The 72,089-nt window shown below is 38.9% G+C and overlaps 1 protein-coding gene across 1 annotated transcript; it reads left to right on the forward strand.

The window, feature by feature from the left end:
• Positions 1–1,780: 1,780 nt before the first annotated feature.
• On the forward strand, positions 1,781–44,814 carry ITGB1 (integrin subunit beta 1). The gene is made up of 16 exons (XM_053986412.1): positions 1,781–1,877; positions 21,219–21,288; positions 21,532–21,617; positions 23,083–23,305; positions 25,301–25,471; positions 25,815–26,053; positions 27,274–27,429; positions 28,434–28,529; positions 29,294–29,383; positions 30,023–30,163; positions 30,296–30,498; positions 31,489–31,727; positions 33,168–33,390; positions 34,156–34,388; positions 36,455–36,621; positions 43,565–44,814. Exons 1-16 carry the CDS (start codon positions 1,869–1,871, stop codon positions 43,628–43,630), a joined length of 2,412 nt encoding a protein of 803 aa, XP_053842387.1. The 5' UTR covers positions 1,781–1,868; the 3' UTR covers positions 43,631–44,814.
• The last annotated feature ends 27,275 nt before the right edge of the window (positions 44,815–72,089 follow it).

The raw sequence follows: 72,089 nt of genomic DNA on the forward strand, positions 1-72,089 counted from the left end.
TCAGTGATTTTTTTTTTTCAGCCATTTGTGAGACTTTTTCCTGTTGATTTCCTATTGCACAGCACAGCCAGCCACTGGCTACTTGACACAATAAGATCTGAGCAGAGCATTGGGTAGCACTTGAACCACTCTGTTGAGCAGTTTTATTTACTCCTCAGAGCCCCAGTGATCTCGGTAGCACATTTTTCACCACTTCTTTGCAGCACACTATAGTGGACGGCTGCTCACTATTTGCATATTCTGGCAAAAACACAGAATATTCTGAGTTAGAAGAAAACCGCAAGGATCATCGAGTCCATCTTTTAAGTGAATGGCCCATACAAGGATCAAAATCCACAACCTTGTCATAATTAGCACCAGATGTGCTTTTTTCCCCCTGCAATAAAGAAGCAGAGAATAATGCCTTGGATAAAACAAATTTTTATGGTTCAATACTTAAAGTGTCCCACATATTTTGCAGACCCCTATCCCTCCAGCTTTTACTTTTGCTTTTACTTTGCATGGCATTAATTTTTACCATTTTTAAAAGTTTGGCTTTCTGGTGGCTTTCTTCTTTCCTGGCAGCATTAATATTATATATTGCTTCACCTGTTGAAACATACAGTTCCTGCTGTCCTTATCTCTGGGTTTCAAAGTTATTTAGCTACCATTTCATTTATCCAGTGTTTGCTTTTGATGGAGCTGCTTGGAGCGGTAGTCTGTCATTTCAATCTCATTTTCCAACACCACTAAAAAAGTTTTGCAATTACAGCTGTACCAGCATTAAAAGCTTCTGCTAAAACAGCTGTTAAGAGACTGCACCCTAAACCACCACACTGCCCAAGTGGAACACGGAGTTGAATCACAGGCCACACTTGAGTAAACTAGAATCATTCCTTTCTTATTCCAAAATGCAGCTAGAAAACAAGCAGGGGAAAAGTAATTAAAATTATGAACAAGTTGCAGCACTGCTGGTTAAGTTAACCATACAAAACCAAGAACTGACTCAAGCTCCAGTAGCCACACATAAAGGCACAGTGCTTAGAGCTCTGAGCTGTGAGTTGATAGCTTGTGTTTCCCAACACCTTACCTTCAGAAAGGTGTCGAAAGGTACACTTTTTCATTTTTTTTAATCGGTAATTTTAAGTATATTTTAAGGGGTGCACTTTAAAATACCAAGATCATGCTCCGAACACCAGCAGGCTCCGGCCGAGGGATTTGGGGGAAGCGACTTTTTAGCTCAGAGCATGTGTTAGCACCGGACAAGCCCACTCATCACTTAGTGACTTCCACTGCTCTTGGCAACAGCTGCCAGCAAGAGGGACGGGGGATCCCCCTCGGCCCGGATGCCGCGCTGTGTCCGCGCGTGGAACCGGGCAGGGAGGGGAGCAGGGAAAGTGCTGGGGTCGAACAGCCTTTCGACACCGCCGGGAGCCAGCGGGCCGCGGGCAGCCCCAGTCCCAGCCCCGTCCCCACCCACCGGCCCAGCCCGGGGACGGCCGAGCCGCCGGCTAAACCCCGCCAAATAAGGCGCTGACGGGCGGCACGGATGGAAGCGGGAGGGAAGCGGGAGGGAAGCGGGAAGCGGGCACCCAGCCCCGCCTCAAGCACGGCTCTCCCGTCCCTGCCCGCCGCGCCGCAGACGCCTCCTCGGCCCGCTTGACGGCAGCGGGGAGGAATGTGTTTCCGGGGCGGGTAAAGCGGAGCGCGGACCTCCCCTCCCCTCCCCCGCGGGCCGGGCTCCCGCAGCAGCTCGGAGCAGGCGGCGGCGGGCAGCCAGCGAGGAGCGAGCCCGGGCGTCCCGCCGCGCCCAGCCCTGCCCAGCCCAGCCCAGGACGCCGCCGCAGCAGCGAGCCGGGCGGGCCGGAGCGCGCCCGCTGCCCGGAGCCATGGCCGAGGTAACGGGAAGACGCGCGGGGGGTCGCAGCCTGCCGGGAGCGAGATGAGCGGTGCCTGTGGCGGCCCCGGGGCTCAGCGCCTCGGGCGGGCTCCGGCGGGCGGCGCGGGACTGCGAGCGCCGCTTCCCGCGCCGGGAGCCGCCGCCGCCCCGTGTGCGGGTCCCTCGGCGCCGGTCCCGGGCGGAGGAGGGGGCGCCGCCTCCCGCCGTGCCCGCCCGGCGCTGTGGGCGGGAAGGTGTCGGGCCCAGCCTGCGGCTTCCTGTGGCGGCGGGACGGCGGCCGCGGGCCTCCCGTGCCGCCGGGGCCGGCCGGGCCTTTGTCCGCTCGGGGCCGGCCGTACCCCTATCAGCGGAGTAGCGTCTACCCCGGGCAGCGCCCCGAGCCACCCTCTCCGAGAGGGACGGAAGCCGTGCCGGTGCCGTGCCCTGTGCCGGCCGCCGCCTCCCGCCGGTGGTGCCCGGGACAGGGGCAGCACTCGGCTGGGAAAGTTTTCGGGCGGCTTCCCGGGAGGGCGGGCGAGGGCGGGCGTCCGAAGGGGGAAGGTGCCTTCCGCGGGAAGCGGGCCCGGGAGTTACAGGAATGGGAACGACAGGAGTGAGGCAGTGCAGGAACTCGAGTACGCAGGGTTTTGATCCGCACATATGTGCAGAAAGCGAGCACTGAGAGCGGGGTATGTGCAGTTTGAATGACGGGATGGTCGCAGTGCAGCGTTTGGCTGCTCGATCCGTCCAAACTGGCTCTGAGCCTCTATAGCTTGCTATAAACTTCTGTCGGGATGGAGTGGGAATATAAGGCCTCTATGCCATGTCCCACATGGGGATTTCTGAAAAATCTTACAGCAGTAGTCCAATGCTTTGTCTCCTATTATTTCCTTCAGTTACTGGTCGTTGGAAGGAAACATGGAGCAATGGGAAATTCATTCTGACTCACAGGCCCATGTCAGATGTCTTTATGTTATGGAATAAGTATCTGACTGTCTGTTAAACTCATTAGGTAGTCTTTGTGACTGTTTATGAAAAGAAGTTGATGAGCGTTCATGCTTGCTTCTTCATTTGTCCTTGATAGAATACAACAGTCCATTCATGCCAGCACATGTGCACATAGCTGTTGGGTGAAAATGTTGATTTTTCTGGTAGATTTGCCATCGCTGCTACAGTTCTATATATGCCAAGATACACAAACCTTTAGGAGTAACGATTGTCTCCATTTAGATTGGTGGAACCACTCGCAGCTAATGCTACTTGTGTGCTAATGTGTTGAAATTAAGCAGGACGTTATGTATGTGGAAACAGATTTAAATAACTTGTACTCCAGGCACACAGATCATTTGGTAGGTGATGGTGGCAGTGTGAGAAAAATTAGTTTTGAGAAATGAAGCAGCTTGGTAGCAGTGAGGGGATTTTGTTGTTCTTGATTGTTTGTATGGGCCTTTTTAAAGTAGTATTATACTACTAGAAAGATGTAAATAAGACTAAATTAAACAGGACTAAGAGTAGCAAAGACATTCATTGTCCACATCCGTCCTAGCAAGGAAACCGATGATTCATTCTCCTGTCACAAAAAAATATTACTTGCCTCTGGGTAATGATTAAGTAGCATTTTGCAAGCTTGCCTAAGGCTCTATTTATAAGGGTTGCAAAAACAGTGCGCCATTGGCAATAGATTGGCAAGACAAGACAAGTTTAAGATGTGAACACCTTCAACTTTTGTCCTTTTCAAAGATGTTTCAGCTGAAAGGTTAAAAGCTGACAGGCATGCATAATCTTACCTTAATCAAAGTTGGAGCTGCTAAGTGCTGTATCAGTTTGCCAGCCACATGATAAATGAACCATATTTATTTCAAAATGAAATGTCAGCAGTTAAAACTCTGTTGTTCTCTGTGGGTGCAGCCAGGGAGCTCATTCTGCTCTCTCTGTTCAGTTGTTTGATCTGTGCCATGCCCCCAGTAATGCCTACCCTTGTGAAGGACTGATTTGGAGGGATGCTTGTTTCTCTTAAGAATGTGCATGAATTTCTGATGGGAGTGCAGAATTTTAATGTTTTGAGTATTTTAAATGACTCAAGTGGTTAGCCTTACACCACTTCCTTTGGGAAGTGATTCCCAAAGCTGAAAAAAAACTGTCTGAGAACTTTTCCTGCTGTTCTTTCTTCCTGAGTAATGATTTCATTCCTCTCTCTAAACCATCCTCTCTATACCTCTCATTGGGTAGCTCTGCTGTAGTTCAGATATGAAAAAAGCTTGTTTGCTGTAGCAGCAGCTCAGGAAGTCGGTAACTGGGGTAGCAGAAAGGCGAACTTGGGGATAGCCATGCACACATGGGGTGGGCACGTGCTGTGGTCTCCCTTGCTCTGAATATAATTCCCTTGCTGCTGCTGGTATGAGTGCCTGTCAGTTGTTTGTAAATAGTTGTCATGCCTGCCTTTCCACCCAGTCTCGATTTAGCTGAGTGATGTGATGCACACTTAGCCAGCTTCTCATCAGTCTGCTGCAGGCTTCGTGCTTGGCTGTGGCTCTTGGTACTGGAACAAGGTACTGCAGCTGTGATTGCTCAGCAGACTCTTAAGTACCTTGTCTTGATGGGACCCTTTTAGTAAGCAAAGGCTCTAGTTCTGCATCAGGCTCCCTTCCCTTCTAGTGGACAACCATGCAGAGTCCCTGTTGCTCCTCTCTTGCATGTGGGCCGAGGCCTGGGTCTTCAGTGTGGACCTGCTCATGATGCAGGTGCAGCCTTTGCTTGTGTCCCTGTCACTGCTGCACAGGAGGTGGATGTGTGACTGTGCTGCTTTCTCTGGTAGTTCTTCTCACGTGGTGTGGGGAGTGGGTTTTGTGGAGGAAGGCTGGATGGAGCTTACTGGCCATTGCTATACCTGACCTTCCTCTTCCTCCTCATTCCTTTCCAAGTGTGTTTTGTACCCCTTTCATGTAAGACAGACTTGTCATCAGTGAGGCATTGCTCAAATGAAGTTAAATCAGTATTAATCACCGGCTTTAAGATTGCTCATGCCACTTCACATGGCACTTGGAAAAGACATTGATTAGATAGATCCAGAAAAGACAGAATCTATACTTAAACAATAGCAGAGCCTATTCTGCCTCTTTTGCTTTTCTAGAATATCAAGTGATTTATTTTTTCCAACTTTTTTTTAGGATGGCCAATCCCTTTGGCATCCTTTAATTCTTAGGAGCTGCCATCAGCCCTCTGAGAGGGAATCCTTGTTGGGAGTGCCTTTTTTTCTTGATTTTTTTTCTTTGCCTTTTAAGCTACTTCTATTGGTAGAGCTCCTAAAGCAATTAAATAAATTTAATCAATCTTAAAAATGTAATTAAGGCAATATGTAGTTAGATTTATTTTGGAAGTGTCATTAAAAAGTACTTGTCAGTATGTGTACTATTCCCCTATGACTAGATTTTTAAGTCAGCTGCTATATTCTGTGCCTGGTAGAAAATTTCCTGTCTCCCAGCAGCAGAAAACTCAGAGTTCAGTCTGTGTTTTCCTGCCTCTCTTCTCCCATCTGTCTTCATATTGCTGATTCTACAAATCGTTTAACTCACCCCACTTGCCTTGCTTTGAAGTCACCTTCTATTAGCAGTTCTCATTGCCACTTCTAACTTCGCTGGTTCCATACTCAAGGTTTTTCAGGCTTCTGCTCTGGTGTAGGTGTGCAGGGACATTTTTTAGACAAACACATCTCAGAGCTGTACATGACAATAAGTTTTTGTTGTAGGGGAGAGTTAGCTGGTTTTTTTTCTGAAGAGGATGTTTGTTTGCTTTCCAAAAGGGAGGGAGTATCACAGATTTGAGAACAAATGAATAGGTGAACAAATTCTGTGGCTCTGTCTCTTGGACAGATACTGGCAATATCTATGTGTGATTTAATGATCCTTTTGTGTCAGAAAATTAAAATCTGTTGGATAGTTCTAATGCTGCTGAATATTGTCATTTATGGTGGCACATTATGGTGTTCTCCTTTTTACTGTGTAGTTCCTCCTTGCTCTGCTCTGTGGTGTATTGTGTTGACAACTTTCTAGAAAGAATGATGTTTCTTGTCATGTGGTAACCAGAGGGGACCACAATATTAACCAGTATCTGTCAGTTGTTGTGGTTATGGCGTTTCTGGGGTAGCCTACAAAGCCATTTTTGTGTTTACGCACAAATGGGAAGACATATTCTATTTCTTCTTTTTTTTTCCCTAATTTGTTCCTAATTTGAATAGGTGTGGTCCAGTAACCTAAACTCCTAAAACTGTAAGTTAGAATAAATTTATGAGAAGACTTTTTCTCTCAACTTTTTTCTCTCCCACCATGTGGATTATTAGTGTAAGAACCAGTAAAAAGTATATACGGCTTCATTGTAAGAAATTGTCGTGTGCTTTAGCTGTGTGAGTGTCTAGCCCAATTTAAGACACATCTAAGCTTGCTGAACAGCTTCTGTTGGGAATGTTACACAGAAAATGAAAATTCTAACTTCTGTGAACGAAAAATGAGACACTAGGCACCTCTCTATAGATCGCTAAATAATATTATTGCCTTTTTCAGTACTAAAGGTGCCCTCTTTAGCAGAATGTATCATGTATTTTTGTAATAACCACCTTCTAATACTTTTCTATTCATAAACTAATCAGAGTGGTTAGTGGACTTCCTAGGCTATTGTATTTTCTCATTGATGGATTGGATATGTTCAGAAAGATGGTAAAGTCTCTAATCTATAACAAAATTTGCTCATAACCAAGCACATGGTAGGGGAATTAGCCTGATGAGACTATAATATTAATGGGGTTTTTGCAAAAGGTGATAGAATGCCTACTTGTAATCATCTTTAGGGTGTCACTGAGCAGAGGCTCTTTAATATTTTAGTAAATTTTTTTTGTATCTCTTTCTCATTTCTCTTTACAGTCAGCTGCAAAATGGCTTATGAAACATGCTTTCTGTCTTAAAAGCAGTTTCATGTGTTTCATTTTTTTTTCTTTTTCAACAGCAGCAACAAAATACCATTAGTATTCTTGTGGTTTTATTAGAGGGGAATGTTTTGAGTAACAAAGCTGACGCTGGAATCTTAACTTTGTTATTGCTTGTAAGAGCTGAGAAGATCCTGGTCTTTTCTCACCATCCTTTTCATTTCTTTATATCGCAGAAAACTGTTTTGCAAATCTTTGTTAAATTAATGCAGTTCTCATATTTTGTCAGCAAATCATTAGACTATAAAAGTCACTTGCTCAAAAATTCTTATATGTAAGACCATGTTTAAGTGCAGATTTCTTTTTATAATGCTCATAAACTGCAACATATACAGTACCTAATGCCAGTATTTCCTCCCCCAAACGATTGGCATCATATTTGTAGTTCTCCTATTCATGCTTTGTGTTTTGTATGAGATCACTTACTTAGTCCTAGTTTTGACTCGCTTAGTTTTAACTTCTGCTCTTGGTACATTCTAGTGTAAAAGCAGGAAGAAGGGCTGTTGTTGTTTTAAACTACAAATTTCTCTGTAGTATTTATACTACAAAGTACCTATATTTAATTTTCTGTTATAGCTATTAACATTTTTTTTAATTTTGTAGATGTACAAGTAAAAGCATTTTTGATATGGAAGCTGAACAGAAAAAGAGAAAAGTTTTTTCTTTTCTCATCCTTTGTGGTAGAATGAAAAACAGTAATTATATATTGGGCTGAACTGAAACACTGAACTTACCCTCATTCAAAGATGACTGATCTGTGGTTATTTAAAGGAGAAGAAAAATAATTGTATCAGATTAATTTAGAAGGAGTCAGTATTTCACTTAGGAAATGGTGATGAGTCAAAGGTGGTATCTTGGATATCAGTGCATACTTGGTCTCTGGAGAACAAACCTGAGACTGGGATGTGTAGTTTAGCATACTCTTGCCCTTGAAGTAAATATTGAAATAAGGATGTGCCCATTTGGAAAGGGGGATAAGCTGTCATTCTGGTGTTTCTTAATTTTCTTTGGTGGAATTTTAGTTTAATGTATGTTAACATGTGCTTACCTTGGGCAGTGGCACCAAGAGTCACATCTTCCCCTTGTGCAGGAGGCTGCATCTGATCTGTCCTCATGTGCTCTGGGTCCTTGTAGGCTGGAAAGACCTGCTGGGAATGATCTTCCACAAAGCAGAGGATGCTCTTCCAGTGAGCAGTGGAGTAACCAGAGCATCCAGGAGCATCCTGGGGACCATAGGAGGTCATTTGAAGGACCTGGCATTCTAGTAGCTTGGCCAGCATCCTCCACAAATTCATCTGCTTAAGTATTAAATTTGCAACACCCAGCTCTGGCTAGACCCTCAGCTGTCTGGTATCCCAGATGCTGGGTAAAGAGGTTTTGTAGTAAAGATGGGTACAACTAAAACGAAGGCCTGTTTCTGAACTGGAAATAAATACGAAAGAACGTAATCTTTTCGATGTTAAATCAAAGCACTCTCCCAGGTGTCAAAAGAGGACACATTTTAGTAGTTAGTTATTGATAAATTTGGAATAGATTTTGTATCAGGATGACTTCTGATATTGCTAACACATCTTTGAGAATGGAGTGGCTGCAGGCTTTGTGCTTGTCCAGTCAGCAAGTGAAATGCTCCCTCTTCTGTTAATGAAAAGGAGAAATGAGGAAATCTTTGCTATCATCATCCACAAGGTTAGCTAGGGTAAGCATGGTTGATGTGCTGCCAGTGAATTCTGGCTGGGCTTTTTTCTTACTACACTGATGTTTTATTTTCTTGTGTATTAGGAAATTAGTTTTAGTGGACTTAGGATAAAGTCAATAATTACTTTCTCAGAGCTTCCTTCTTTGCTTTTACAAGGTTGTATTTAGGGTGTGTTATTGTGCTGACTTTGTGATGCCAGATGGAGATTGTCCCAAAGCTGCAAGGCATGCTGTAGCCCATCTGCATAAAACACAAGGCTTGACAGTTTTTGAATTCTCAATTTGCTGATTTTGTGGCAGAATAGATTAAAAATCTGTCTTTCAGTTACATATGAATATAACTTACGTGCATTTCCAAAACATCTGAAAGTGTAACATTTTAGAAAGTAACACTTGTTCTTTGCTTTTACTATGCGGTTCAAAATTGAGGAGTGATTTTTTTGTTGTTTTTGTCACATCTATGCAAATAAAAATCAGTGTGAGAAATTAATGTACAAGAACTTCAGTGTAATTTTTCCTGGGTGTGGACTTCAGCATAAAAAAGGAAATGGCAAATTTCCTTTTTTGGAAGAACGTGCTGTACATACCAGCTATAGGTTGTTAAAAACGCATCATAAAATCAATAAACAGCAACAAACATTTTTTTCTGTGTATGTGTTATCTCCCTCCACTACACATGTTGTTTACATAACTTTTCAAAAGCTAGACTAAAATGTTACACAGCCATGTTACAGATACCCCCTTTCAGTAAAAAACTCAACTTCAGCTTTAAGGAGTAACTATACTGTGGAAGATTGCGGCCAGCATTTTTACCATTGCCAGCTGTCCGGTTTGGATAGTAAAAAAAAGAGTTTGCACAGGTACTGCCTCTTTTTGGTGCATAATTCACAATGCAGTTTCACTTTCTAAATGAAGAATATCTGTATTAAATATGATTAACATTTTCTTGTAGCTGGAAGCAGTTTTAATGCTGTGTTTTTGCAGAGTTTAAAAAATAATATCACTCTTTGGTGATAACTCAAAACTGTGCAGCAGAAAATTGGTTTTCAAATTTACCTGAATTTCATATTTTGTTAAATGTTCCAGTGGCTTTTGAGCCATGAATTCAACTAAAATTGTGTTTAATTTTCATAGGAATGTGGTTCTGCAGCAATTTATACCAGTGCTAGGTCTCAACTGTCCCTCCTGCCTGTAGCTGTGCAGTTTTGCCATCCTGCTTGCATCAGCTGTGGAAGTTATAGGGCTGTACATTGAGTTATTGAAAAAACTGTTCTGGCTGAAAACTAGCTTGGTCAAAAATGAATTTTCAGCTAGGTCAGTTGTTGCAGCTGGGAGACCACATGCATTGCAAGGGACGTGCTTCAGAGCCAGGGGAGGAAGGGGAAAACGTGCAACTCATAGCGAGAGCGTGTGGCACTGTGGCAGTCCGGAGATAAGTTGGCATAAACTGCTGTGGAGCCTCAAAGCATCTGCTTGTGCCTCCTTCAGTGCTCTTCTGACTTGAGTAATCCATCCTAACTTGCTAGATCACGTGAGAAATCACTCAGCAAGGTGTTATTGCTCAGCTAAGAGGCAAAAGTGTTGTCCATAGTTGGCACCAGAGAGATAAAGGGTGCAAATAGGGAATTTGAGGGTCTGGAGAAGTTGAGCTGGCTCCTGGTTTCTCCAGTAGCAAACTGGTAGCTGTGCTTGGCTACTACGAGAAACTTCATCTTCTATTATCTTTTGCAGTGCTCTTAGAAGCAGCTTGTGGACTCCAGGCTTAAAATCCTGCACTGGAAAGCAGCAGAAGTGTATGAATAGGCAGATTGTTCAAGCCAGGACTGCTTCTTATGAAGTACTCTGTGATGAATCTGGGTAGTTTTGGTTTTGACTTTTTTATTAGAAAGTCTTTTAAGGTTGAAGTTATTTTTTTCCTGAGATTGATGAGCTTTTTGCAAGTGCTCAGATTTGCATCAAAATCTGGATAAAGTCCACTGTTTGTGTCAGTTTGTGCTTCTGCCTAGCTTTTTATCACTGCTGTCGAATTAATAATCATCATTAGTTATGTACACAAAAATATATAACATATGTATGAAAAATTAAATATATATAGAATTAAATTATATTCAAAATCTCTTAGATACAAATTTATAAGGCTGTATGTAGTTCTGTGGGATGACCAGTTTTTTATTGTTTTTACATGATCATTTTTATGGACACTGGCATTAAAAGAATGTTGAGGACGAGAATGTTGTTTCAGTACAAGTCTCATTCTAAATTGTGTTTGAATAGTGAATCTTTTTAAAAATTTGATGTTAAATATTTGAATATTATCTGTAAATATTATTTTATGTGCTTGCTATTCAAATCCTGAACTAAAATATGAGCAGAGAACAACAAACCTAAAATCCTTCAGTATTTTGTTCTTTGCATCTGTTAATTTTTTCGGCCAACTAATTTATTCTGATAACCTTTAAAAATAAAATTAGAATAGTTCCCCAAACTGGCTGGCTGTGTTGCAGAGCATTCTTAAATAATTCATCCAAGATCAGCTTAGGATGGTTGGCCTGTGACAACCTGAATTTAGGCTGGTTTAGCAGCAGAGAGCCCAGTGTAATTTTGAAGGGTAGTCTGTCTGACAGCCACCTGCCCCTTCTTAGAAGTTGTTTCCTCAGCACTCTTCTGTCCATGTGCTGGTCTGGTTTTCACTGAGGCTTACAGAAAGTGGCTTTTGACACAGAGGGGAAAGGGATAGCCCAAGGTCCAGGTGGAGCTGGCTTGGGATAGAGGTGGGGGAGGTCCCTGAGTGGTAGCTCAGGGTCAGAGGTTGCTCTCGTGGCAGTGCTGCAGCACTGCTGATTCTTTCAGCTGCAGCTTGCTCTCATCTGGGTTCTGGCTGCTGAAACTGTACCCTGAGTGTTAATGATAACTCCTGGTGAGTGAATTCTGCCATGTAACGACAGACGAGTTTCCGCTGAGTTTTCTCTTTGTGGTGTGCCAGCTGCTGGCTTCCTGCAGTACCTGCAGCAATTGCCAGCAGCACATTTGCAATTGTTTTTTCTTAAAGAAATAGATGAGTGAGACATTGCATTTATTGACATTATCTAGCTTTCTATTTAAGAACATACTTGCCTCTGTTCTGCTTTTCCTTTAACAGAAAAGCTTGGATTAAAGTAAGTTTAGCCAGATGTTGTGACAGTCATGGAGGCAGTACAGCCTCAGAAGCATCAGTTACAGTCAGCTGTGTAAGAGCTATATTTATATGCTTAACTAAACTTTTCATTTCCCTGTGTGGATAAATGTGAGGTTTAAGTTGCACAAAATTAAATAGTGTCTTTATGGGAGTAGTAAGTGGTGCAGAGTATGCAGGAATTTAATACTACCACATGGAACAGACCCCCATGTTTTCTACTAGAATGGCTTAAATCATTATGTGGCATTCTTGATTATAATCTGTCTGTGATGGAAATGCTAAACATAGACAAGAAGTCCTGTAGGCTGGGAAAAAAAACTATGTAAACAAGTTAAGTATCCAGTTCACACTTTCTCCCACCAAAAAAATGGTGTTATATTTAGACTAGAGAAAAAATTAAGTTATTATGGCAAAAACAAGTCATGGTTCTAAAAGCATTTGAAAAGTACTGAAACAACAGATTTTTAAAATTCAGTTTTAATCACAATTGTGTGAAAAGAAGCTTGTAATAATGAAAATCCTGAAATATTTGTTACAGAAAAATGCCTACTGATAACAGCAAGATTGACTACGGTGATAATTCTTACCAATTTCTGGGGACAAAGTGCTTTGAGTCAGTAAAGTTGTGATGAACTATTGGAAGCTTATGTTTGAAAGAGTATGGAAAAGGGATATTTTTGACAGTGACAGTTTTAAGGGGGAAAAAAAGACATATATTTGTTATTGGCACATGTCCTTTCAACCACTTTCAACCACAGTATTGGTAGCAATGGGCTTGGTGTGTTTTAGCGGTTTAGGCTTGGAGAGGTGCTGCCTTTGCATGGTGCTTGCACACCTGCATAAGCAGCACAGGACATTGTTTTGTCCTCTCCTAAAATTAAAAGAGCTTCATTGTATCCTTGTATGAATCCTCTGCTTCTGTGGGCAGGATGCAGTGACATGGGATTTCACAGGCACAACAGTTTGAGAAGTGTAGAGCAAGATGTAGTTGCAAACTGGATTGTCAGAGATGTAAATGTTTATAGTTTAAACTAGGTGTAAGCCATAATAATCAACACGTAAAGCGCATTGCTGATGTTTTAATGACATGTAGCTGCAAGTCTGAGTGCTCTGATGGAGAGCATGCAGAACTGTATTTCTCTCCTAATTTAGTGTTGAACTTTAAGCACAATACACCTGCTTGTCAGTCTAGTTTTCCAAAATACAGCTATCAGAGTTTATGCTGTAAATTGCAGTTTGTGGATAACTGCCTAGTAAAAACATTTAAATAAAAAGGAACATTTTCGTGAGAAAGGGTAACTGACTTGGCTCTTGAACAGTTTCATATATGTGGTCATCGTGCACAGGTTGCTTGTTCCTGTGAGCTGTGCCTAAGTACTACCTGTCTTTCAAGCATTGAGATTCTTTCCAGAGTTAGTTCTGGAATCTTGGCTTCAAATTATGCTTCAACAGGTCAAGAAAGTGTTGTACAAATAATCTCTTAGTGTTCATAAAAGCCAAGCCAGGGACAAGGATGGTTCATACAGCAAAGTAGTGTAATGATTTGTGGTATGGTAGTACTGTGGAGATCTAGTCATGAACAAGCTGTCTGTGCATGGCAGTGTGTACACACACTGTTTGAAAAAAGGTCCTTCAAAAGTGGTGCTGACTAACCAGTGTTAATCCTACCTGCACCACAGTGCTCTCCAAAAAGCCTGAGAACAAAGGGAAGAGATCAAGGTTGCACTTGGGGTTTGCTGACTAGAAAGATGAAGGCTCTTTGTCAGTAGCTGCATGTTCAAGTTGCCTCTGTACATCTTTTTCCTGTTCTTTTCCTTCTGTCACCATGAAATTCCAACATGTGTGGGTTCTGAAATAGAGATATTTCATGAAAACACAAATCATGGTGTGATTCTTGGGACTGTCCTGTGCAGGGCCAGGAGTTGGACCTCAGTGATCCTTGTGTGTCCCTTCCATCTCAGAATATTCTGTGAATAAATTGAGTGGGCTATAGTAGTAGTAGTAGTCTTCTTTACAATTTGCTATGGCACTTGTTTTTCTTGTGATGAGTATTACTTTAGTAATAATCAGTGCAGCCGATTGCAGGAGTTTGTCATTAAGAGAAATTGTCAATAGATTTTGCTAGTGAAAACACAGAAATACAGTGAAACACATATAGAAATACAATGAAATCAGGCATGGTATGTAATTTACCCTGCCTTTATAGGTTTGCTATGTTCCATAGAAGTCTACATTCTGTAGGTTTTTATGGCTTTCCAGAAGTTCCCTGGCTGCCTTTGGTTCCTTGTATTTAGCTCCTTGCATTCACTTTTTACGTATGTCCCTAGAGAAGTCCATATTGTTTGGATTGGTCAGGTCTGCAAGTAGGGAGGGATTTCAGCTCAGCATGCACTGGTCAGAGTTGTCATCCACGACACAGGAGGTTTGCAGTCGAGGCCCTCTTAAGTCTTGAGTGTGAGCATACATCTGTTTCCCTTCAGTTTACTTCAGGGTAGAGCATTTGATCAGAAAGAAATAAAGTTCATACTCCAGATTATGAACCCAAGGCTCTGTTTTTTCTTTCATGGACAATATGCTGTAAATCTGTAAATATTACAGAGAACAGTAACTGGAACTCCACTTACACCTTTTTATCTAGCTGCTGCTGTATGAGCCCTTCAGTAGGTAAACTAGAGACAAAACTATCAGTTCATTTTCTGTCTCTGTGCTTTTTGTTCTGTGTAGGAGCTTTGGTTTAATTAAAGCTCTTATTAGTATATCCTGTAGGATGATAGAGCATTCCCAGGAAACGGGAATGCAAACCCCTTGGGGCTGAGGAGGGACTGGAGCCCATTTACCTTACTTCCTGTGTATGCCACAATACTGCAGAATATCTGGGATCGATTACCACCTTCTGTCATGTTTCAACTGGATCTATTGCATTTTATCTTTCTCATTGTGGAGAGATGTCAAATACAAGAAAACTTTATCATCTGCTGTTGTTCTGAAACCGCTACCTGTATTTTTTCTGATTATAGATGAAATTTATATCTTCCATCAAGGAAATTCTTCCCCACCACAATTCCCTGCATCCAGGCACCGAACCTGGGCAGATTTGTTTCCATTACACAATTCAAATCAAAACCAAAAGATACTTTGCATAAAAATACCCAGTTGCTTTTCATTCCATTATTTAGAACTGTTAGAAACTGTTATTTAGAAACTGTTAGAAGTTTCTGTGAAACCCAGAAACAAACACCAGCAAATTCTGTGTAAAAGCAATAATATGGTCAAACCATGTGAGTGCTTGTGAAGTTAGTGGTTCAGTCTTGAAGCAGCTGTGTCCTATATAAACTAACAAATGTACTCTGGGGACACAAGATGATGCCATGAACAGCCTTCCAGCTCTCTTCTCATGAGCCATGGCCTCAGCCTGCTCGTACTTGTACATGAACATTTTCATTTATTCTGCTGAAGGGGCTGTGTGTTGTGGGTGCCCATGCTGGGATTTCAGCAAAAGACACAAAGTTATTTTAGAACCAAACACCTACTGGTTTTTCCCACTGCATTCAGTCCTTTTTGGTGTATTTTAAGCTATTTGATTTTATGGGAATTTTTTTTAGAGCTGTATGAATAAACTGTGGGTAGTAATGTAACTCAGAGTCTTAGCAGTTGTGTTACCTTCATGTTTGTCTACATTACTGGGCACAGGAGCAGGGCACAAGAGTTTCGATGTCAAACCTGTAGAATTTTGATATCTTTTGTCATGGTTTGGGCATGCAGAAATGTGTATTCTCATCTCTTTTTGGACTCCCAACCCTGCAGGGGAATCTTCTGAACTAACAGTGCCATACACTAGTTGTGGCAGGTGACCTTGTAGAACCATACTGGAACGGAGGAGCTGGTCTCCCTAACCTAAGCAGAAAATCAGTTTTCTGTAGATTTTAACTCTCTTGTAATTGAAAGTTAAATCTTTACTAGTTTATTATATATTATTTAAATATATAATGCCCTACTAAAACAGTGTTTATGGAAGTGATTCTCATGAGTATTTGGAGACTTGTTTTATTCCATTAACTTAGAAATAACTGACAGAAGTTAAGTCCAAGGTGAAATACTGTTGATTCTTTTATGCTGTAGCATTACAGTAGCTGGAGCGGTTATGCCTTAAAGTTTTCTCAGGAAACATTTTGAGTAAGCAGTCTTGATGTGCTGAACTTTTTGCGTAAAAGTTATTTCACTGCTAAAGAATTTTTTATTTTGCTCTTGAGTCTGTGATAACATCCCATTCTTTCCATATTACTGCAAGAGTTCAAAACCTGCTGCATTTATGTCTGTGAAGTTACCAGGGTCAGAAGGAACACTGTGGTCTTGAGCCATGCTGTTAGGCATGATAGATAGGCTGTTGAAGGAAGGCTTACTTCTAGCATTCCCATTTGATTGGTGTGTTGCAAAGCCCTGATCTGGGGACTGCACTTCTGTTGTCCATTTTCACTTTTCCCATCAAATTCACTTTCCCTACATGGGGGATGCTCTGCTAGTTCATTCCTCATGATGCAAGGTCAGGAGCTGGGCCTCTGTGAAGGGCAACCATCACAAGGCTGGTCTACATCCAGGGAACAAATAGTTTTGCATGCTAAGTTTAGGATTCGGTTCTTTGATTAAAATTGCTGGCAATTCAAACACCAGTGTTTATCCCAAATCTCTGCTTGTTTAATGAAGAATGCATTATGTAGTTTCTTAATGGTGGTCCTGGAATTTACTGCGTGGTGTATTCTGACTATACTTCAGTATCACAGTAACACTGATTAAGTAAATAAGATATCTGTGAAGGTCATAAATGAAGAATTACCAATTTAAGATTTGTGGGAAAATCTATACTGCAGGCTTGAAAGCTTTATTCAAAAGTAACTCCTTAGTGTAAAACTTATCTTCTTTTAATATTTTTTTGTACTGGTGCCTTAGCAATATGCCTCTCTCAAAACAGAACAGCAAGATACCATTTTACTGCTTTCTTTTATAGTGAATTGCTTCTTTACAGTGAATAGTTATACAAACAGATATGTTTAGAGCTATTTCATGTGCAGGCAACTTGGAGATTGTAATTCATGCAATCTGCTGTCAAGAGTATTTGCAGGTCATTGGTAGAGGTTTGTAGTCCCTGTGTAATTGCTGTCCTGTGTCACTGAGGTTGTTTGGTTCTTCAGTCCCTTCTTTCCCCCCCACTTTTTTTTTTTCAGAAATATCAATGGGATTCATTCTGCCAGTCAGTAATATTCACACTGAAAAGCATGGCACTCAGCTAATGCTAGGAAACCTTCTGGAGGGAGGGTAGAAGGAACTGTTTTAGCAGAGTAGCCATCTGAAACAGGCATCTCCAGAGACTATTTCATTCTGCTTATTTTAGAAGTGTGTCTCTTCCTGCTCCTTTTTTAAGCAGAGCCTTCATGCCTGGGGGTGGGGGCTTGGCTGTGTGACCAGTGTAGTCCAGCACACAACCAAGGCTGTGCCTGAGCAGCAGGAGCTTTTGTTTCCCTGCTCCCTCCCAAGTTCTCTTCTCCTCCATCCTCATCTCACCACTTCTGCCACAACAGGAGAAGTGATTTTGTACCCAGGAACAAGACACTTTCTTTGTTGGATTAGTTTCAGACAGATCTTTTCTTGTTCCAGTCCTCCTGGTGGCCACAGTAATGCTGGCATTGATCAAAAAGGAAAGCAGTAAGAATAATCAGCCAGGATATTGACTAACAAGAGGGAATAATCAGCAAGGAGGATGGGGCAGCTCTCTTCAGTGACTTTCCATCCTTGTGCTACATGAAAGTGGCTGTAAATGTAGCATCAGCTCCAGGAGGAATCAATTCCATGCAGCATTTCTGAACCAAGATTTAAACCCATGAAAATACAGCTCATGCTAAGAGGTGTCAGGCTGAGGGAAGCACAAATGCAAGTCCAAAAGTGTGAGTTGTGTATTCCTTTCTGGGTTTATAAGTGTAATTAGAGTGGTGTGTGGGGATATGTCTGGATACTGCTTTAAAAAGGTGCTGTCTGCACACTGAAATGTTTCCCCCATGGTCTGGTTGCGTGTTTCAATGGAAAGCTTTGCAGTGAAACACAGTTCCGATGCAGTAGGGGCAGATGCCATGGAGTGTTTTCCTGTGCTTGCCATCAGCTTGGTGGATTCTGCATTACTGGGTGAGATGAGGAGCAGCTCAGCTGAGGGGAGTAATACTGCAGGAACCCAACACATTGTTGTTAATATTGCCTTAATATCTGTATAAACTGTGGCTGAAGAGTGATGAGAGGAGAGCAGCATAGCCATCAGTATTTAGTTTCAAAGGAATAAATGTGTGTATAACTCTTACCTTTCTTCTTTGATCCCATTTGCCCAGTTAAGTTTCTGCAGGGATGTTATTGCCATTCAGTAAATAAACTTTAAAATGCTTCAGTGCTGTGGAGTGGTTAATTTCTGAATATCTTGATGATTAGCAGAATGTGAGAGTTCTAAATATGTAATTTACAAATTCAGAATTCTGTAGAGAAATAATCCTTCCTTCTTTCTGTTGTCACTTAATGAGTCTCTCATTTCAAATTAAAAGCTCCAGAAATTTCCTTCAAAGCTGATTTTATAAATAAAAAAATATCTTCAAACATTACTGTTTGTCAAGACAGTTAGCAAAAAAAAAAAAAAAAAAAGAAAAAATAAAAACTTGGAAAGCATTGAATCTAAACATTTATGGTTATGTCCATGTTTGTTTTCCTAAAATATTTAACAAAAATAGAGTATGGTTCACAAATGTGCAGAAATTATTTTAAAATCAGTTTTTCAACAGCACACCATTTGCAGCCTTTTAGAAAGGATTCAAGTAGTAATACAGTATTAAAGAGATTTCAGTCTCTTGGCTTTGAGTTGCTTTTTTCAGGGAGAAAAAACCCACTTTTTCAAGGATTCTGGAATTTTTTTCAAGGCTTTAGAAAGGGGAGAACAAGTAGAAAATAATTAAATGTTGCATAAAAATATTAATTTATTTCTTGTAACAATCGGGGTTTTATTCAGTTGCAGTCATCTGTGGTTGAACACTGACACGAATTTAGTTGTAGCTCCACTGAGGGTTTCCAAAGGCTTCCTTTGGCCATCCGGTGTACTCGGGAGTTACTTGCTTGGGTTTATTCCCTCAGTGGAAGAATCTGCAGGAGGGCAGTTCCCGCTGCTGCCTGGGGACTTGCAGGGGAGCGCATTGGGCGCTGCAGCGGCCGGCAGGAGGGTGGCAGGACGAGATGTGCATGGCTTTGCTTGCATGGGACAGCAGTCAGAGCTGAATCCAAGCAGCAGATCTCTGCTCCCCAGCGCTCAGCAGCTGGAAAAGCTGTTAAGCTGTGGAGGTAAAGGAAGCGAGGAGCTGTGTGCATCGCTCCGGGAGAGGCACTGGCGCAGCCATATATGGACAAGGACATTTTCCTTGTTAACTTTACCGGGACTCTGTGCCCAGAGCTGCATTCATCATGCAGATGCATTTCCACTGGAACATTTCTCTTCCAAACGGTCTTAATCATAGCTTTAGCACTGTGTCACATCTTTGCTGACTTATTTATGTAGTCTGTGTGGACTTGCTGTGCATCCACTCTTAGTCTGCCCTAAAAAGGTGAACCGTTTAATAATTTTCTTGTCTAGGCTGACAGAAAAGATGGTACTCACCTGGTGCCAGCAGCTTGGATTTTTTGCTTACTGAAAAGCCCACCCCATTCCAGGCTGTACTAAAAGCAAAAATGCTTGAATAACAGAGTATCCTTTCACTTGAGGGAAGCAAGGTTTGCTGACCACAACATACCTACCATAAAACCAGGAAAGAAGAACCTGAAAGTTGAGCAACCTGGTAAGGACTTGCTGTCCAGACTGCTGGTCTGGTAGGTGGGCTCCTAACCTTGTCTTTCCAAGCTTTGGTTCAGTCCCTTCATCTGTCTTCCACCTACTCACATTCCTTGGGTCACCATTCCCCTCTGATCAAGGTTTGTGGTTGCACAGGTTGAATTTAGGCTATTGTTTCTAAAGGGGCGTAATAAAAGTGTTCTGAAAGAGAGTTTCTGTGTATGAAGGACTGGTCACTTGCAGCAGTGTGCAGAGAGAAATTCGAGTTGCATATATGCAGTAAGTAGTGTTCAAAGGTTAAGTAAGATATAATTCACAGTTCAGTTTTTTCCTCTTTTTTTAACCAGTGATTTATTTTGTGCTTATGCATAACATCAATCAAAGTAGTTCAACAGAATATTCTCTAAACTCCACTGCCTGTCTTCTCAACATAGCATCCACTGAAAAGTGAGCCAAAATGATTTATCAGAAAAATATGAGCCATCTAATACTGTTGTTGGATACAATTTGTTAGCAAAGGGTTGGCTTCTGTTTGAAACTTTCCCCATCAGATTTTGGAGCAGCCATCCCTTCTCTGATGGGCCTGGCTAGATGCGCAAAGTAACAACTGTATTTCAGTGTGCAAAAACCAAACTCAACTCCTGTAATAATTTGAGCATTGCTTACTTTGTTGCTAATTTATATGAAAAATAGTACATCTTCTAGAAAAATGGCATCTTCAGTTTAGGAGATTCTGCCCAATTCACGTTTCCTTGGCTATACTGCGAGATATTTTTTAGAACAAAAAGTTAAGAATACTTTTGTTTCCAGGATGACTGGAGAGGCTTTAATTAGCAACATTTTAGGGTGTTCAAGAAAACTGCACATTATCATCTAAGTTCTCAGAACTCTTATAATAAATAAAAGAGAAATAGAATTTAAAATAGTATCAAAATTTAAAAGGCAACTGACCCTGGCTGACTACCTTCTATTAAGGTAGGAAACAATTTAGAAAAATTTAGCCTTTCATTAATACTTATAGCACTAAACAATTTTTTTTTCCTTTGGATGGATGGTATCCAATTACTTTCTATTGTCTAAAGATGAAAAAACATGGGTAGAGTTTATGTCAGGGATGCTTTATGGTGCGTATTTTGAGATGAAATTTCTAGTTTGTTGTACAAACTGCAAAGTTAATCTGCAAAATGCCCTTTGAAGATTACGAAGAAAATGTTTTGTCAAGGGCCTTAGTGTTTATCTTGAAATGGAGACGTGAGTATAGAAGCTCTGTTTCCGTCCTGTATTGCTGTGGTAGCTTTATTTAGAAGTGTCTCTCTGATAACATTCAGAGCATAAATATTTTCATAAGGTGTTAAAAAACTGGTCTGGGTTCTTCCTCCCAAGTAAACAATGTTTCCAAATTTCTCATAGCTTGCTGGTTTACCTAGCAGAAGAGCATTTCAAAATAATTAAAGCTACCCTGTTTGATGTCTTCTAAATACAGTGTAGCCCACAAACATGGTTTCTATTGGGGCAAAACTGTGCAGCTGGTACAACTAAGAGAATTAAATTTGCATTTGTTCCATGTTCCTTGTCTCCTCTGAAACAGTTATATGTCCACAGCTTCATGAATTTTTTTTGCACTTACTCATTAGAGTGAATCATCCAGTTTGGTTTCTCTTTTGTCTTCCAGACTAATTTCAAATGGCTCACTTGTGCTGGCGTCCTCTGTTGCTTAATATGGAATGGATTTGCTCAGCAAGGTAAGGCACTTGATTGCACTGCAGTAGTTAATTGCTGCTTTAAAACTGTATCTGTTCAGCATTTCTTTATGTGGATAAATACATCCTCACTAGACAAATGCTAATGGCAGTAGGTCAGTCACATCTCATGCTAATAACCTGTAGTTGGAACTTAGCTTACAAAACCAGAGTGAACCAAAGAGAAATGCTGTTTTGTAAAACACCTTTTTATAACTGAAGTGACAGATTTGTGTTCCTCGCTAGGTGGAAGCGACTGCATAAAAGCTAATGCAAAGTCATGTGGGGAATGTATACAAGCAGGACCAAACTGTGGCTGGTGTAAAAAAACAGTAAGTGTTGCAAAAATCTTTTTATGGTTTGGTTTTTCCCCTTGGTTTCAAGCTTTAGTAAATACTTCACCTGTATAGAAATGTCTGTTTTCATTAATAGTAGTTTCCTCTAGTTCTTCAATTTGATACTTATTTGTACTTAAAAAATCAAATACTGTGATTTTTCTGATTTGAGTATAAATGTTTTTCACAATGTGTTTACTTCCCCTTTTCTAAATCCTAAGTGTATACAGGCCCTATAAGCTGTCTTATAGTTATTTAAAATTACTCCAGTGTGGAATCTGTCTGAGTATGCTTAATTATAGTCTTCCCGTGACATTAGAGTTAGAGCTAATTTTAGACAGATGTAGGTGGAGTAGGGAAAGAGATGGAAGGGGATTTTTCTTCTAAAAGAAAGATTTTCAAATTTTAGTTTTCTGTTGGTAGACCTGAGGGGAGTAGGACATAGGTTTGTGTGGGTGGGTAGTTTGTTTCTTTATGAAACAAAAAGGATATGCTCTTAGGTTAAGAAAGATTAAGCTCGGGAAACTGCAAAATATAAGATATAACCAAATAACCGTATGCTGACGTATCTTCTTCAGGTTAGAAACAGAAGAAAATATTTTCTATAGCTCTTCTTTGGTTTGTTTTTGAAACTGAGAAATTTTCCTTTTTCTTGCTAGGAGATGATAATCTACCTTTATTGCTACATATTGCCTACTTACTATTACCCAAACCAGCTTATAAACTCGCAATATTTAATTAAACTCACTGATTTTATAATTTTGCCTTGAACTATCAGATTTCCTGTAGGTCTGTGTCACCAAAAACTGACAAGCTTTAGTATACATTTATTTATATGCATATTTTAGGGACGGGGTAGAATCAGAATTGCCAAGTTTCTCAGTTAGAAGCCTTATTTATTTGCATTTGAGGTTAGAGCTTTTTTAAGGTTTGGTGTAATGAGAATTTGTTGTTCAGAACAAAGTTAAGGATTAGTTTTGCTTATGGGTGTTACTTTCAGATTTAATTTCCCAAAAATAAGAGTTGTCTTTGCCCTGCTCTGTCAACATATAGCTATTGCTTTGTTGTAGAGTGCCAATGTAACTTGTATAATCTTAACTAAAAAGGAGAGTATGTTAAAAACAGGCTGTATGAGTAGGTTCACATGGGAACTATGTGATAATGAAATATTTTTCTACTTGCAGTCACTTTTAGAGTAGCCTATTTAAACAGATGTGCCACTTCTAATAGAGGTGGTATTGGGCTTTATTTTTTTTTCCCTCTTGCATCTTATACACAGATAAGTATAAATAGTAGTCATTGAATAGATGTAGTATCATTTAATATGTTTCAAGACTGTGTGTTTTATTACTGAACTTCGGAAAAAAATAAATGTGTTCATTGTGGAAAGAGCAGTTGTGGGTAGAATATAAGAACTTGTGCATAGCTATAAACGTGATTCTCTTTTGCCTGTGTTTTCTAGGACTTTTTGCAAGAAGGAGAGCCAACATCTGCCCGGTGTGATGACTTGGCAGCACTGAAGAGTAAAGGCTGCCCTGTGGAAGACATAGAAAATCCCAGAGGCAGCAAGCAGGTGCTCGAAAATAGAGAAGTAACAAATCGTAAGAAAGGTGCTGCAGAGAAGCTGAAACCAGAAGCCATTACACAGATCCAGCCACAGAAATTATCACTGCATCTAAGAGTCGGTAAGGACAGTTTCGTTCCAGTTTTGGGATGATTCTCTGCCACCACCACATCTGCGTTTTTTGATTTCCATTTTGTTACAGAAATGACTATTTTTCAGATAATATGAATGATACCAGAGCCATTCAGTTCAGCTCCAGGTGTTTAGGTACTCCAAATACTGTTTGATTTTTGAGAAAGATTAGATATTATCACTTGTTCTATTTTTCCCAATAGAACTTAGGAGAAAATCGATACAACATGGATTGTAAGATGTATCAGAAAGGTAAAATTGTTTTGTTTTCAGTGTTTTGTAGTTGATTTTCTAGTGTGCCTGTAGGATGAAAGTAGAGGAGTCAGCAAAAACTTCAAGTTACTAGAGCATTTCCTTTGCTTGAAGTACTGCTGTTTCCTGAAGTCTGCGTGCCTGAGTAAAGTGGTTTTGTAGTTATGCAGTGCAATTTTTGGATTGCTACGTAAAATACCTTCCAGAGGCTAAAGATGTGGGCACAGAACCACAGTAATGAAAAAACAGAACAGTTGTGTACCATTTCTACCCCCTAAAGAGAACTTTATCTCATTCAAATGAGGGGACAGGGAGGAACAGGGCTAGTGGCTCACTTGAGCACAATGGAGATTGTCCTCAAGCAGAGTTCTTAGGTACTGTAGACACATTGAAGAGCTGCCTTGTATTTTCCTGGAAGAAGAGATTGTATTTGGGGTCAGCTGCTTGGTGGTAGTTGCAGTAATAATTGGAAGGTGATGTGAAGCAGGCTCAGCATGATGTAGAGAGGAAAGTAATGAAAATTATTTTGCAATTTTGGTATGGCTCCTATTTATTTCTAATGTGAACTTTTTTGCTTCAAACCAAGTTATTGTTCCTCTGTTGACACAGAAGTTTCTTCATAACATAGCAGGGACCTGGGCAACCAGAATCTAATTATCCAAAAGATGTTTATAAGCGCTTCCATTGGTATTAGTTCTCTGAGGGACTGTGTACTTGCAGAGGGAGATACTTGCTTTCTGTGCAGGCTTTTTGACATACTGGCTAAGGAAAATCTGAACAGATTTTTGTGCTGTTTTTTTTTTTGTGGTATGGCTTTCCCCCGCCCCTTTGTTGTTCGGGCGTTTTTTGGTGAAAACCATGTTACATAGCTGTGTGATCCGTATGCTGTTCAACTTGCCCATTTAATGTTTTTCTCACTTTACGAATTTTGCTGATGTTTAGCAAATGTTTCCTAATTATTAAGCAAACTGAAGTGGCAGCAATACTACCGTTTAAGCACAATGACTGAGGGGAGTGGGAAATCCTATTGATTTAACCCCTTATTTTGTGTAAAATAGGCAAAAGAATACTGTTCCAGTTTCTGGGAAAGAGGGTGTGTGGTATGTGTGTGTAATCCTTCTGCACTGTCTTTCATAATCAATCAGAGTGAGACTACATTCTTTTGTAGGTTTTCTGCAGGGTCTGGGGTTACAATCACAACAAATACTAACTTGCTGTTCTCTTACTGCCATTTCTGTGCTCTGAGCTTGGTACATGCAAAGTAACTTGTAATATTCCATCCAGAACTAATTTTTCTTTTATAAACCTATTAAAACAATGTGCTTTTTTGAACTTTTCAGAATTATTGAAGCCATCTTAGATTAAAATAGATGTCGAAAATTTGTGCTATTAGGTCTTACAGGAACCTTGTTAGAATGACTGTAAGCATGAAGATTTGAAACTTCAGCAACTATAAGAAGCTTGGGTTTTGGCATGCTAATTTTTCTGTGGGGAGATAAAGTACCTCGGAAATATGAAGTTGAACATTTGAAAGAAACACTTGTTGACCTTTTTTTTTAAATCATAATTTGATGTTAAGCATTTCAGTCAACAGGAGGAAAAATAACTCACCTGTAATTCAAAACCTTCCTAAGGATTTACAAGCCTTTCCTTAGAAAGGCATTTTTCTTGCCAGTGCAGTTATGGAATTTTTATGGAGTGGTTTCTGTTTGTGGTTTAATCTCTGAAACAGGGGAGCCCCAGACATTTTCATTAAAATTCAAGAGAGCTGAAGACTACCCCATTGACCTTTATTATCTTATGGACCTCTCCTATTCTATGAAAGATGATTTAGAGAATGTGAAGAGTCTTGGAACGGCTCTGATGTTAGAGATGGAAAAAATAACTTCAGACTTTCGGATTGGTAAGAAAGATTTGCCTATTCTAAAACAACAATAATTAAGCCTCCCAAGTTTCCTTCCTGATGTGTTTCACATCATGAAAGAGTATTGAATATGAAGAGTATTTTTTGAAGAGTATATGAAGAGTATTTATTTTTTCAATTTAGCAGTACTATGGTGGATGTTCTAATACATACATTAACAGCATAAAAGTATTTGGCATTGGTGGAGAAGGTGGGATATAAACAAGTATAAGAGCTATTTCTGATGTCAGTTCAGCTATAATGCATTTGAATTCTGTTATGTGGTAATAGAAATCAGACTTCCATTCTTCAGCTTACAGGGATTTTGTTGTTCTTGTCTTAGGCTTTGGCTCTTTTGTGGAGAAAACTGTGATGCCTTATATAAGTACAACACCTGCCAAACTCAGAAATCCTTGTACAGGGGACCAGAACTGTACAAGTCCATTTAGCTATAAAAATGTGCTCAGCCTTACCAGTGAAGGAAACAAGTTCAATGAACTTGTAGGTAAACAGCACATTTCTGGGAACTTAGATTCTCCTGAAGGTGGATTTGATGCAATAATGCAGGTTGCAGTTTGTGGGGTAAGTGTGGTTTTTTTTTTGGTTTTTTTTTTTTTTTACTGTTCTATTAGATGAAATTGTTTGAATGCAGCCTTAGTGTTTTATGGTGGCTGGCATTTGAATATGTCACCTCCTGCAAGCAAGACAGGGTATATGAGGAAGAATTCAGTGAGTAAATGAAACTGGGAAATGTGAAGGTGCCAAACAGAGGTTGAGATCACAGCACAAAAAGACAAAGTTTTTGAAGTTTGCTGTAGAGGAAGAGTCAGGTTCTGCTTAAAAGTGTATGAGATTCTGAGTAAGCAGTTATTCTCAGATTATTTTAAAGGTCTGTAAGCTTGTTGTGGTTGCAGAAATTTGGTGTGTGGTGACTTCTACTAGTTTCTCAGAAAGCAGATGGAAAAGTGGTTTTTTACTTATCTTTGAAGGCCTAAGGATTCTTTGTTTCTGTCATTTTTTCAGACTATTCTATGCACCTGTACAAAATGGACTCCCAAAAAAGTTTATTGCTTTGTTTCTGTACCATTTTTGCTGTTGATCAATGGATTCAAGACTTCCTGAAATGATCTGGAGTCTTGATTTAAAAGTGCAGTGTTTGTCATAAGCCTTTTAGGGTTTTTTTGGTGATAACTGTTAGTATATGACCCTTTTACATGGTCTTCTTTCATTGAATTAGCTAGGGTTTCAGCTCCATGGATAAATTTTAAAAAATAGGAAAGGGCAGTCTACATAATTAGGCCCTGCAGTTGTGAGCCAGGATGCTCATGGGCCAGTCCTCTGGCAAGCACTGTGCTGGGTGCAAATCTGCACTAGGTTGGCAAAGCCTTGATGATTCTTCAGAGTCTAATGCTGGGCAGTTCAGTACTGCAGCAGTGTTGCACACCAGCATCCTGGGGCTGGCTGCTCATGGCATGGGAGTGGAACTGGCACTGAAGAGCCTGATTTCTAAACCCTGTCACTCTTCAGATACTCCAATGAGAACTGAACAGAGTCTATCTCAAAAAGAATCTTTTTTGCCTTTGATGAAAAACCTGCAGCAGATATTTTGGAGCAGACATTTAATGAAGCACGAGTGTTTCCAAGGTTTACATGAATTAATATTTTCCAAAGTGACACTTTTGCAATGTGGCTTCTCCTAAATCTGTCTACTTTTCCATGCACTTCTCTGTCAAGTGTTGGTCTCCAATGCTTTAAAATAAATTGGTACAAAATACCAAAAATATGTTTGTGTTTTTCCCAAGGAACAAATTGGTTGGAGGAATGTTACAAGACTATTAGTTTTTTCCACGGATGCTGGATTCCACTTCGCAGGAGATGGTAAACTTGGTGGAATTGTTCTACCAAATGATGGGAAATGTCATCTGGAAAATAATGTGTACACAATGAGCCACTATTACGTAAGTCTTTATATCATCTTCTAGGGAAGTGAATATTTTATGATGCTTAAGCTCAAAAGAACCTATTGGATGATCTGGTATAGTTTCAGACCACTATGTCTTAGAAAATTTATCTGTTTACATCAAGTGAATTCAGTTTAACTAAAGCAAATGTGCAAGAATTAATCCAGTCTTAATTGGAAAATTTCAAGAAATGGCAACTTTCATACTATGATTATGTGTTGCTGGATTTTAACCTTTTTGATGACTAATAATCCTGTATGCCACACTGAATCACAGAATATTCTGAGTTGGAAGGGATGCACAGGGGTCATAGAATCCAACTCCTAAACTGGACTTGTATGTCCACTGGATAACCGTGGTGGTTGTTTCGTTATTTCACTAGTCTTCATTTTCAGAATAGTTTACTAGTGAAAAATACTGTAAAATACCTGCTTGAATAGCTTTTTAAGACTGAAATCTTACGATGCAAAGTTTATGGTAAGAATATGGTTAACATTGCCTTTGTGGTTTACTGGAAGGGAGATCTGACAAAAAATGCAAAGAGAAAAAATTACCAGATGGGGTAACCACAATAAGCTTTACCAAGTTTGTGTGTTCATATATTCCTAACTCTGAGTGAAAATAGTACAATAAAAACCCTAAAATTAATTTCATTTTATTTAATAATTTCTTTGTGAAACATTGCAAAAATTGTCAGTTTGAGGGACTGAAGATAATTTTCTGAGGACATTGAGATTAAGGATTTAACCTTTTGTATGGCATGGAATGTGAAAATGTCTGTGTGAACAAACACCTATCTTCATGAGGCATATATGAAACCTTACCAATACCTGTTTGTTTTCAGAGGTTGTTTTGCTTTAGAACTGTGACATGAGCTGGCTAGTTAGGAGTTCTGTGTATGTTTCTAAAGATTATTTGTATTTATGATGTCAGAGTCTTTCTGATTATTTTCTAGCAACATGTCTCAATTTTGAATTTAATTTTATGCTTGACTTTTTTAGGATTATCCCTCTATTGCTCATCTGGTACAGAAACTTAGTGAGAACAATATTCAGACAATCTTTGCTGTTACTGAAGAGTTTCAGGCAGTCTATAAGGTAAAGAAATTATTCTGAAGTCATTAAAATTGACTGATTTGAAATTAAAGTAATTGTGGAAGTAAGTGATCATGGAAGTAATATTTTGCTACCCACATACTTTATTATTAAACTTTTTTTATTTCCTCAAATCAAAACTGACTCTCTGTGTAATTTCCAGTGAGAAAATGCCCCTTCTCCTTGTTACTCTTCGTAGGTATGAGTGAGTGGAAAACACATTTGCAGTTCTAATTTTTGTGAACGTTTTTACATCAAAATAGCTGAGGGGGGTGTGGACACTGAATCAGGGGACACACTTATGAAAGAACATATTTTGTCTCTTTTGTTCTATTTATATGTCCCATGTTTAAAATTAACTAAACTGCTGGATGTGATTGTGCAATAGGAAATGACTGCGTAAAGGACATGCATATTTTTCCTTCTTTTAACCTGTTTTTTTGGTTTTGGGGTTCTTTTTTAAACTGTATTCAAGTTTTTGTTGGAAAATGATGCCTGCCTATTTTTAATGTATTCTAAGTGTGGCTGAAGAGAGATTGTGGTCAACTTGTACAAGAGAAGGACTTAGTATTCTCTTACCAAATGCAGAGTTTGTGCCAGTAAGGCTGTGTATAACCTCAAAAATTCATCATTGGCAACACAGCTTTATTTTCTGAAGTACTTGACTAGTTAATCCACTAATGCATTATCTCACTATTTGTGCTGCAAATTATACTCTGTTTGCTAGTAAGACTGTACTTTTCCTTCTTTTTTGTCAATATTGAAAGGAACTGAAAAATCTGATACCAAAATCAGCAGTGGGAACATTGTCTTCAAATTCCAGCAATGTGATTCAGCTGATCATTGATGCATACAATGTAAGTTCAGATTTTTTGTGTTAATTTTTCTTGATTCTAAGTTTTTCAGGCAGAGACTCTAAGGTGGATTAGTTGGTGTTCTACACTATAAGCACACTCCATTGCTGTAAAACCATACTAAACATTAAGCCTCTATGGCAGTAAGAGGTTAGATGAGTAAAAAGATACACTCCTGAAGTCATTTAAAATGACATTACAAGGAAAACTTACCATCCACGTTTTCCCTTTCAAAAAACAAAATTCACAACCAAGACCCACACTGTTCCTTCAGCTTCTCCACTTTTACCTTCTTTCCAAGTGTTAGCAAAAAAGGCCATTTAGCTGGCTTTGGCCCCACAATATTTTCTTCATTGCTACATTGTGTGTAAATGAGCCTCACTTCTCCTTTGGAGTACGTGGGATAAATGAGTGCCTCCAACATCTGTGGAGACCTGTCCTGACCTTGTAACAAGTTCAGACATGGGAAGGAATCACCACAGCCTGACTTCGGGCAGCCCTGGGCTGGTGTTTCTCAGCACATTGGAACTTCAGTAATTCTGTGGGGTTGGTGCTTAGACTGGGCATAGCTGTATAATGTCTGTTCTTCAACAGAACACTTCTGCAACTCAGTTTGAAGTTAGGTAATAACTGTTGTTTCAGTCCCTTTCTTCAGAGGTTATCCTGGAAAATACTAAGCTACCAAAAGGAGTGACAATCAGTTACAAGTCTTTCTGCAAGAATGGAGTGAATGACACACAAGAAGATGGAAGGAAGTGTTCTAACATTTCAATTGGAGATGAGGTAACTCACAGTATAGTGTATGTGCTGCTGCTCAAATACAAAATGCACTTAAAATGTCCAACACAGCATTTCTTTTTAATAGTACAGACAAAACTTGTAGTAACATGACACTCCATTTTTCTTTTTTTGCAGGTTAGATTTGAGATTAATATAACAGCTAATGAATGTCCAAAGAAAGAACAAAATGAAACAATTAAAATTAAACCACTGGGATTCACTGAAGAAGTTGAAATTAATCTCCAGTTCATCTGTGAGTGTCAGTGTCAGAGTGAAGGAGAACCTAATAGTCCAGCCTGCCATGCAGGAAATGGAACATTTGAATGTGGTGCGTGCAGGTAAATAAATAGAAAATTTCTTTATTTTTGCAAAAGAGAAATATGAGCAAGATCTTTGTTTCCTTAATTAGGGTTTACTTGTGTTTACTAATATTTTATTTTTTTTTTGTGTGTGTGTGAAAGAGCAAGAATTGCTGTTACAGGCCTGTTTCTTTTAGGATACTCTGAAATACTGCCATATCTCTGCAAATAATCCCTATGCTTAAATGTTGATCATTAGAACAGCATTATTATAGGAGTCAGAATTCAAATTTGGCCTTGAGTCAGTACTTTAAAGGATATAGATCAGTTTCTTTTTAAATCAAGAGAGCAGATTTTCCCATATATGTGTAGAAAAACTTCTTATACTTGATGTCACTGTCACTGGTGTCCACTTGGTTTCACGTGGGCGAGAACAGGCCTGTGGGTAAGCACAGCCTTTTGTTTTTGTAAATGCAGCAGTTTCCCAATGATCTGTTGTCTCTGGTGGACAACATGTAACAGTCTGTCAATTACTGATGGGAACAAAGAGCAACTTCCATTTGCTCATCTATATCTTACCCTTGGCTGATCCCTGAAGATCTCAGTTTGGCAGCTCTGAAGATCATCTATTCTCCTTAATTGCTGTTCATAGGAAACCTTTTCATTGAAATACAACAGCAGTTACAGGGAACAGTTGCTGTCACTTGAGAAAAAAATTATTGTTCTGTCACATGAGAGAGGGATTAATAATGTTTATGTGACAATTTAGTTAGAGGGGGTGACACACATCTCTCACCTGGTATAACAGGTAAGATAATCAGCATAAAAGCAACTTAGTCCAGTTTGCTCCAGTGCCTTCAAGAACTAGTACATAGGGGTCAGCTGGAAACCTCATTTGAAGTTTAAGTTGGAGCATCTCAATATTGAGAGAGTAGTCACTTTTACTCCTGTTCTTTGTGCTATTCTTGTGGCCTTTTTTGTGTGACTTTCAATTAAGGTTACATTTTCAGTCGTGTTTTTACCTTGCAGATGCAATGAAGGACGTATTGGAAGACTATGTGAATGTAGCACAGATGAAGTAAATAGTGAGGATATGGATGCTTACTGCAGGAGGGAGAACAGCACAGAAATCTGCAGTAACAATGGAGAATGCATTTGTGGACAATGTGTGTGCAAGAAAAGGGAGAACACCAATGAGGTGTATTCTGGCAAATACTGTGAATGTGACAACTTCAACTGTGATCGATCAAATGGTTTAATCTGTGGAGGTGAGAAATGCTTTAGCTTTCTGCAGGCAAAGCTGGTCAGCAGTTCACAAGTCTGTCTTCTCTACCCAGCAGAGTGGGGATACTTAGCTAAAAGATCAAAGCCACTTTATAACAGAGATAAGGATTCTCACAGGTTTGATTACGAGCACTTGTCTATTAATAAAACAGCCCTCTGAACTTGTAGTCTGTTAATGCACATTTCACCTTCCTTGAATCACAGCTCCAGGAAGGGTGTAATGTGAACTTGACTTCTGCTGTTTATTGCAGAATTACTCTCAGGTATTACGATAAAGAATGCTGAGACAACTGTCCTGAGATTGTAATGTTAAACTAGCTCAGTGTAACCACTGTGTCAATAGAAAGAGAGAATGCTCTCAGCTTACTTGTAATTGTGAGTGCTTGACAGGATACCAGTGAGATGCTTGACACTGTTCTGAAAGGTAAGTGAAGATGAGAATGTGCAAGATCCAGAAAAACACCTGAAGCACTTGAAGCAAGGTTTTGATGACAGTTAATTCCTGAAATCAAAAGCAATTTAAAAAACCATTCAGCAGCCAGTGTCTAAATTATTTTGTTGCTTTGCATGTGAGAGTATCTTTGCATGTGACAGTAGGAGTGTAACTACTACCTCAGTGTTTTCTGTGATGCAAAAATAAAACGGAGAAGCCACTAAGCTCTAACTGAGTGATGAGAATACCTCAGTTGTCTGATTTGGTCAGAGTCCACTATTGCTCCACAAAGATGGGTGTAATGGTGATGTTCCAGAATACACGGTGAAAGGAAAGTGTTGACTGAAACATTTCATTCATTGGAGAAGGAGGGGTGTACCCAAAGATCTTTCCTTTTCATCCAGATCAGTATAAAGGCATCGTGTTTCTTGTGCAGAGAGTGTAAGGAGCGTGAAGTTGGGTTGGGTGTGTGAGGTCAGAAGTACAGCAGCTGAACGTTGGTGTCCTGTGGAGCCAAAGCTGTTTCATTTTTCTGTGTTTTGAATACTCAGTGCACTCCTCATCTTTTTAAGTCTTGCTTTATACATTTGTATAGTGATAGATATGAAGACAGGAGCGGTCTATTTAGCTATAGCAGTCTGTATCTGTCTGTATTTTCATATAGTGGTCAGTGCATACAAGATTGTGAACTGAAGCTCTCCACCCAGGGGATATGGTCATCACATTATACTATTCTTGATCTGATATTCCTGAGTCTTGTTGTTTTGTTTATGAAAGGAAATCCAAATGGAAAAGGGACAAATGCCTGCAAGTAGTCTTCCAAGGAACTAAAATTTATTTTGTACCTCTTAATTCATTAGAGTCTTCATTATGTCTTCAGCATGGTTTCTTTTTCTTTTATCTGCCCTGAGGTGGTGAACATTTATTTCTCACTGTCACAGATTTTTTCATATTAGACTTGATTTCATTGCAATACCTCTTCACTGCACAGGAAACGGGATCTGCAAGTGCAGAGTGTGCGAGTGTTTCCCCAACTTCACTGGCAGCGCCTGCGATTGTTCTTTGGATACTACACCGTGTATGGCATCTAATGGGCAGATTTGCAATGGAAGAGGAACCTGTGAATGTGGCACCTGTAACTGTACAGATCCCAAATTCCAAGGCCCCACGTGTGAAATGTGTCAGACTTGCCTCGGTGTCTGTGCAGAGCACAAGTACGTACCCAGAAAGCCAAGTCCCAGCTTCTGTGCATTTTGAGTTTGTGATACGTGAGGATTTTTAAAACAAAGCTTTTGATAGTTAAAACTTCAGCTAAGATATTTGGTTAAAAGAAATACTCCCAAAATTACTAACTTGACAGTCAAAAACTAAATCTAGACCTCTGTGGGCCAGTGAAATTTGCATCCTTCCCTTTGAAAATCCAGGTTTTTAGAAACCTAGCATTTTCTGCATGAAAACTTTGAAATATGTTTAGGATTAGTGGCTAATAGATTCCTGTGCAACTCACTTTCTGATGAGAAAAAAGTTTGGTCTTTTTAGTATAAAAATCCTGTTCAATCTGCTTTTTTCAATGAATTATTCAGTGACACCCCACTGTAAAGCTCGTCACTGAGTTTGTTCTTTTTAACCTGTGTGTGTTCCACTGTAAGTACCCTGTTCTTACAGTGCCTTGTCTGAGAGTATTCATTTCCCAGGTAGAGGTGTTGAAAAAGTTTGGGTTTTTTTCTGTCCTTGAAACCCGTGGGTCATTCAGGAAAAGAGGAGTTTATGAAAAGGGCTTTTGTTAATCTCAAGGTATATAAATGTTCTGTCTGGTACAAAGCCATGTCTTTATTTTTTTTCCTAACCTTTATGGCAAAAGGGTTGGTTTACTTGGACTGTTTCCCCGATGTTTTCTCCATAACATTTCTTGAGTTTAAATGCTAGAAATCTTCCATGAACACATTCAAAAGCACTGCCTCTGTTTTGTTCTTGCCCAGGGACTGTGTTCAGTGCAGAGCTTTCGATAAGGGAGAGAAGAAGGAGACATGTTCCCAGGAATGTATGCACTTCAACATGACGCGCGTGGACAGCCGGGACAAGCTGCCGCAGCCCGGCCAGCCCGACCCCCTGTCCCACTGCAAAGAGAAGGATGTTGATGACTGCTGGTTCTACTTCACTTATTCTGTCAACTCAAACGGTGAAGCCAATGTCCACGTGGTGGAGACCCCAGGTAGGAACATGATGTTGCCTGTTCCTCCTTTGTTGTTAATTTGTGCAGTTGTTGGGTGCTACAAAGTACCTCTGGTTGATTTGGGCGAGTTAAATGCATTCAGAAGCAGGTGCCTGTTACCCAAGTACAGTTGTGCATGTCTGAGTGGCTTTAGAAAAAACATCCCTAAATCTAGATTTTTCAAACCCTTGGGCTGATAGAAACATATTCTATTTTTTAAAAACAAAAGGTAAATCAGATTTGTTGAAACATTTCCTGTTTGCATTTGATGTACTCTCTACTTTTTCCTGTAGCAAGTCCTATTTAGATAAATTTTGATTTTTTTTTTTTTACTAGGCTTCTGCTACAGGTAATGAACAATGGTGTCTGTGGGGTTTTGTTCCTTTTTTTCTTTTCTTAATAATTTGGGATCAGTCTACATAAAATTGTGTACTATGCTGCAAACTGCTTGAATTTTTTTATGCTGAAAACCTTTGCTTTTACTTGACTGTGGTACCTTCAGTAATAGATCCCAAAATAATTTTGTTTAGTTAATCCCTAATAGATCAATCTTCTGATAGAAAAAAAAAGTGAGAACAATTCTATAACTCAATCAGTAATTTACCATTTATTTACCAAGAGTATTGTTAGTTTGAATCACTGGATATTGCATCTAACAGTGCAGAATTTATGGTTCTGTATATTAGCAGTTTGTGGTCTCCTGATTTTTAAAAGCCTGATAGAAAATGCACACCTTAGAGACAGAATTGATCATTTTGATGATCATGACTTTACACAGTCCAGTGGCTAGTGGCTCTTAGAAATAAATACTGCTTGAATTCAGAATGCTTTGAATTCTGTACAAAAATAGTCCACAGTATAGAGGAGGGACTTGAGCTCTATCTCCTAGGACAAGCCATACATGCCCTATGCTTTTGGGGCCTGAACTTTTCATGTACAAACTTCTGCTGCTTTGGGTCAGCATTTGGGTGAATCAAGCCCATCGTGCACGAGGAGGCACCTTAATTTGTGCTGAACAAGTGCTGAAGGAACAAGCTCTGGCCAGCTCTGGACACTTGTTCCTTACTGGCTCCCAAGGAATTCCTGTCATGTCCCTTCCCACTATCCTCACTCTTGCAGAGGCAGCTATGAAGATAGGGAGTCTGCAGTGGGGGGAAGCTGTGTTCTATCCACAGTTTTCTATTGCACAGGACTTGCATTAATTTGCTTCTGACTCCTTCAGTCTGTGCACTGAGCTCTGCAAAAGCCTTTCTTCAGTTTGTGATTATTGGGAATTTTATGTTAATAGTGGAGCTGGATTTTAATTTGGAGGATTATTATTTCTGTGTCAGCCACTTTAAATTGTCTTGCATCTCATCACATTCTACAGCTTCCTCGTGAGAAGAGGAGGGGCACACACTGATCTCTGTGGTGACCAGTGACAGGACATGAGGGAATGGCCTGAAGTTGTGTCAGGGAAGGTTTAGGCTGAATATTAGAAAAGGTTCTTCACCCAGAGCGTGGCTGGGAACAGGAACAGGCTCTCCAGGGCAGTGGTCACAGCACCGAGCCTGACAGAGCTCAAGAAGTGTTTGGACAATGCTCTCAGGCACAGTCTGTGACTCCTGGGACTGCACTGTGCAGGGGCAGGAGTTGGACTCAGTGATCCTTGTGGGTCCCTTCCAGCTCAGGATATTCTGTTTCTGTGGGGGGGGCCTCTTCTGCTGGTTGGCATTTGTGCTCCAGCTGCCACAGCTTTGACTTGGAGCTCTTGCATGTTTAAATACAGTTGCCAGTTATTTTAATACTGTAAATAACTAGCTTAAGGGGTTAACAGTGTATAGAGTTTATCATCAGAACAGGTTGCTCTGTTGCTAAGATCAAACACAAATTAGAAGGATAAAAATAAGCTGGAATGTTACAGGATATACATATTCCAAAAATTCTGTTATTTGAAAGAAAAGTAGTATTGGCATATCTGATGTTCAAAATACTGGCTTCAGTACAAAATCAAACATTAATAACTTCTGGATATGCATTACCTTTACCATTTTGTAAAATCATGTTTCCCTTGCTTTGTTCCCCAGAGTGCCCCAGCGGTCCTGACATCATTCCCATTGTAGCTGGTGTGGTTGCTGGAATTGTTCTTATTGGACTTGCATTATTATTGATTTGGAAACTACTAATGATCATTCATGACAGAAGAGAATTTGCTAAATTTGAAAAGGAGAAGATGAATGCCAAGTGGGATACGGTGAGTCAAGAAGCTTTGCTATATATAAAAGCTGCACTAGCGGAGGAAAAACAGAAGATTTTTGTTCATGTGCTTTAAAGTGTTTCAGATTCTAACCAGTCCTCTAGAAGTATTCCTTGAGGCAGAAAACAGTAGTTAGTAACTCAGGTTTAAGTAACATTTCAGAGAGGAAATGTGATGGTGACAGAACAGTTCAGCTTTGCAGTTCTACCAAGCTTTATAGCATATGATTAAAACGTTTATTACAAAGATGAGTCATTTCTGTGGAAAGCAAAGAAGAAAATTTTGCACTCATTGAGGAAATCTTGTAAATACTCGCACAGGGTTAGTTGGGAGTCTTCCATAAAGTCGCAAAATCATGGCTGGTGCTGGTTTGTTGAAATCTTCCCAGTTCTTAGTCAACAGAGAAATGTGCAAGAAAAACAAGCCTGTGGTCTATCGGCTTCCATAGACTCCGGAATCGCTGCCTCTGGGCAATGTCAGGAGTCTGCTAATCAAGAGCCCCTTCACTACAGTTCTGTAGAAGTCAATGCCCCCATGTGCTTGATGAGAAAATATCTTTTTAAAAAATTGTCCTAGGAAGCCTTTTCGATTTATTCAAGAAAATTGATTAATCTTGTACTGGGGGAAAAAAAATTACTAACACTTTATATATAGCATGATTTTTTTTCAGTGATAGTTGAGAATGTTGCTTTTTTTTTTTTCCTGTTGAATTATTCGACATTGACCATTTCTTTTACTTCAGCAAGAAAATCCAATATACAAGAGCCCTATTAACAATTTCAAGAATCCAAACTATGGACGTAAAGCTGGTCTCTAAGTCTCAGTTTGTATCTCCTTTCATTTTCTTTCCTTTTTTTCCCCTTTGCATGTCACTTCAAACTCACTGTGTGTCACAGTCAGTTAATCACAGTTTGAGTCTTGCTCAGTGTATTTACTGCTGCTTTGATTGTGGGGTTTTCAAGAATGCAGCTTGAAAATTTTTAACTGGTTTTGAAAGCGAGACTGCTTACTTACTAATACTGCCAGTACTGGCTTAAACTATTCTACAAGTAATTTTTAATTTTTTTTTCTTGATGTGTGGGTACATAATAGAACAGCTGCTAGGATTGAAGAATATTTTTGGATTGTAGAGAGACACACAGGGGATGCTTTGTCTTCTGTTTCTTCAAATCAGCAGTCAGTTTGCTTAAAATCAATATTTTTGCTAAGCTAGATTAGGTACTCCTAAAATATCCCAGCCTATAAATATCACTGTTTTTATTAGAATAGCTCTGTGAACATGCAGAGTAGCATTACTTTTTTTTGTAAACTGCTTTGGCTTATTAAACTAGTCTAGACCTAGTCTGTAATTAAAGTAAGAAATGCATACTCTAGTAATTTTATAATTAAATATGCATCCTATTTTTTTCATCCTTATTTCTATTGAAACTGGCACTATCACAGTCCTTATAACCTAGCCAGCTTTAGGTTGTTCATAGATATGGAACATTAATAGGACAGAAGGAAATATCCTTGTCCCCTCTAGAAGTATTTTTCACTCAGTTTCTTACTCCCTCTAAATTAAATTCAACCTGAGCACCTCATTTGATTTGAGCTGCTGAGTTCAGTTCTCTTCACACCCAACACACCAGAAGTAACAAAGTGTCCAGGAGAGGAAGTCAGTGAAACCCAAGTGATGAGTTGATACCTTCTGCAGACTCTCAGATTGCCCTTCCATGAGTGCTCAAGGTGTTCTCCTTCCCTGGGACTCCCAGCTGCTGGGGAAGGAGGGAAAGGGAGGCTGAGATGGGGAATGGATGCCAGAAGAGCATTAAGATAAAGTAGTGCAGAGATGAGACTGGAGCGAGAGGAATGAAGAAGTTGTGAAGGATAGCACATCCATTAAACGTCCATGGAGTTTTTTTTCAGAAGCCAGTGGAAGGGAAGTGTCTGTATTTGTCTGCTGTCTCCTTTTTTGAGTGTTGCATTCAAAAGATTTTGTAAAGGAAAAATAAGGGGAGAAAGCAGAAACTGAGAGTATTTAAGCTCTTACTTGCTCTTACTGTGACAACAGTTCCAAATACTCTGTGTAGCATTCCGAGCCCTTCCCAATGAAATAAACTTTCCTTTTCTCTTCGCAAACATTTCACTTTGCAAATGAATGTCCAAAATGGATTGTAAACAACATTCCTTTTGCCTGCTACATCAACCACATTCACCTCCTTTTCATTTTTCCTCCCAGAGCCAATTATTCTGGGGAGGAAATTGAGTTTTTGGCCCTTTCTAACACTTCACATACTCCATCTGGTTAGGTCTCTGTTACCTGTTCTTCTGCCATTCACCTAATTGTGTACTTTCTGTTGCATGCAGGACAAGCGCCTAACAAACCATACGGTGTGTAACTTCCATTCTGTGTTCTTGTTCTCTATCCTGTGACTCTTCAGGATGTAATGTTTGGTGCTGCCATTTCTCCTCAAAATGTGTTTCCTGCAAAAAGCTTTCCTCTGGTGTAAATGGAGAAATTGACTTCTGCCTTTTTGGTTCGCTCAGATGTGAAGGTTAAAAATGTAAAAGGATGTGGTTTGGGTTTTTTTAAACATGACTTTATAATTTTTGTTATTCATAGAAATATTAGAAGTCTGGGGAGAGAGGGAGGTGGGTCTATTCTTATGGACCATCAAAAAGGAGGAGGTCAGAATTGTCAAAGTAGGTGAGCCATGAGATGTAAAACAAGGTCCTGCTTTTCCCAATAGCTAAGATTTTCTGGTGGTTTTAAATTATTGCCATAGCCTCTCATTTAGATGGGAAGTTGCCTTGTAATGCTAAGGTAGGAAAATCATCTGAAATCCCATTATATGAAAATCACACCGTAGTGGATTCCCTCCAGGTGTGTGCATACACAAATTAACTTTGTGCAGTTTGTGTGACACTTCCCTCTCCCAAACAGAGTTCTGTTTGCCCAGGTTCTACCCCAATCAGCCATAAAAGTTTTGGTGCAATCATGCTTGTAACAAGTCTAAGGATAAATTTCTTCTGGACTGAAAAGCTGCATCACAAATTTAAAATGCAAAGCTGCTATCTGTAGTGAATGCCATTACCACTCCTGCGTGGGGATAGCTTGTGCATTGCTAAGCATCTTCAAACAGAGTCCAAATTCAATCATCTTGAATTCCTCAAGTGATAAACACATTTATATTAGATACTAAGTCTGTAGTAATTTGGTTAGCCTTATTAGCAGCTATTGGTTAAAACAAAAAAAAAAAAAAAAAAAAAAAAACACAAATAATTGAAAGTGCTCAAAATCACAGGAACTTGTTCTTCTCCTGACTTGGATTTTGTGCTGTAATTTATCTTGCTGCTGAACGATGGACGTGCTCTGGGTGTGGGAGCCGAGATGCCTTTCATGTAAATCCCTTTCCTGTAAATTCTGCGCTCAGTGGGCGCTGGTTCGTGGCCCAAGGATGGATGGATGGGGTTGGCGGTGCCCTCTGGCGGCCGCCCGGGCTCCTGAGAAACAGCGCTGGGGCAGCAGCGGGGGCTGCAGGAGTCACAGCCAGCTCTTGAACAACGTGGGCATGAGCTTTAACTCTGTTTCTTACGGTGACTTAGGTCTTAAACCCACTGTGGAGGTAATGTCAGTGACTGTTGAAACACTGAGCCCCTGGAGCAAAAAGAATAAGAAGGTTAATTGGACACAGAACTATTCTGTGTAATAGTTTCGTCTTTATGCGACACTGGACTGAACTGTTGTCCTCTGAACAGCCAGTCTAGGTGAAGTGAATAGTTGCAAGTGAATATTGTTGAAAGTGAATAGTTGAAAGTGAATATTGTTGCAAGAACATAGCTCTTTTTTCTCGGTTGAAGGTACTTTTTAAAAGTACCTCCATCTTTATTTTGCTCAGTATTTCACTGGGTCTTGTTTGTAGTTACTGTTTGTTAATTTTAATTTTGGTTTAAGTGTGCAAGGAGTTTTCAGTTGTAGGGGCATGTGGCAAATGTGTTTTCCCTAACTCTGCAGTGTATTCTCTGCAGTCCATGAAGAAAAGGGTGCATTTAAAATCATGCTATTTGTCTAAGACAGCAAGTTTGGAATCCCATGTTTTAGTGGCCAATTAAAAAACTGAAATGTTTCTAATGTCTGAAAATGTATACCCTCTGCCAGCTGTGAGGGGCCCTGAGCAAGGGGAGCATCATGTTGGATTAGTAGATATTTATTTTAATGCAGAGCTGTCTGCAGGAGACCCTGCCAAGGCAGGGTGGTTGGGGTGGGGCTGGAACAGGCAGGGCTTTACCAGAAGAGAGCAGGGAAGGAGCCTGCAGATCCGTCAGGTGCCTGTGTTGCAATTAGAGGCAGTAGAGCCTCAGGAGCTATTTAGCTGATCAAATGTCAGGTTGGGTTAAGCTGAAGAATTGTGAATATTGACTAAATCTCCATTATTTGTAATGAGAGCTGAGACACTGACCTGACATGGGGAGACAGCTAGTCAAGTGCTTTATCCAGTGACCTAAATCCCACTGCATGCTTCTGGGAAGTGCAAGTGCAAGGGAAGGCAGGATAGAGTTTCAATATCCTTACAGGGCTTATGCTAAATCAAGAGCATGAAAACTTCAATTCTGACTTCTCTTCAAAAAGCAGTATAGTAGAAGACTTGCAATCCTGTTATTCAAATTGTGTTTTAAACCTGATTTCAGACTCAAATTAGTTGCATGAGTAGCACCTAGCAAATTTCTAAGTTTTAGTCCTTACCTTTAGACCCATTCCTGGCTATCTGGTAGAAGTTATCTCTTTTACAACTAGAAGATGTGAATGTATACTCCCTGTCTGTGCTGGGGAGAGTCTGTTCTGTAAAATGTTGGAGGCTAACAGCACAAACATTACATAATGCCTTGCCATGGAGGAGCTGTACAATAACTTCTACTCTGCATATGATGCAGCCTTTTATGCTTACAGACTTCCTCTGCATAATAAACTTTATATTTTTAAGAATTCTCCATTAAAACTTGTCGAGGAAATAAGCAATGTACATTGCCAAGAACTTTGAGGCATAAAGAGATATTCAGTACCAGATTAAATCCCTCATTCCTGCATGTTTTACCCGTTTCATTTGCATGTTACTATTGCAAACCTTTTGCTAAAAATATGGGGGAAGGTCATAATTTTGCATTGATTAATTAGTCTGTCTGAGATCTAGCCACATCACATGATTATGTGAAATAATTATCCATTATTTAAAATTTTAAAAAACCCATCCAAATGCTACTCCTCATCCCTTCCCAGACCAGTAGGTGATACACTTCTAATCCAGACAGCATTTGCCTGGGAACTGATAGAAGGGGGAAGGGACTTTTGCTGTTACACTGTATTTGTGAAGTACAGCCAGCACTGAACTCCCAGCTCCTCCTTCCCCTCTGTCCAGGTGACATTGACTCAGATCTTGAGAAGACTGAACAGAGAACTTTGACTTCCATTGTCTGGCAATCCAGGTTCTGGCTGGACAGGTCTCTTGGATCTAGGCGAGACTGGATGTGCCTCCTTGCTCTTTGCATGTTAGAGAAGCTGGCTGTGAGGGGAAAAACCCTTTTTCTGTGAAAGGAACCATGCGAGCAGCTGCAGGGTCTCCCTCAGCAGCAGCCACTGTTGTTGGGGTAGAGCAGTAACTCGTCCTGTGCTGGGCCTGGCAAACAGAAGGCAGCAAACTTCCCAGGAACCACGATGAGAAAATTTCACACCAGCTGAGGTTCTTGCTTGCCTTTAGCACATTCTGTGGTATTCCTAGCTGTTTTTCCAGGTTTGTGACCCTGAAAAATAGACACCTGATGTTTGTGCATCCTTTAATTGAGTGTAGGAAAAATTGGTTTAACCTGAAATATTGTAAATAGAGTTGAATTAATATGGTTGTATAGCCCATCTCAGATTGGAGTGGGGGGAACTCTGAAGGGACTGAGATTCCATCACTGCTGCTGAAGGCTGGATACAGCCCTGGCCAGAGCAGCACTCGAGCTGACATCTGCACTGAGCTGAATTTTCTCAGGAATCAGTTGTGCATGCACAGAAGAGCTTCATGCTGGCAGACAACATTCATTTAGGCTGAGGTTCAGGCTGTGCTAAGAGCTCAGAGCTGCAGCTCCAGGATGTTCTAGCAGTGGTCCTTTCTCCTGTGAAGATTTATCTCTTAATATTGAGTTCAAGCTGTTCATCTGAGGTGTGCAAGGATGTCATAAATGGAGTAAGATTTACTGAGATAGAAGGAAACCTGGGAAAAAAAGGGAGCTTAAAATAAGCTTAATTTATGGGTTTTTAAATCTTCAGCAAGAGAGATGTAAGTAATTGTTATGTAGGCTTGTCTCATATCAATAGAAATAATTTTTTTATTACAGCATCTGCACCAGTACAAAAGTTTCTTTGTTTTATCTGTACATTTTGCCCTTATGGGGGTTGGGGAGACCTGCAGGAATCAAATGAGAATGACGAGTACTGAATGTTCACTGTAAATATTGACTGTGTATTAGCAAAATACTAGAAGTCTTTCCACGTTGTTTCTAGAATTCAATTACAATGTAAGATAAGCTATTTAAATGTTTATTATAGCAGAATGTGGTCTGTGATCAGTCCTGGGTGTCAAACAATGTTGTTTACAATTCTGTTCTTCTCTATAAGATGCCTTGGGCTGCAGAGCCCTGGGTGATGGCTCAGCCCTGAGATGAGCCTGTGAGGTTCAGCTGCCTCCAAGGAATTCTGTGCTGCCAATGGAACAGGAGCCTGCTAACCCTTTGCTTTATTTATTAGCTGTGCATGCCTTTGTTCAAGTTGCTAGTAGGAAAACTAGTTTGACTTAAGCTGTTTGTGTGTACAAACAAAGCATTAATGGGTAATTTCTTACACTAGTTTTTATGCTTCTTGCAAACACGTATCTTTTTACATATCTTTAAATGCTAATATATTTTTTTTTTCTTTTTCCAGGGTGAAAATCCTATTTACAAGAGTGCAGTGACAACTGTGGTCAATCCTAAATATGAGGGAAAATGAACACTGCTTGTATAACTTCACAACACTGTATGCAGTATAGCAACTTTTGTAGTCACAATAAGATAGATTTAGGGCAAACTGCAGTGATTTTACTAATTCATTACATATAGGTTTGTTTTCCTATGTGAAAATGTACCATATGTAATATTTTTTTAATTTTATTTTTTTAATTTTTTTTTTTTTTTTTTTTTTTTTTTTTTTTTTGCAAATAAGAGTAATTGGTGCCAGAGGTTGGACAAAAAAAAAACTTGAGACTGTGTAACCTAGTCAGCCCAGGTCACATGGTGCCTTTTTGACCTTTCCCATTCCCATGCTGTGAATTCAGGTCTTGTGCAGGGCGTGATGCTGCATGGCATGACTGGGGGGGAAGGGGTTAAAGCAATCAGCATGAGGGCTCTGCCTAGCCATTTAGTATTAAAGTTTTTAGCTTTACAGGGAGATCAGGGCTTGAGTTTGCAGATGTAATTAAACTCATGTAGCATGGAGCTGGTGGTTAATTGGTCTTTGACTTGCTAGATGTATGATTAAGTATTTGGTAAGTTGAGTAAGCTGGAGGGGAGCAGTGTAAAAGACTGAAAAGCGTGTGCATACTTACCTTTGATTTTCAAGTTGCATATTGCCAGGTTATGGTTAAAATGAAAAGTTTTGAGAAGAATGTTAAGAAGGAAAAAATAGCTTTAAAACATGTGCCATTACTGAAGAAGTTGCTGACTGGTAACTTACTTAGTTTTTCTTTGTAAATTCAAGCCCTGGGTGGCAGTATCATGAAGTACCTTACCAAGACATCCTCAGATCACCTAAGGGCCTTACGTGATGCTGTGTCTTTATTCTGTCATGTTTCTTTGCTTTCAAGCCTGGTGCTTTGTCACCTTCTAATCTTTTTAACGTATTTGGTTGTGATTCTTTTTGTAATATTTTTGTATCAACACAAGGTGGTTTTTTTTTCTTTTTTTTTTGAGCAGTCTTAGCTGTAAATTTGCCTTTACCCCATAGCTAAGATTGCGTAGTTTCTCATGTGACAAGTCACACATCATTCTTGACATGTGCCATGTATATTTGCCTCTGACCATTCAAACTGCATCATAGTCATATTCTTGTTTTAAGTGCCTTTTTATTTTAACAGATGTTCACTTTTTACAGTGCTATTACTGAAGTTATTTATTAAATAAAAGTACCTTAAAATACTTGATCTCGTCTCTTTATCTTGTAGAAGTTGATACTATTCAAAAAACCTGAGAATTGTGTCTCTGCAAGGTAATAATTGTAATAATACCAAACTTGCCCTGAAAGGAGTTAATGTCACACAGGAAGCTGACCTTTAGGAACACTGTCCCCTATACAGTATTACCAGTGCTCCCAAATTAGGCCAATATTTAATTACATGTGCATTAACCAGGTTGTGTCCACTCATTATGTTCCATGTTCTGCAGTTTCCTTAACAAGTCTGGTTTCAAAATGCTTTTGTGGATCGGCAGGCTGCTTTTTCACAGAGATGCTGAAGGCTTTGAATTTAAGTGGCCCATTAAGAGAGCTTTTCTAAACCCTTGTCTGAACTGGGTTTCCAGTAGAGGCTTCCAGGCAGATGGAAGCTGCTTAATATCTCCAAGTGAACAGTTGCTTAAATGAGAGAGAACAGCTGCCATCCTACAGGATCAGATTCAAGATAAGTGTCACAGATTGTGGGATTTGCTTTAAAGCAGGATTGGATGATGCAGCTAAGAGAGAAGACGTAGTTCAAGTAGGAGAAAATCTAGATGCTGGGAACCAGAAGTTGTTGTGAATCCTCCTTGGTTTGTAAATAGTGTCCTCAAGTAGGTGCCTGGATTCTGCCAGTTGACAGAGCAGTGAACTCTTACAGTCAATAGCAGTGCATAGTCCCAGAAAACTGATCTCACACAAGCCACATGTAGGATCCCAGCAGTTTCTCTGTTTTAAAATAATTACAGTTAATATACCCATAGTCTGACTATCCTTAATCCATCCATCTCCTCAACTCCTCTTTAGTAAATAAAAAGCTAAGATAGAATTGTTTTATGGCAGTTGTAATAATTAGAGTTTCTTATCCTGGATAGAAACTATCAACAAAACTACAAGTCAGCTAAAGAAAATAGTTCTCTGTAATCATGTGATTTATTAATTAACTTATTTTGCAATAGTATGTTGAGCCTCCTACCTTAAAACTACCTCTAAGTCTGCTTGGAAAGTAGTCTTAGCACAGTCTTGAGCACGTACACATGAGGAATCTGGACTGATAAATTGATGCTCTGGGGATGCTGATGGGTTTTTTCCGTTTCTGCAAAAGCTACAGTATGTTCTTTTCCGTAACAAGTAAAAATTCATTTTCAGAGGAACATAGTATGTGAGTAGGATAAAAAGGAGAAGCTTTTAGTTAAGTAAAATACTGATGAAGTAGAGGTGGTGAATATATTCTAGCTTCTACTGGAATAGAATACACACTTCTACTATTTAGAGGGTGTTTTTCAAGCACTTCTGATTTTCTTTTTGAAAAATCAGTTGCTGCCAAAGCATTTATCTAGCAGAAAGAAAATATTTATTAGCAGCTATGAATACAACTATCAGAACACAGATTGCTGCAATGTAACTCCAGTGAATGTTCATTAATGATAATAAATACATTAACCCCATCTCAATAAAATGGATAAATTGCAGATAAAAAAAAACACTGTAGGACATAATTTCAAAGTACTTGAGAATGTTTTTAATGAGGGTGCTGACATAGCATAGTATCAGAATAATAACAATACAATCAGAATAATATCAAGAAACTCTAAAAATAAGACAGTTGTTAGTCAATCCATCTACTATAGTAATGCCTAATTGCAGAATGGGAAAATAAAATTAATTCAAGGAGCCACCAAATTTTTCTTGGGCACCAGAGAACCTGTTCAAGGAAGATTTTAGAAAGATTACACAAAGAGAAGGCTGGATTAAAAAGGCAGTAAAAGCAGCTGATCAAAGATGTCCTTGAAAAAGCTGAAAATATAAAAAAAATTAAACATTAGAAGTATGCTAAAGAGGATTTAGTTCCTCATGAAAGGCACAAGAAATAATAAATACACTGTAAGAAGTCTGACACCGAGATTAAGAAGGACAGTTGGAATAAAGAAATGACAGAATATGTAAACTCATTCTTTGCTTATATATTTCTTATGGCAGTTTCATGAGATAGCCAACCTAATATTCCCCAGCAGAGGGAAAATACCAGAGAAATTACTCAAAATGGAGTGTCAACAAAATATTCTAGAGAGGAATCAACAGAAGGAATAGCAGCAAGCTGCCAAAAGCCAATGCTAATAATTTGAGAAGGCTTAAGGAGCTCAAGGACAAGTGCTAGGTCTCATTGCCATATGAATGGGAAATGGCTAACATACATAGTCTCAATTTTTAAGAGGCTTTCTGGAACTTAAAATAAAAAAGCTACCCAGCTGTTTCTACCACTGTCTGGTAGGAATTATAAGTGGACACAGGGATAAGTGTGACATACGGTGGAAGAATCGGCGTGGGCAGAGGGATGCTATATCTCACAAATGTGAACTTTGAGCAACATGCAAAGAGATCATTTCATACAACTGGACTTCCAAAGCCTTCTAACAATGCTTTGCATTAAGGACCATTACAGAAACTTCCAGGGGATGTGAAGAAAGTCTTCAAAAGAATAAACAGCTATTAAGACAGAAGGTTAAAAAGCACAGCACAGGAACTCAGTGACCGGTTCTCTAATCTGAGAGGTGCCATGGGTGACTCTTCAACCATGGCACACCCCTCTCAGTGCAGTCCAAGACACCACTGGCCACCTTTGCCGTGAGGGCAGTGAGGCACTGCCTGGTCGTTGTGTTGTCACCAGGACCAGCAAGGTCCTTCTGCAGGGCTGCTTTCCACACACTGGACCCCAGTGTGTGCTGGGGCTTGGGGTTATTCTTCCCCAGGAGCCAGTCTTGGCACTTCCCTTCATTGAATGTCAAAAGGTTTCTTCCATTCCCAGTTTCTTTCCATTCCTGGTCTGCCAGGTCCCCCCACAGCACCAGCCCCCAGTGAACCAGCCACTCCTCCCAGTTTTGTTCATCTGTGGAGGTGCTGAGGGTGTGCCCCATCATCCAGGTCATTCTAGGGGATGTTGAACTGGGAGGGGCCCGATGTCAAGCCCTTGGATCCACCAGAGGTGGCTGGCCTCCAGATTTGTGCCACCACTCACAGCCCCCTCAGCCCTGGCATTTCAGGCAGTTTTCAACCTGCCTCACTGTCCTCTTGTCTGCCATAAACTCCAGCACCCTGTCTGTAACCATGTTGTGGCAAACAGTGTCTCAAGCTGTACTGAAGGGGAAATAACATCCACTGCTGTCCCCTTGGAAAACCAAATCCATACATTTAAACCAAGCTAAAGGGTACAAATCAGTCATTACCTGCTTGTATTCAGTGACAGTCTACTGGTGCCTGCTCAGGAAATAAAATACCATCAGTTTAATGCTTGGTAACAGTCAATAAAACACACAGCATAAGTAGAAAAAAAGAGTAAAAAGCAAAACAGAAAACAGTATTTTTTTTTTTTTTTTAATAAAAAAAGGACTAAAGTTTGAGTACCACTTCAGTTTCAGCCTTCTCAGCAAAGATAAAGGGAATGGATAAACTGAGAAAAGACACAGGAGGACGACATAAAAGTTGCACACCAGTTTCTGTGCAGGGAATTACAAAATAAAAAGAAATTTTCAGCCTGGAAAAGACAACGAGGGTACCATAGTGACTTCCTGTGAGAGACAGTGGAGAAGGTGAAGAGGAGAAGACCAAAGAGTTATCAGACAAAGACAGCCCCAAGAAATAAATGTAAGATACATCTTCCCATAACCCATAAGTTGTAAAAGATTCTGACATACTGTGGGTAGTATGTATTTTAAATGAGCAGATAAATTCACAAAAGAGGAATTTGTCATGGGATATTAGCTACCGAACCTAGGAAATATTGCTTTGCTTGAAATTGGAGATTATGCTGGGAATAATCAAATTTTTTTCTCTACACATTTTCTTGTGAACAGAGATGGAGAGAGGACACTGGATTATATGAACCCTTAAGTGACCTAGGAAGGTCAGAAACCTTTATGTTCTTTGGTATTTACCATTCATGTCCCAACACTGGTCAGCTGTAAGAGCCCCAGCTTCTTGCAGACCTTTCCAGTTTGATTCCAATCTTGTAAGCAAACACTTTCAGTCACCTCCTGCATTTTCTTTTCTATCACAAGAGACATAGTTTGCAGCAATAATTAGAAATAAATTACATTTACTGTTTTAAAATATGAATCAAAAGAAATAATGGACTTATTTAAATAAGGCTGTCTGCCCTGCTCCTTTGTGTCATGTTAATGGGCTCATCAAAATATCCCTCCCAGAACAGAAAACACCAAATTATTTTAATTTCCAGACTCTCCACTGATGTACAACTAGAGCACTTTCCCATAAACCTCTCAAACAGCAATAGGATGTAGTGTGTATTAAGAGATCTGGGAGCTGCTGCAGAAGAGATTCCTGGTAGTAAGAGACACTTCACTTTATCTGATACATCAGAAACAAATATGAAAACTGGTAACAAGCTGTTACCTGTAACTGATTTAGGAGACAACCCCAGCCCACTGCTCCATGGTCAATTTTTTTTACATGATGCATGAATTCTCCTACCAGAACAGAAAGTGTAGCCATTTTGAGGTAGTTTACAGACTCTGGAGTTACCAAAGCCACCTCTAACTTGGAAGCATCCAAATACACTTTACATTTCTGTAAGAACTGGTGTTTCAGTGAAATTATCCAAGTGCCAGTTCATTTAATCCCCAAACTGAAATACAGTCATTCTCTGCTTCTGTTTGAAATATTGTCTACAGTGAGCACACAGAAAATATTTAAAATGAAATTTTATGTCAATTATTTCCTTTCACTGGCACCTTCATCCATACAGGACCCAGAGCCCTGAGCCCTCCCTGGGTGTGGGCAAGTATGATACAGTTCAGTGGCTGAGAACACCACAGTGTAAGAGTTTTGTTGGACTCCATTCCCTGTTGAAACTGGATCACTGTGCAGTCAGAAACCTGGAAATCTTTTGGACAGTTGAAAACCAGGAAGGCATGTTACTCTGTAAATAGGTCATTATTTAACATGTTCAGCTTTTGCTGGACTGCTCTCTTTGACTTGGGCACCTCAGTTTTCTATGGAGCATTCTGCCTTAAGTGCCAAAGTCTGACCTTTGCACTGAGTTCAGGGTCATGCATAACACTGACCATCAGTTTTTTCTTAATGCCTTTTGAGATAGAAAATTAAAATGAAAATAACCTATTTTAATTTTACATTGGTAAGGAATACACCAGAAAGCTGACAAATATTCAGTTGGAATTACTTGGCAGAACAGTTAATTCCATATTTATCTAATTTTGTAGTAAAAATATTTTTCTGTAAAACTCTACTAACTTGCAGATCTTGGCTCTGCCAGCATCAAAACTGCTATTAATAACTAGGGTACCTTCAGCACTGCTCAAAAAAAAAAAAAAAAAGAGCTGGTTTGCATCTTATCTTCCATAAAACAAGAATGAGTACATCAGCTATATTTTCTTCCCTTAGTTTTCTATTGATATTGCCCTGCTAAATGATTCTATCCAATATCAAACTGATACTGTCCCCTATATTCTTTTGAAACAGTAGCAAAAACATTGGTTTTAAAACACTTGCACAACAGCAGCTCCATTAGAGCTTCCTGGAAACTCTCCACAGTTTCAAGAAAGACAATAAATTATCTGTCCGAGCAGCTCCTTGACCAGCCCATTTGTTCAGTACCTTTCCAAGACAATCTTCAGCTCACAAACAAGCACTCTGCTCACACATGCAGACTGGGGCACTACCTGTGCCCTTGTAGTACAACATTTTGTAGGGTAACAAGGTTAATATTTCTTTCCTGTTGTCTGAAGCATCCCATCAGTTTCATTAGAGTTTAGTAAAATCAGAAAATCAGGCAAAAAATAGAATAAAAATTGTTTCTGAACCAAGCTTTTCCTGCTCTTGGAAAATCTTTCAAAGATTTATTATTTATTTCAGTAGTTCCCAAATAGATATTATCAGAATTTATAGTCTATCAACAGTTTTATACCAAAATGGTTTCTTATACCTACAATATTTTATCATCAAATTTTCATATTAAGTTCATATACTAAAATGTCACTAGCCACATCACAGTTGCAGAGAGTAATTAAGAGTTATATTTAGATATAAAACATGTCCTAGCCAACACCTAAATCATAGCAGAGTTTTTCAGGGGCTTGCAGAAGGAAGGCATCTGCAGCTGAGCAGAGAAGATGAATACAGCTCGTAAGGGTTCTGCATCTTCAGTAGAACTGCAAGGACACAGAACAGCAATGACTGCAGTGAACAGAACACAAAGGGAAATTCTACATGAATTAGCTCTGCCTCCTGTGCTTTAAAACACTGGTCTTCAAAGATCAAAGTTGGCTGCAACATCACACAATCGTATTTCAAAACTCATTGGGAACTTTCAGGTAAATTTGATTAATGTTAAAAATACTTCGGTACATATTTGGATTATTAACTTTATTTTTTTTTCTGTTCTATTAATTAAGGTCTGAATTAGAAAGAAGGAGACTGAGGCATCTATCAAAAAAGGAATTTGGAATCCCCTGACTTGTCTTCCCATCTTGATAGGGCAAAAGACTCTTAAGGCTAATTATCTTTTATAGATAATGATCTGCATAGATCAGTTTAGAATATTCACATTTCATCTGACATATTCCAAATCACACACAAGTGTCAATAATATGTATTTTCAGTTAAAATAAAATGAAAAAATAAAAAACACACTTTAAGTATCCACCCTAGGACTGTCTACCAAAGCCATAATTTTTACTGACTGTACATGCAGATGAATGCCCACAGAGGGTTCTCACCCTCTGGCCCATGTGCACTTGGCTGTTCTGCTGCTGATTCCCTCACTTGCTGCAGGTCTTTCAATTTTTCCTTCAGACTTGCAGCTAAAATTCTTTTCAGCTCATATCCTTTCTTCCCTATAGGAAATGGGAGATATATTACTCAATTTAAAGTTTTACAAGCTTTTGTAATGTAAGATTTTAAGCTAGAGTGCTTACTGTTGAAAAGTTGTCTTTGCATTCTCATAGTAAATACAGTATACTGAAATTAGACACAGAAAATATTCATATTAATATTAAAAATATTTAAAGTGAAGGTTAAAAAAAGTCTATAAACCGAAATGTACTATGACAAAGATATAATACAAGTATGCAACACCCTCTCTTTTTACAGCTTAGAGAATAAAAGCAGCTAATTCCTACCTGCTGAAATTTATACCTTTGATAACATTTTCTATTTATAGTGACAATCTAGTACTGCAGACATAGATCAGAAGTTTATTTTTATGCATCTTTAACTAATATACTCTTATGTTATCAGTCTTTTGATGTTTTTTATTTAAAAATGCTTAAGTAGCTCTCAGATGATCTAAAATATCATTCCCCCATCTCAGAGGTTCAGTCAATGTCCATTTTCACCTATGTCAAAACAGATATTCCCTTCAACTTTCTTTTCTTCACATCTCAAGGGAAAGAATTCTAAACATTAAAAATTGCTAAAAATAATTTCCATGTTTATAAAAAGCCAGTCCTGCACTCATATTCCTGAGAGATATGAATGTCTCCATGATTCTACTCCACGGACACACATGAATAAATGATACAGCATCAGCCTGCAGCTGTGTGTTACCATTTGTGCTGCCTGCTTGGCTGCCTGCCAGACCCAGGCTTTCCTGCAGGTCTTTCAGATTTCATTCCAAAAATGCAAGAAGCCTTCACTGGCTTGATAGCTCCTTTTGCTAGAAAACTACATTCATATCTTTCTTTAAAAATTGAATCCTAACATATGGATCTTGAGCTTAAATTTTATTCTATGTTGGAAATAGCATCAATGATAAATTATTAGCCTATACTGTGAGTGATGTTTTAAAAGAAGTTTCTAAGCTGTGAAAAGAAAACTCACATTTAAACAATACCAAAATTAAAAAGTGCACAGGGAATGGAAAAGAATAGCATTTCTTTTATCTTGTTAACTCTTCCCTTCTGTATGTGTTGCACTTTATATTTAGGCCCTTCAAAACACAGATTATCTTCTGGTTTTTATCACAATGCAGCTGTGATTCTCATTCCAGCCTCTAGATAATAATAAATTATTTTCCCACTTTACACATTGCAATAGCAAGAAGGAATTATGGTCAGACATAGGCCTGGGGATGAGTTCCTGACTCTAATTAAACCAATGACAAAATTCCCATGACATGTGCCCGAGTCCAGCACAACCATTGAGTGCAGCGAATTTCTGAGCGCAGCCTGGAGGCTGTGCCAGGGGCTGGGCTGCCCGTGGTCAAGGCTGCCTCTGGAATGGTGCAGCTGGGCACAAAGCTGAGCAAAGAGCTGTGCCAGAGCCAGTCCCTTCTCCCCAGGCTGGGACCTGTGAGTCCCCAAACCCTGCCTGGGCTCCGCCGTGGGTTTGGGTTTGCCTGGCCATGGCCTCGCTGACCTCCCCCGCTATGACCCTGGGCCTGCCTTGCCACTGCGCCTCTGCCTGACAGTCACTGCGCTGCTGATTGAACTTGGCTGCTCTTGCCAGCCCGATTCTGACCTTGATTCTGACTTGACCTCACGTTATGTCTCATCATTTTGCACTTGCCTCGTGATCTGGACTGTTTGGTCACACCAACACCCATAACCTGACCAGCTCAGCTTGCCGTGCCCAGGTCTGTGGGATTGTGCCCCTGTCAGTACCTCCGACCATCTTTGCTGTCATTGTCATCTCCCAGAGGGCCTCCCCATGTGGAAAAGCCTACTCCTGCTGCTCCCTAACATGCATAATCTCCCTGTCCTTCATCCCCATACTTCCTTTCTTTTACCTTCTTCCAGTTTTTGATGCCATCGATCATTCTCGCCTTCCTGGCATTCTACACCCACTAGACTTGAAGATTGGTTTTTTCGCTCCAGTTCTTTTCAAGACTGTTCTTGCAGTTGATCTTTTGATAAGTATTTTTGCTCTTTCCTGACTCTCATTATTCCCCAGGGCAGCATCTATAGCCTTTTTCTCATCTTATATTATGCTCTCTCTCCAAGCAATTTCATCAGCTGACACATCCTCAGTTATCATCTCCATGCTGATGACTAACAAATCAAGCTCAGCATCATTACTTTTTCTTCTAGCAATAATCTCCATCTGTCCTTCTCTCAAATTATGTCATTTCAAGGTTTTATCAGCTTTAACCAAACTTGAGAAAAAGAGTTAGTATCTTTCTTCCCAAACTCTTGCCATACCTTTACTTTCTGCACAGTCAGGTATGTGTTCTCAGGATACTTTCAAAGTTTCAAAGTTTTTTCCTCACATTGCTCTTAAAAAAAGAAAATCCACATGCCATTTTGGGATCTTCATCTACTCAATGTCCTCCTTCCCTCTTTGTCCAAGCAGAAGGGGCTTTCTTTAAGTCCTAATAAAACGTAATAAAAAACCTTTTAAAAACCCTTTCAATTTGTTCATGCAACACCCTTGCCTCAACACTGTACCATCTGAATTCTTCCACCAGGGCCTAGTTGCCTTTGATATCAAACTTACACTTTTCAGTATTGCTTTTAAATGTCCATATGACATAAATCTGCATGTTAAAAAAAAATAAATTGAACACTCTGCAAGATAAACTATATCCAATTGCCAAGTAGAAGAAATATCTGAGCTAGTTTAAAATTAGAATCAGTCAAGTACCCCCAGCAAGAGTGGTACTGAGCTTCTTGGCAGGATGTATTAGTTCATGCACAATTCTATGCAGTCATGGGTATTCTTCCTGTTCATCTGAATAGCTCTACAGTTCACTCATAACATATTTTCTCATTAAGCTTGATGGCTATTTATATTTTGTACATTCTGCCAGTATTCCCAGTCTTGTGTAATATGTTTGACAGTCTGTCATCTATGTATCATATAAAGTGTTTTACCCTATTTAAGTTCCTCTTAAAATAATTCTACTTTTCACGGCATCTCCAGTAACTTTCACAAGCATCTTTTCTTCATCCTGAGACTGGGAATGGCCAGAGCAGTAACATTTCTGGAATAAGTGCATGTGAGGTGGTAGAGTAAATTAAACAGGGGCCTAAATAATAGAATACAGTTCTCTCTATCCCTGCTGCATTTAGCACTGCTTCTGTCTATTTAACTGCCTTCAAAAGCTCCTTTCTCTCAGATCTTCTGTACCTGATGACATCTTAGCAAGTTTTACTGTGCCAAAGCTTCACTGTTTCCTTGCAAAGATAAAAGCTACTCAGAAAGATGTTCAATAGAGAAAACATCTAAACAGTGTCTGCTTTTCCTCTAGAAACTGGCACACGGTGTTTTCTGAAAAGAGTGAAGAAAACTTTCTATAACTCCTAAGAATTGGCCTTTCTGGCATTTCTTGCTGCAAGCCTGTGCAGTCCCTGCATTTTCACTCAGTGATGGAGGCAACGTAAGAACCAGTCCAGACACAGGAATTTGGGCCCATTTTGGAATTTTGGAAAGCACTTGCACAGCACAGAGGCTGACAATTTCATCCCCAGACGAAAATTTTACATTTCACTGTAGCATATCTTTACCTCATCCTTTAGTAGCCATTTCATGCAGATAAATGAGGAACACAAACTTAAGATTTTATGGAGCTAGTCAGGTTTCAGTAATAGCAGGGGAAAAAACCCACAAAAAGATAAATAGCACTTCACTGAGGGCAAACTGTCAGCATCCTCATGACATGTATAATGTTCTCTAATCAGGACCCTACACAAGCAGCTTTCCATTTAGCAGTTTCCAGGCCAGCTTCTGCTGCTGCTGCCTGTTGGATTTTGCTCACTTGATTTATTGATGGCAGTCTTTTGCCATCTAGTAGAAGTTCTAGTTCCTTGGGAATGGTGAACAAAAGCAAAGGTTACTTTAGAAAAACACATAAGCTTTAATCTAGGACATAGAGTAACATATTTTATTTTAAAACTATGTTCTGTATTTATTTCTATTATCTTTTTGGACTATAGGATCTTATATATAAATACATAACACATTACAGCCTTGATAATAATATATATTAAAGCTACTGAATACTTTCCTGCTATAATAATAATAATGAAGCATTAAAATAGCTGAAGCACCACTTACTACAAAACAAAATCAAAAAAAGGATTAATATATATCATGTTTCTGTTGCTATATATTTATCTAAAAACCAAGACTTAATGGTTTGTTATGTAACAAATTTATTTGCATGATAAGAATATGTTCCCAAGCAGGCAAAGCTATCTGCAGAAGTAAGAATCGTTATTTCTTTTTACAGAAGCAAAAACTCAAGGTTCAGGAGATAGGCATGAAAAAGGTTAATTAATTGCCAATATAAATAAATTAATTGCCAATGTGGAAATATCAGTACAACATCCATTTTTTTTTTGCTGTCTGAAAAGACTGAGAACACAGATAAATTCCAGTTTTCTTGGCTACCTATTGAACAAAATTATTTCACTAATTTTTTACAATTTTAAAAAGCATTTATGTTGCCATATTTTTAGCCCATAAAGAAGGAGCATGTAAGGCTGACAGTCATTTCAGGAATTGCAGCAGAAACTTTAAAAGGCCAGGTGTGTCTGATTTCTCCTGATCACCCTGCAGGTTCAAAGCATTGAGCAATTGAAGAGACATAATATAGTCATTCAAGGAAGACTGACCGCCACAGAAGATAACCCTAATAATTTATGGAGTCACTTTGAAAGTAATCATTGTCATTGTAGGGACTCTACATTATTGTTTGTCTGGATGTAATTTAATTATGGGTATTTTCTGCTTCTGGTGTAGGCTCCTCATTTGGCAGCTGTTACAAAAGTATAAGCTTTACTTGTATAAATATTCTCCAGACAGCAAGAATATTTTTAATGGCAAAGCACATTAATGCACATACATTTTCATATAATTGTCGTCACATGTTATGTTTTACAATTATTTAACATTCATAATTTCTGTATGTCAGTATGACTCAATATCTTTTATATATAATCAGCTCAGTTTGAAACATGTTCATTGGTATAACAAATTCCCAGTGCATCCAAGAGAAATGGTCCTTAATATTGTTAAAACATTGGGTTTGGGAAGCAAATTCCAAGGTCTCTGGTGATTTCTGGCATGATGGCAATAGCTACAATCATGTAATCTTCTTTCTAAAGAAAAGAGAACATACTACTTGCTTTTAAAATATTCCATGGAAGATCTTCTTTTTCAGGTAAGATGGTTTCCAAAGTTACATTCTATAATGAAAAATTATAACATTATATGATATTGTTTACTCTTATTACAACATTAGTCAGCTGATAAATGCTTTTATTTTAACATATCCAGATCCTGAGCAAACTCATTCAAACTACAAATTAATGAGCTACCTTAAAGAACTCAGAAGTAGTTAATTAATTTAATAGCATTAATTTCAAAACTGATAAATTGAATAATGTTTCCCTTTTTCCCCCTCAATCTCATTCATACAAATTCACAGAACCTTATTCAGAAATTCAGTTCCTTCTTCACTTTTTTCATCAACTTTTTCAAGATTGAGAAGTCTGATATGAAACTGATGAAATGCTGGCAGTTGATAACTTCAAAGAAATTCTTCAATATTTGGAAAACTACAGAATATCTATTATTGTTGAGGTATTGGTGTGTATTTTGAACTGCTGAATATGGGAACAAATATGACAAAGAAAAGAGCTGTCACACAGTAGTGCTGGATGGGCTGTGTCATCTTCCAATGCTCAAAGGAAAACAGAGATAATAAAGGTTTGCTGTAGGTTACCACTGCTGCTTTAAACCCCTTTAGAATCATATTCATTGTTTCCACATGGCTAGCAACCATGGAAGTATTTTGCTCCAAAATATGTTATTGATTATATTTGAATGCTTTTAAGGATAATCCTATAGGTTTTTGCCTCTGTCCATAATCAGGTTCTTGTCGATGGCTCTGGAATCAAATACTGCAGTGTAAGTGTCAGGTAACAGTCCAGTACATTCCACTACAGTCTCTGTTACTGTCATGTAGAAGAACTTATGAAGTCCAAGACAGAAAATATTTTTATGCAAAAGTCCCCAAAAGCCAAACATGCCATGTTCAAATGCTGAAAATTAATTTATGGGTGGGTTATGTTGTTCACTACAGTTTAAGGAAGCAAAACTCATTCATATGTTCAAACATGGGAACTAAGAATACCCAAGAGCCAACAGATTGTTTTGGAAATAGAGGAAATATTTTGTTTCACATTATAATCTAGATTCAGTTCCTTTATGTTTGTACTTTTCTCTCACAAAACAATGAGAGAAGTCAAACATTTTCAATCCTGGGAATTTCACAAAACTGAAAAAAATAATAGGATAGATAGGAAAACAAAAGAATTCCTTCTCCTGCAATCAATTTCTCCAAGTTTAAACAGCTGCAGTTCAGGTTATGAACAAGATGGTTTTCTCACTGAATTAAGCTAAGTGTCAATTGCTTACAGACAGAAAGCACTGACACAGTAATACTGTAGCAATAAAAAATTATTAAATTCACCTATCCAGTGTATGAGAACATTTAATAACCTTTGTCCTCATTTACTTCTGTTTCTTCTAGAATATTTTACTACTATGCTAAGTTGACAAAACACACTTCAAGATTGGAATAGGCAAAATGCAATGCAAATTTGCAGGTAATGTGGTGACCAACATCTTGGAAAATAAAACTCTACCATCTCCTACCATCTAGTTCCTTTAGACTAAAACCACCAGTAAAATACATCTTGCTGTAGCTGGACTGAACTCAATAATTTGATCAGGTTTTCCTGTATGGGTTTCTGCCTATTTACAGTAAAACAAAGGGAGGTAGTTATGGCTGATTCTTGATACTGTATTAGCCAGAAGGGAAAAAAAAAAAAAATAGAATTGACTTCTTTAGAAAATGACAAGCACAAGTATCATATCCTGTCCTGTCCCATCCTCCTTCAAAAGAACCCTTTTTTTTCCCCAAGAATATGAAGGAAACCTGCCTGAAGGCTGGATGAATTTAGAGTGTACATGAGTGAAATACAAGGCTTTCTGTTCAGATGGAGAGGAAAGAAATCAGACAGCCCCTGAACACAGACGTAACTCAGCACTGTCATTAGAGGTGCTGTAAACTGTGGTGACATAAGGGACTTTCATGGCAGTAATGCTAAAGTAGTACCTATGAGAGCCTGGCAGAATTCTTACCTCTCTGTATCACAGATTTCACCTGCAGCAAGTGGACAACAATGCTTGTCTATTTTTATAAATATTTTAAAGAATTTCAGGTTAAAAATATGAATCAGCCCTGTGAATGCCAGACCTGGAATGCAGAGGCAGCAGTTTTCTCTTGTCTGTCTGAGATTAATTGGGGTGAATCTAATTCCTTGGGTTTATCCAGCTCACCTTACTTCTGAATATGATATTTTTTTCTTAACTTGCCTGCTGAACCCACATAATTGCTACACTTCCTTCTCTCTGCTAATCATTATTTTCATAATTTAGCATCCTTTTTTGAGGTGGTGCTCCAGCTTCTTCAGTTTTCTCCATTCATGCAGGACCTTTCCTTTTTTTTATAGCTTGTTTTCCTTAATTTACTACTCCCAATTTCTGTACTAATTCATCAGTTTCAGCAATGACCTTGGAAGGTAGCACTGTACTGCTCCCTTCACTTTTAAGTCACTTTTTGTCCTTTCTCAGATAAACCTTCAGCATTTTTTTTTCATTGTAATGTCAGAAACACCAATGTGATCCTCTTCTACATTTCTGTAACGAATTTTTCATGAAAAAAAATTCTTGAAAAAAAATTCTTGCGTCGTGAATATGAATAGATTTTGCTAAGTTGCTTGTTAGACTTTGAAGCTTCCTATTAAAGTATATATTATAAACATATTTTCATTGAAACTCTGTTGCTCAGGTTCACTTCAATGCATATAAGCACTTCCTAAATCCCTTTTCAGCTGAAGAATTCTTTAAATTTTAATATTGTTTAAGCTTCAAGTCAAATATACACTTAATATCTGTAGCACAGATACAGGAAAGCACATTTAAATATAAAAGTAAAAATATAAAAACTGGTTAAAACATTATTTAAAGCTTTTCAAAGAGAATGAATTGAAAGTAGAAAAGTTGAATTAAGCTTTTATGAGAAATTACTGAAAATTTTCCCTAATTTTAGAGTTTAAAGTTCCTCCATTTTTAAGTTAAAACTTATTTAATACTTTGAAATAGAACACCTTCCATTAAAAGAATTATACAAGTTACAAAATGGAAGCTTAAAATGAAAGCTCAGAAAGAAAAATGAATATTCTAGTACATATAAAAATTTGCCATACTTTTAAAATTGTACATTATTGCATTTACAGAGACATGACTGATCAAATTTCCATTTCTTGGCTTCTTTTTAAGCTGATGTATTTTAGCATTCCATCAATGCTTTTGGTATATAGGAAATATCTTTCAGTGTTCCAGTTAAAAGTATGGGCAAGCTGTAACCTTGTGTAAGATTACAGAGAATCAGTAATTCATCTCATCAAGTTTACATGTCTCCATTTGAATTAGTCTCTAATTAAACTTGTTTGACTTTCTGGCAAATGGAAAGAAATGGATGTTTCTAGAATGCAATTAATCTTGCCCCAAAATAGATCCTAGAAACAGTTGAGATAAATTGGTCATTAGAAATGCCTGATTATCTCTGTTAACTATGAAAGGAGTTTAGTAGACCAGCTCAAACACAAATGTCTGTGTGACAGACCTCCAGTGTTATGAGAAATTAATCTTGATGCTGCATTTCCCATTTCTTTGAAAGAGGAATAAAAGACTCCACTAAGGAGTGGGAATTTATCCATTATTCCTGTAGGAATTTATCCGTTTCCTTTTCCAAATTTAAAAATTGTTGTTCCTTTTAAGAAAGGTATCAAAACAGTAACAACAACAAAAGACATAATAAGGAAGTCAAAGCAATACATACATTGATATAAATACTTTTCCAAATTCAGTCCTTATAATGCTTCTTCAGCTTTCCCTCAAGGATTTTTTCCCTCTGATTCAATCATCCTTTGGTGAGTGAAAACTGTGCTGCTGATCCACCAATTACAGCAATGCCTTGACAAACCAATTTATTTTGAAACACCTAGATTAAGTTTTACCACAATACAAGCAACAGACAGTTTGCCTGAAGTAGAAACACATTTTAATTTGTCTTGAAATAGTTTTGTAGGTAAATGGATCAGTAGAGATTAATATCTGAACATACACTGATGCTAATCTATAACTGTCCTCATGTAAAAATAACAGCCATGCTGCTGCAGAGATTAAAGGTGATCCTGTATTAAAGGCTGCACTGTCTCAGATCTGCTAAGTGATTTTAGGTCATTCAAATAAGCTCTCCATGCCTCAGTTTCCCCATCTGTCAAATGAGTATGTCTGCTACTTCACAGAGACGTGGCAACATTAATTAATATCTGTAAGGTACTGAAATACTATGTAAGCCATAAATAAAATACACTGTGTTCTAGATGAACATTGTGGTGTTCATAAACTGATGTTGGCAATGAAAAATCAATTCACAGAAAAAACAGCCAGTAACAGTGAATGATGTCTTTACAAGCTCACTGCGAAAAACTCTGTTTATAACACAAGCACACTGTTATGCACATAAGTCATGACTATAAACATAAATAACACAAATCAAAAGCATATTTAAGGTATAGAGAACATTAACAGAATGAAATATGATCCACTACCTTTGTGAAAATATTTTTCTAATATAAAGGGAAGTGATCCTGGAAAGAACAGTAAGTGGAGCATCCTCAAGTTGTCTTGCTTATTTCTACAGTGAAATAGTGAACGTCTAAGCAAAAAAAAAAATTATACTCAGTCTAACCATAGCAGGATTCAGATTATACCCACTTTTTCCTCTTTCTGTGTGTCATATATGTAATATAACCTGTTTTGAAACACTGCTGGGGCAGGTTGTGGGCATGGAGGATGGGATGGCCACAGGAGCAGCCTCCAGCCTTTCAGCAATTTCTCCCAGGTCTCTGTGCAATTTGCTGGCAGAGACCACATTGTCCCAGTGTCTGTGCAGCACCAAGAACCACAAAGCTTTCTAAGGTGAGTGTGCAGGAGTCCAATTATTGTATTATTTGCATAATATCTAGTGATTAGTGACTAGCAAGAGGACAAGCTTAAGATACAATACTATAGTGCAGTAAACTCTTTAACTGAAAATTTAAGTAACACTCCTTGACGTGCACGTGTCTTTTCTATTTCAAGTGCTCAGCTCCAGTGAGAGAGAAATCAACCCTGAATAAAGAGAAAACCCATCCCTCTCATAAGGTCCACAATAAAACAGAGTAACATTTGCACAATAAATTGGGTAAAGCAAGAGCAAGCAATCATAGCTAATGATTTTAAAATGCAAAAATATGTAATCTTTGCAACTGCATGTTTATTTTATCCATTCACTCTTCATTATAGTGTATCTTTACTAAGATATAAATCATGCAACCAGGCAAAGAGATCAATGTGATGACTCATTTTTAAAAGGAGGTTGCTGAGCAGCCTGTAAAAACACGGGGACTAGGTATTCAAATTTCATATTTAATACAACAAGGAGCATAACCCTGGACAGATTACTAGGCCACATTATAAGCATTGGACTTGGACGTATGCTGTATTTAAATACTTACTGTTGTGTGATCAGGTACTTGCAGCTTAGGAAATGCCATAACTAAGTTTGCACTTGTAACTCCAATTCCTGCTTCTTTGTACTCCATATGTCATAACATCTCATGGGAAAATTCATACGTCATCATGTACCTGAAACCTCTTGACTTTACACAGTGGGAATCACTAAACCAATTGCTATTGATAACTTCATTCAAATTGTTGATGTACATTACACGACCTGCAAACAATGATTTGGAAATGGATTATCACTTCCTGATGGCTTTTCCCTCTTTCTTTACAGGACAAGTCACCTCTGTGAGTACTTTAAAAACATTAATTCATGCATTTTCAGAGACACTTGGTATGATGGATGAGGTGGTGGTGTAATTCTATACATGAGTGTGAAGAGAGCAAAGTCAGTAATGTCAACCTATTCTGAAAGTCCAAGGTGAGCTTTGATGTTTTCCCAGTGTTAACACTTTGTGTGTTCTGGGTTCCCACTGACTTCACTTTTGACATTTCCAAACTGGTTAGATATTTGAATTATGAACACGGAAAGCAGACTGACATAAACACACTTTCCACCACTTCTCCAGCTTTTACTAGAGTAACTGAGCCAGAATCACACAGGAAGACAGAATTTCAGTCCTACTGGGGGGGGCTGTGCAGCTGCCTGAACTGTTTCTTTTTCTGAGGCACATTTCTGCCTCATTTCCTGCACACTCAGTTTACATATTCTGAAAAGAAACTATCTGGGAATATCAGCGACAAATTCATTCCATGAGGACCAAGTTTCGTGCCCTGTAGGAAGCAGGGACCCTGTAGAAAAAGTACAAAGTAACCTCCTACTTGCAGAAGTTCTCCAAATGAAGGTTGCATGCACAACACTTTCTCGAACAAGAAACTTGCAATTTTAATATGTCTCAAAAACTGGTCTTTGAATGCTGGTTTTTATTTTGCTTTAATATGAATATAGCTTCTCAAACAACTAAAGAAAAATTAAAAAAAAAAAAAGAAAAAAGAGAAGTAGAAACATGTACTACTTTGCCCTGCCTCTCCAGAAATTTCATCATGTGTAAATACAGTTATACCCACACAGGGTGTGACAATACCGGAACCTTCAGATTGACAACACAAGGAAACTGCCCAGCAGCTTGCTGCTGTCTTCTACACAGAGAAATCAAGAGAGGTCACTTACCTTTTCAATTATTTCAAAGCTATTTGATGATAGCAGACACACACACTGACTCCAAAAATTATGGATTAATTCTAAGATCCCAGAGGGGTTTCTCCTTCTTCCTTTGCCATCCAGCTTTTGTTTTTTCCTGCTAACTACATTCTCTTTGTCTTCTTCAATATGCAGCTGCCCAGCAGACCTGTGCACCAGTCAGTCTGTATCTGCAAGCTCTCCACTTGATAGTGTTTGAGCAAGGAAAGCCTGAGACATTACCCACTGTCTCAGTTTTAGCACCACAGTAACTTCCAGTACCATGACAGAAATGCTGGGAATTCTGCTGAGCTCTGGAGTCCTCACATTAAGCCACCTCTTTGCTAAGCCAGCCGGGAGGCAGGGGTAGAGAAACAGCTGTAGGGATCCAATGACCCCTCTTCCTACAAGGCACAGCAGAGTTAGAGTCTAATTAATATATAGGAGCATGCAATGGAGAATGCTACATATAGATGCAATATTTCAAAAAATTATATGCCATACACAATTGCCATAAAGAAGTCAAAACAATTAAATTGGATGTCTTATAGTTAAGAAAAATTTACTGAATTGTTTTCCCAGACTTACTTGGCCAAAATTTGATGGCAGTCCTAAAAATAGCAAATGTGCATCACTAATATCAGAGTGGTTCTGCTGCCAAATTCCAAGTCTCTGCTCCAAAATGTGACAATACTAGACCTGATTGTTCTAAAATCTCAGTACCAGGGAAACTGAATGTGAGAAACATAATCACTTCACAAGGTGTCCCTATATGATCCTGGAAACTCTAAGCTCCTGAGTGTAACCTCCGTCTTGGGAAAGTTATTAGCAGAAACTATTACAAATGCAATGTTGAAGATGGATAAATATAGTATACCTGGAAAGAAGTCACCATCATTTCTGTAAGTGCACACTAGGAAAATAAAGTGCAACTGCATGTATATAAAAATGGGTTCTAAGTTACTATAAAACCTCTTCCCTCTCCTGAAAAAAATGGTCTTATTGTAGTTAGTTCTACAAAGAGAAATAACTTTTAGTATTAAGTGAATAATGTTTAAATCCACTGGATTATTGAAATAAAAATCAGCACAGGATAATAAGCAAAGAAAACTAAAATTCAGAAGAAAACACCATTGTCCTGCTGTATGCATGGATGATATGCCCACATATTGACCACTATATCTATCTCTGGCAGTCCTACCTCAGAAAGAATAAAAATGTAGAAAAGGAGCAGAGAAAGGTGACAGAGATAGCAAGAGGCATTGAATTTCTTCACTTGAGTCATGAAATTGATTGTAGTTTTCTCCAAAATATGACAGAATCCTTCTTATCTGACAGATACAGCAAAGCCATGGAATTAGAAGTGATGGCAGAATGTGAGTTAAAAATTATCACTGTTTCTAAAATCAGGGCAGATTAGAAAATCAATCAGCCATTTGCAAATTAAGTCTAACCAGAAATGATTTCTATTATAGAAACTAAAAATATAAATGGCTTTTAAATATGTTTCACAAATTCACGGAGGGTATGTCTGTTGGTAAGCATTGGAAATCTGATACAGAAAGAACTTCCCTCCCTCACCGCCCGTCAGCAGCTCAGGATGTGTCCACCTTGCAGGGATCCCCCAGCACGTGCCTGCTCCCCATGTCACTCCCCAGGTGTCTGCTGTCCTTAGGAGCTGCCTGACATTTCACTTTCCTCTCTGGCTATCCTCACTTTCTCACCTTACTGACCAAACACACACGAGCCCTCGCCAGATAAACAAGGGAGAGCATTCCCAGCTCTGACGGGGCTGAGATTCCTGTGCTCTTCTCCGTGTCTCTGACTGTGTAGCAGCTGTGTTTGTATCCCAAAGAAAACATTTCACTGGCACCATGAAAATTCTGCTTTCCCAACAAGCCAGAACTACTGATTCATGGAGATGTCTTATTCTCCAACTGTTTAAATTCTAATTTATTATGCTATGTTATTTAAAATCATATTTAGTTGAACATTTGTCAGAAAACACATTTTACTTCTCAAAGTAATGCAACCAGACTTCTCACTGATTTCTCCAATTGCACGAGTGGGGTGAAGTGCATATGAGAATGCATTGAGAATGCATTTTATTCAAACCCTTTGGTAGCTCAGGATCCTAACCAGGCAAACAAACTGTTAATATGATGATGGAGCTAGAATATATATACCACAGAACTGATAGCACTTTGTTATAAAACCATTGCAAGTAATAAAACCTTAAAATTACCAAAAAAAATAGCAGAAGGACAGAAGCCAAGTCTCCTCTGTAGAACTTCTCTGCCCATTTATTTCCTGTAAGAATTTCTTCAGAGAGGGTATTAATATGGTATCTCTCTGTTTAAATGGAATTAGTAGGAGTTGAATGCATTTACATACATGAATATCACTAGGAGTTCACAAAACTCTGATTGTGGTTAGATATTTGAATTATGAACACAAAAAGAAGACTGACATGAACAGTTTCTTCCTTGGTCAGATATGATTGAAACTGGTTAGCAGGTTCAAAAATATATTAAAGATGGACTGCAATATATGACAGTAAAAACGGAATTTCCCCATGAAACTTGCTACAAAGTCCTGTTAGAAATTTAAGGGGAAATCCATGGAGAAGGAAAGGAATTCTGGGCCCTACAATAACACAGATGAGCTGAAGTAAAGGCAATAAAAAGACGACATTATTTGAGTAAAGAGAAAGACTACAGAAGTATTTAAAGCAACTATTCACTCTAAGGAACATCTCAGAGTGGCCTTACTCTGAATAGAAATGAAGTTTTGCTAAAATAAGGCATTTTTGAAATTCAGAAGTATCAAATGTCATTGCTCATTTAGCAAAGCACATGTAAAATAATGAATTGATGATTTGAAATATTTGTCAGATGCTGTCGAAATATCAGTCAACTTTAAGAAGGTCTCTGTAAGCACAGACATAAAAGAAAGCTTAGAAAATAATAATCTTGCATTTACCTATAGCCATCTCGTAATGATACTTCAATATACTTGTACACTGCATTAAACTACTAATTTGACTTTGATCTTCTTGACAAGTTTATCTGAAATTAATGAGATCTTTCATGTTGGTACTGGTCTGCATGACTGCAAAGGAGCTGAAATTTTCTCTTTATTTCTGAATTTTATTTAAGAATCGTCTTCTTAAATTGTATCATTCGAGAAAAAAGTACATTCTTAGGAATTTTACATCCACGTCTATCAATAAAATCAGTACCAATAAAATCAGTCAATGAGAAAATAAGCATCAATGATGTACTTTAATGTAGGATTGTGCCAATTTGATCTGCAGGCCCTCGATTTTCCTACTTATTCATTGAACTTTATGTGCAAAGAACTTGAGCTGAAAAATGTATTGACTTAATACATGGAAATTGTAAACAATTATCATGCTATATAAAATTAATGAAGTACGTTCAGTTTAAATATAATTAATCTTTCATGAATCACATAAATATGTAATTTATGTATTTCTAGGATCTAATACATTACTTATGCAAAGTATAGTATTAGCTACTACCTAAAATCTTTCAATGTAGGTATAGAGAATAAAAGTGTTAATCAACCATCAAACATTACTAATCTGAAGTGTTAGAAATGTGGAGCAAAATAGTTTATAAGCAAAGTCACAAGTCAAGAAGCCCCAGTAATAAAACTAAACTAAAATGTTAATGTTTTTTATAATACTTAATCTTATCTGAAATTTCCCAAAAGGATTAGCACTTTTAATATCAGTTTTAAGGCTTATGTAAAGGAATATTCCTAACATTTCCAGCTCTTTGACTAGTAATATTTTACTACAGAAACAAACTCCTTACTCATGTGCTTAATAAAGAATTAGATTCTCCTTCCATTTTATATTTTACTCCAGGAGAATCCTTGCTATGAAGCTTACATGTGTTCAGTCTTTTCTTCCTTCCTTTCCAAGATGTTAAGCTTATTAATACTGTAGTAATAAAGTCCATTTGATTTTACGCTGGCTCAACAGGCTCCCAACTCCATTTGGTGTGTTGTTTGATAAATGAGGAAACTCAATGAAGTGTGAGTAGGTTAACTGCTGATTGATCAAACGATATCCAGTAAGTAAAAAGAAAAATGTGTTAACAGTGGGGAGGACTTTGGGCTTAGAAAAGGAGACTAAAACCAAGTAAAGCCATTGAAGCTGCTTTTTTTTCATAGTGACAGAAGCATTTATAACTATCCTGTCTGACAAATGTCTTAAGTCTACCTGAAATAAAGGTCTGTGCTAAAGCTTTATAGAAAGCAACTAAGAAGACCATGTGGGAGCTCAGCTCTCTCTTGTGCAAAATAATTGAGTTCAGCCCAGTGGCGAGTTCATAGTGCTCGTGAAGTACTTTGCATGAAAGTATTATCAGTCTTACAAAGTACTTCCAAGCAATATGAACTTAGGTCCTAGCTCACTATAATTCTTTACAAGAATGAAAAGATATAAATGTTGGTGAAACTACCTGACATTTTTGAGCCCATTATTTCTTCATGTCTGAACAAAAACTGCTGCATTTCTCTTTGCATCAATTCATGTAACTTGTTGACCAGTGGTGGATGCTAGAGCCTTACAGCTGATTCTCACAGCTCCTCTCTACCACACAGAAGTGCCCAGTCTGCATGTGAGTGTTCTGGCATTAGCCCAGATACCCCTTGTGGCAAACACACAGAAGGTACTTCACTGTTTTTAATATTTTATTTTCAAGTCAAGTAATTGTAGTATGCACCTAATGCCTTCATCTGCTTCCACGTAACTGCAGGGCTCTAAATATAGAAGTTTTCTTTGTCATTCACATTTGAATTAGTGCTACTATGTGCTGCTAAGTACAGGAGGGTGAACATCAGGGCTCACTTTACAATTTGAGAGGTTGAGAAAGCTCCGGTACAGTTGCAACTCAGTGGTCAGTATTTTGGCACAGGGATTTATTAAGGCAACCACTGGAAACAGGGATAAGAAAGGAAGTTTCAAAGCTGTTACTCATGATCAATATATGTGGTTCACACACATTGCACCAGGCAATATTTGCACAGGACATGGGCTGCAGCAGTCCTAACATCTTCAGTAAATCAACAGTTATGATGATATATGTCAAATGAATACATAAGTTAACTCAGAAGAGAGTATTTCACCAGTCAATCAAGGAATGAAAAGGTGTGATATATTATTTCATTGCAAGCTGAGTCAGAAATAATTTTTTGGGGACTGAAAGGATGCCAGCTCCTTGACATAAGACCATGCTCTAATGCTCCAGCCATTTTCTCTCACTACACATCCCAGACATCAAACTGTTCTTCAGCAGCTTAGTTGGTATTGGTGCCAAGCCAGTACTGAAATGTGACAAAATGTGGGACATAATCCAAAGCCCAAGTTCTTATTCTTGAGCCACAAGGACCGTTTGATACATTTGGCTGCCAAAAAAGATTGAAAAATTAGGGTATTTTTAACAGTTATATCAAGGGAGATTTGCCATGTGAAACCCATTCATTACACCAGCATACATTTGGGTCAGAAAATACTGTGTTACACGTTAGAAAACATACTCAGGGATGGCAGCTTTCTTTGGTATTTTGGGTTAAGGCAGTACAATATATTCACAGTAAAGTAGATACTATTTTCAAAATTTTTTACCAGACAGATACTAAAAAGACTTTGTACCAGATACTACTCTATTATCTAGAGCCAATCATTGGCAATGTGAAACCACACATAGAACAGAATAATGACTTTAATGTTAATAGGTAACAAAAACAGGTAAAAGTCTATGTAATGCCATATTTATTGTTTAAAAAGTATCATTGGGTTCAGTGCAAAGGTTACTGAGATATGTTTTGGCAAAGATTCTCCAAATAGATGCTTGAGATTGTTTTGTACATTTGTGCATGTCTAGAGACATGGGATGAATTTTAGCTTATTTTTCCCAGGGCTGTTGATTCAAAGATTCTGAAGCAGAATGAACAGAAGTACAGCATGGTATGAATTTTCAGGGCTATTTTTAAATCTCATTTTTTCAATTTTAAATTTTTGTCTTGATATTTTAGAAGCTGCTGTTCTTGGGCCCTTCCTTAGATTGTCAACATTATTTCTCACCTTTTGATTTGAGTTGCACAAAAAGTTTTATAAGGCTTATACTACTGTTTGTTTTCCCTTGCCATAAAACCTAGGAGTCACAGGGAACATTTTGTTAAGTTTTCACACAGCCCTGAAAAAAACGGCACTTAAAGGAGTTATCAGACTTGGCCTTTTAAACTACGGGCCCAGAGGAAATCTAGAGCATATAAAAGAATAGAAGTTTCAAATGAAAGACACTACAACTCATTTCTAAGCTGCTCTCAGAGCGAGGCTCAAGCTGAAGGGGGGATACGGCTACTAAGGCCCAAGTCAGCCAAAGGAGTGGGTTAAAGCAGCTTCAGGGCTGCTTGAGCTGCTCCCTGCAGGTTGCTATTATGCCTTGTTGCCATCTAGGGATCACCAGAGTGCATGCCCAGGGGCATGCTCCAACACATTCAGGGCCTGGGAAAATAAATATTTTTGTATTTTGTATGTATTAATTTCAAGAATTACTTAGACAGCAGTCACATCTGCAATTCTAGTGAGGACCTACACACTGCGATTCTCCCTCCTACTCTTGCATTATATGAAGAAGGAGTGGGGACCAAGACTGACCCAAAAATATGTTGTCAGTTTAGGGAACATTAGTTACCATTCAGGAGTGGTACTCTCTGTACTCAAGAACAAATGAGAATCCTTCAGAGTTCAACTGAAATAAGACACAAGTATTTATTTCCCTCTCTGTAACTTGAAGCTCTGAACATAACATTATCCCACACTTCAGGACTGCTGATCTGCCAAGCAGAGTTTTAAAATTCTAGTAGGCCATAAGTTTTATCTTTTTGACAGAAGAGAAAGACAAAAAAGTACAGGCAGAGTGTTGCAAATGGTAAGAAACAGAATAATCTTATGGGGAAAGCACAGAGGAAATGCAGTGCCTGTGGAGCAGGGAGAAAAAGATCAGTGAAGGTCATGACAGGAAAAGTAAAATAAAGAGTCATGCAAAAGATGAAAAGAATAGCAAAGCTTCATACAAGAGCATGCAAGGCTCACAGTAGCCCTGGGTGGGACTAAGAACACAAAGAGAGTCTGGCTGGCAACAGAAGGATGTGAGGCACTGTTGGAGGGATAAGGGACATCTCTATCATCTGGAGGAAAAAGTACCACAGAGCCTGAGTATCTCTGGCATGGGAAAAGGTCTGGAAGATTTCTGAGATAAGTAAATAGGAAATTTGGCTGAGTGAGGACTGGAGAGATGTAATCAGTGCTCTGCATGTGCACTGAGCATATTGAAGCAGGCAAACTTAAAGAAACTTTGCTAGGGTAGAGTCAGGAACAGGATTGCAGTAAAAGTAATCCAGGATTAAAAATCAGTGGATGAACTAGCTGAAGAGCAAGTGTGGTTTATGGCAATGCAAAAAAGCCAGGAAGTAAAGGAGTAGCTAGTATAAAGCACAGCAGTGGAGCATGCCATAAAATCACAGACTAACCTAGGTCAGAAGGGTCAGCAAAAGATCATCTGCTCCAACCTTTCATGGCAAAGGGAGCCTAGGTCAGATTACCCAGCACCCTGTCCAATCACATCTTAAAAACCTCCAGTGACAGGGACTCTACATCTTAAAAACCACCAGTGATGGGGACTCTACCACACCCCTGGAGAGGTTGTTCCAGTGAATGCTTGTTCTCACTGTAAACAATTTATTTCTATCATGGCAAAACCTCTCCATATGCAACTTCTTCCTGAAGCCCCTTGTCCTCTCCATGTGGTTTCTTGTGAATTGAGGACATCCACCCTCCTTGTAGCCACTCTTTAGATACTGGAATACTGTGATGAGGTGCTGTGGCAGCAGCTCTCTGGCCACAGAGAGCAGGCACAGACTTTCCCAGGCATTTTCCCAGGGAAGGCTGTGAGAAGATCAGAGAAAAGAATGAGAAACAATTCTCATCTCCACTTGCACCTGCTGTTGTGCACATGTGGAATGTGTCATGGACATTTGTTTACCACAGGGTGATTTCTTAATTGGACTCTGGATGGTGTTTGGATAGATTGGCCAATTAGGTCAAAGCTGTATTGGACTGGCTGTAGGGGTTACTGAATTTCTTAATAAGTATAGTGTAATATAGTATAGGATGATACAATAAAGCAATTGATCAGCTTTCTGCAATCATGGAGTCAAAGCTAATTATTACCCAGCTCAGGGCCTGTGGCAACAAGGTGCCCCTCAGCCTTCTCTTCTCCAGGGAGAAAAAAATCACACTCCTCTTTCCTTATAGGACAGTCTCTCCAGCTCTCTGATCACCTTTGTGGCCCTCCTTTGAGCCTACTCCAATCTGTCCATGTGTTTCTTGAAGGGTGGTGACCAGAACTGGGCACTGTACTCCAGGTG

The sequence above is a fragment of the Vidua macroura genome, chromosome 1 (genome assembly GCF_024509145.1).
Source record: "Vidua macroura isolate BioBank_ID:100142 chromosome 1, ASM2450914v1, whole genome shotgun sequence".
Taxonomy (NCBI): Eukaryota; Metazoa; Chordata; class Aves; order Passeriformes; family Viduidae; genus Vidua; species Vidua macroura.

Coding starts and splice junctions, on each gene's coding strand:
- ITGB1 (XM_053986412.1), top strand. Junction 33,391..34,155: donor GGTGTCTGTGCAGAGCACAA/GTACGTACCCAG, acceptor GTTCTTGCCCAG/GGACTGTGTTCAGTGCAGAG. Junction 36,622..43,564: donor TGAATGCCAAGTGGGATACG/GTGAGTCAAGAA, acceptor TTCTTTTTCCAG/GGTGAAAATCCTATTTACAA.